General features: G+C 49.1%; 1 protein-coding gene across 1 annotated transcript; it reads left to right on the forward strand.

Moving 5' to 3' along the window:
* Nucleotides 1-22,724: 22,724 nt before the first annotated feature.
* On the forward strand, nucleotides 22,725-55,637 carry KIF3C (kinesin family member 3C; the record flags this gene model as incomplete). Its single annotated transcript, XM_080814536.1, has 8 exons — nucleotides 22,725-24,284; nucleotides 43,412-43,513; nucleotides 44,193-44,315; nucleotides 45,389-45,507; nucleotides 45,967-46,083; nucleotides 53,546-53,654; nucleotides 53,833-54,005; nucleotides 54,253-55,637. 8 exons carry the CDS (start codon nucleotides 22,725-22,727, stop codon nucleotides 54,344-54,346), a joined length of 2,397 nt encoding a protein of 798 aa, XP_080670662.1. The 3' UTR covers nucleotides 54,347-55,637.
* Nucleotides 55,638-71,086: the final 15,449 nt, after the last annotated feature.

Below are 71,086 nucleotides of genomic sequence, written 5' to 3' on the forward strand. Positions count from 1 at the left end.
TCCTGTGTTCATGAATAGAACGTGGCTAACACCACTGAAACTTCATGTTCTTTTCCAGTCATTACCTGTCCTCCCAGAGCAAACATTATTCTCATTTCTAGCACCACAGTACTTGTTTTATATAAATGGAATTTTGCAGTATGTATATTCTTTAATGTCTGGCTTCCTTTGCTCAACATTGTGTTTGCCAGATTCATCCATGTTGTTATGTGAAGCAATAATTAATTCATTTTAATTGCTGTATAATATTCTATTTTATGAATGTATCACATTAGTCCTCTATTCTCCCATTAGTGGGCATTTGAGCTATTTCTAGCCTGGACCTATTATTAATAGTGCTGCTGTGATCATGTTTGCACATTTTTGTGTGTGTACGTATGTACACATTTCTACCAGAACTGCTGAGTCATAGGCTAGGCATCTCTTCCACGTTAGTAGACACCACCAAATAGTCTTCCCAAATTTACACTCCTACTAGCATTATATGAGTGTTCGAGTTGCTCCATATCCTCACCAACACTTGTCATTATGTTTTTTTCATTTTAATCATTCCGATGGATTTTACATTACATTGCCTTTCAGAACACCCCATGGGCATAACAAAACTACCAGGCAGAATGAGTGAACGGTGTGCCAGTTTGAGACGCCTGGGAGCCTTTCTCAAAGCATTCAGTTGTTACATTTGTGTTCATCAACATTATTTGAGCAGAATTTGAGAACTAAGTGTTAGATGATTCACCAGGTGAATATATAGTGAGAGGAAAAGCCAACAGGGGCATTCTTGGCAGCGGAAGTAATATATGGGAAAGAAGTCATAAAAGGGCCTGGCTCAAGACTGCCTGGTAAAATTGTACATGATTCTTTCCTTTGTCTATAGAAATGGCACCTCCAAGAATTATGCAGTACACAACCCGTGAATCTCTACACAGCAGCCATGTCTGTCATGGTCAGGAATGATAAGAAATTTGTCACGGCTGGAGGGCAGAACGGGTAGGGTAGAGAAGCAGGAGAAGATATATCCAGAGGTGGGGCAACGTAACTGACTTGGATTTTGCCAGTGGCTTATTTTAAAAGTCGCCCCACGTCCACCCCCACCCCCAGTAGATGAAGGATTGTGCAGGCTTCTTCCTCTTGGATCCGTCAGCGCCCTGAACTACCAGGGCCACCACTGAACTAGGGCTAAGGTGAAACCCAAGTCAGGAAGGAGAAATGCTGAGCACACTCCAGTTTGTCTTGCTACACAACTCTGGTCTCAACAAGCCGAGGAACCAACGCCCTCTCCTTCCTCTATTTTGGGTTTCCTCTCTTGCAGCCTCAGCACACTCCTCTGCCTGGTAAAACTGGGTAAACCTGGATGGGAAGTTGTGCCCCTCCTACTTGACCCTTAGGTTCATGTTACTGAGTCACCAGGGGTGGTTTCTGGGAGCCCAAAAAAGTGAAAGGAAAACCCCAGGGTCCCCACATATCTTCCCCATGGCCTGCCAGAATGAAGGGTATCCCTCCAAGAGAAAGAGATTCTTTGGGTTGACATCCTTTGTCCCTAAGTCCTCATTACACTTTGTACGTATGTGTGTCTTGTACACTTGTTCAGGGCATTAGATGATTGAAATAGACCCCCATCAGGCTAGAAGGAAGGGACTATCCATTGTGGACCAGGGAAGGCAGGGTCTCTTCTGGAAGGTGAGGTTCATGGTCAAGCTCTGCCTTCCTTCCAGTTACCTGAACAAAGTGTATCCCATAAAGTAGAAACCCGGACTATTGGAAGAGTTCCAAGGAAAGTAAGAAGAAGACTTTCTTGGCTCTGGTTACAAAGGGAGTAGCTCTGGAGAAATAAGTGGGAAGATGGCACATCCCCAAGGAGGAGACAAAAGCCAGGACATGAAACCCAGGAAAAGTGCCCAGAGGGACACCAGGATTCTGAGACTAGCATAAATATCATGAGACCAGAGGCCAGTGGGAGATTTGCAGGCTCTGAGACTAAGTTAACTATGATATAGTAGAAATCTTTCCAACCTAGGTTTTTTGGGCCTATTTTTCTGCTGCTTCACAAGATCAACTTTTAAAATTTTTTTTATTTTATGTTCCAAAGATTTTTTTTTTTTAATTTTTAGATAATCTCTACACCCAGCATGGGGCTTGAACTCACAACCTGGAGATCAAGAGTTCCATGCTCCACTGAATGAGCCAGCCAGGTGTCCACAAGATCAGATTTTTTTTTTTAAGATTTTACTCATTTATCTGGAAGAGAGAGAGAGTACAGGAGAAAAGAGTGGGAGCCGGAGGGAGAGGGAAAACCTGGCTCCCCACTGCACAGGGATCCTGACTTGGGGGGATGTCGATCCCAGAACCCTGGGATCGTGACCTGAGCCAAAGGCAAATGCTTAACCAATTAAGCCACCCAGGTACTCCAAGATCAACTTTTAAATCAACTAACAGAGATACACACTGAAAATGTGCTCACTGTGGCATGGTCTTAGGAGGAGAAGTAGAGAACAAAGACACAGTTTCTCCCATCACGGAGGTTACTAAGTAACTGGAGAGAGGAGAATAAGGTCTGGGAAACCCCTAAGGAACAGTGCAACTGATAGGATTTTTTTGTTTCTCTTTTAAGCCAAAATTAAAATTATCATAACTCCCTGAGCAGACACCAGCTGGGCAACAGTAAAAGAGTTAAGCATCCCAGGCGGAGAGGAGGAGCTATCCTGGGACCCAAAATTGTTTCCTGCTCATCCGTAAATGTGGATGATCCTTGTGTGAACTGTCAAATAAACTGTAATAGTCCTAAAAAAAAAAAAAATAGGGCGCCTGGGTGGCTCAGATGGTTAAGCATCTGCCTTCGGCTCAGGTCACGATCCCAAGGTCCTGGGATCGAGTCCCGCATCGGGCTCCCAGCTCAGTGGGAAGCCTGCTTCTCCCTCTGCCTCTCCCCCTGCTTGTGCCTTCTCTCTCTCTCTCTTAACTGATAAATAATAAATAAATAAATAAACAAGACAACAAAGACCATATCTAGCTAAATATTAAACTATGTGGGTTAAGGGGTGCACAGGCTCCCAAGAGGTTCTAGGTGCTGAAAAAGTTCTGCTTGTCACTGGGCTGAGAGCAGAAGGGAGGGCAGGCTTTGGATAGCCAAGCAAAGGGCATTCTGGACAGGGGAACAGTGTGGGGAACAGGCAAAGAAATCATCACCTTCAAAATCACTCCCATTTCTCTTGAATTTTAACGTTTTCAGAGAATCTTCCTAGCCCTTATGTATTTTTTATTTTCCCAGTAGCTCTGAGCATTTGGCAGAACAGAGATTCCCACTCACAAGGGAAGTGAGAACTGGAGAGTACCTGTTGCTCTTGTTTGCTGTCTCCCATCTTCTGCAACAGGGACCCCATTTTTCCTTGGGAAAGTGCTTTCTCCACTCTCAGAGACTCCCAACCAGAACTGGCCCACCACTTACCACAGTACTTCAGGGAGGGGAACGTGATCCAAGCCCGCCAATGAGAAACATCCAGAACCTTTGCTGGAACACCTGAAGAAGAAAAAAAAGCCAACACAGAGAAGTGAGCCATTACATTTCCTTGATGTAAGCCAGTTTGAATTTAGTTTTTGTTACTTGCTATTGAAAGAGTCCTGATTCGAGGGCACCTGGGTGGCTCAGTTGGTTAAGCATCCAACTCTTGGTTTCCACTCAGGTTATGATCTCAGGGTTGTGAGACCAAGCCCCACACTGGGGCTCTGCAATGGGCAGAGTCTGCTTGGAATTGTCCTCTGCTCCTCCCGCACTTGAGAGTGCTCTCTCTCAAATAAACAAACAATAAAATTTTAAAAAAGAGAGAGAGAGAAAGCATCCTGATTCATAAAGCTTAGAAGTGTATTTAAATTCAGACAGTCAATTAACAACAGGGAACTAGAATATAGGTTTTTTTGTTTCTGATCCTGTGCTCTTAGACAAAGTGTAACGCTTAGAGTCAATTAGTGTGGCAGACAATTATTAAGCCTGGTGGGGCCAGGCCAAAAGACATGCTAGGGAAGCTGGACAAAGAGTAGGAAGCCTGGGGCACCTGGGTGGCTCAGTGGGTTGGGCCGCTGCCTTCGGCTTGGGTCATGGTCTCAGGGTCCTGGGATCAAGTCCCGCATCAGGCTCTCTGCTCAGCGGGGAGCCTACTTCCCCCCCCCCCGCCCCGCCTCTCTGCCTACTTGTGATCTCTCTGTGTCAAATGGATGGATAAAATCTTAAAAAAAAGAAAAAGACTAGGAAGCCTGATAATGCTCTGGAACAACTTAAAAGAGATATTTAAAGAAAATAATGGCACAGACAGAGTTCTGTTTCCTAACATGGGGGATGGTTATAGCCCTTATACATTCATGCTAAATCAGGCATATATGTTTTGTAAGTTTTTCTGAATACACGGTATACTGAATAATTTTTTTAAAGATTTATTTACTCATTTATTTGAGAAAGAGAGAGCATACACATGCACATGAGTTGGGGAAGGGGCAGAGGGAGAGGGAGAAGCAGACTCTACACTGAGGAAGAAGCCAAGGCAGGGCCGGATCCCAGGACCCCAAAATCACGACCTGAGCTGACGCCAGACACTGAACAGACTGAGCCACCCAGGCACACCTCCCCCCCAATAATTTTTTTAAAGATTTTATTTATTTATTTGATAGAGATCACAAGTAGGCAGAGAGGCAGGCAGAGAGAGAGGGGGAAGCAGGCACCCTGCTGAGCAGAGAGCCCAATGCAGGGCTCGATCCCAGGACCCTGAGATCATGACCTGAGCCGAAGACAGAGGCTTAACCCACTGAGCCACCCAGGCGCCCCCTCCCCCCCAAAATTTTTTTAAATGAAAAAGAAAATAAATAATGTGGCAGGACTGGTCTATAGAATGGGGTGGAAGAGAGAGACCTTGGCATCAGAGTCACAGAAGGAAGCTCGGTTCTGAGGTGGAGGCTTGGGATAAGGAAGGTATGGAGTAGAAGGTGGGGAGGAATAGAGATGGAGAGGGATGGAAAAGTAAGAGGTACTTCCTGAGTGAATGAGAGCATGAGAAAAACGAACTCCAAATACTGGCAATGATGGCAGAGACAGAGCAGCTGAGAGTGAAAGACCTGGCTGGGGATGGTAAGGGGGATGGAGGGGAAGGTTGGTTTTATTTGGAATCCACCCAGGTGGGAATGCCCAAGCTGTCCTGGTACCATTTGGTTGGAAGGAACGGAAGCCTCCTCGGGCCAGCTCAATTGGGGAATTGGAAAGTCAAAGAGGCTCTTCCCTCTGTATCTCTGGGTCAGTGGGATCTTCCCCCTGCTCTTCTCTGCCTCCGCAGACCACTTTCTTCTGTTTTCTAGGAGGGAAGGCACACCTGGCAGAAGCAGCTGGAGCGCCCTGGGAACCCCACAGGGAGGCAAGGTTACTCTCAAAGCAGCCAAGGAGGAGCGCCAGCAGGAAAGGCGATTAAAAGTGTCTGGAGGTGACCAACTGGGTGACAAACGGGTCCTGATGTGGGCAAGCTCTAAGGTCTGTGTTCGAAGAAAGCAGGAGAAAAGAGAGGCTGATTTTAGTCTGGGAAGGAGAGGCAGGGGAAGACCCGAGCCCAGCAGCGCTGCTGCGGATGAGGACTCGAGAGGGCCTGTGGCCAGTGACATTCTCCCCAGGATTCTTGCTTTCCCATCCCCACGCCACCCCCACCCCCTCCCACTGCCCTGCAGCCTCCCTTCCTTCACTCCAGGCTCCTTAAAAGCTGCCCCACTGCCTCGCAGCCTGCTCTGCTGGGACGCCTTAAAGTGCTAGCGAGGTCCCCAACTTTCTGGTTGGCGCTAGCCAGGCCCTACATACCCTCCAGTTCATTCATCCTTCATTCATTCATTCCTGCAGAGAATATTCGTTCGGTGCCAACTACTTGCCTGGTGGTGGGGATATGATGTTGGAAGAGATGAAAGAGGCAGAGGTCCCTGTAGAGACAGCGGAAACCTCTCGCTCCCAAGACGCCACGCGCTCGTCGCGCACGCACATGCGCACCTGTGCACGTGCGCACATGCGCAGACGTCCGTGCTAGATTTCCGGGGCAGAGCCTCCCCAAAGCGTGGGACCGGGACCCCGGCTGCCGGGCGTGTGATATCTGTGGGACACAGACAGATGGAGAGGAAGGTCAGCCTGTAACTTAAAAGAGGCAGCTGGGGAGGAAGGAGGGTCGGGCATCTCGGAGGGGGCACCCCAGATATACACATCAGCCACCTGGCCATTTGCTAGTGGCCTTGGAAGTACGTAGCTCTGAAGGGCAGGCACCCCGTGGAGAAGAGCATCCTGCCAGGATCTCAGGTTCTGGGCCACTTCAGGCAGTTCTGGGGGCAAGCCTTTTTCAAGAAGGCCAGGGAGGGACCCAGGGACCTGGTTCCAGCTTGTACATGCCTGCTAAGTTGTATTCCTTCACTGAATCCTGGCGTTCTCCTGGAGCATGAAGCTCCCCGCCTGGAGAGGGGAGTCTGGGCGGGACCCTGACGTCCTATAAATGGAAGGTGCCAACGAGTTAGGGCTCCAGTTGGTTGAACACGCAAGGGTTTTGGTGATGGAAGATCCCAGAATTTTCCTTTCTTTCTCTTACTGGAAAATTATACAAAGGAGGGGCACCTGGGTGGCTCAGTGGGTTAAGCCTCTGCCTTCGGGTCTCAGGGTCTTGGAATCGAGGCCCGCATCAGGCTCTCTGCTCAGCAAGGAGCCTGCTTCCCCCTCTCCCTCTGCCTGTCTCTCTGCCTACTTGTGATCTTTGTCTGTCAAATAAATAAAGGAAATCTTTAAAAAAAAATTATACAAAGTAAATGAAGAATAAAGAGGAGAAAGAAAAAGGGAGAAGGAGAAAAGAAAGAGCAGATAAGGAAGGAAGAGGTAGAGAAGAAAAGCATTTCTTAAAAAACACAGCTCTGATCACAGTATTTCCCCCACTTTTAGTAACTTCCCATTGCTCATGAGATAACTACAGCCTTCTTTACTCTCTCCCTGACCTCCCCACCACTTCCAGTCATATGGGGGTTCTGGGGCCTGCTCGGATGTGTTCACATGTCTTGTGGGAAATTGCCCCATGGGGTTGCAGCAACTGAAACAGGGAGCGGCATAATGGGCCCATCCTAAGGAGCATAGCACTACAGAAAGGGGGTTTTAGTCCTGGCTCTGTGACTCTGGGACCATGGGAAAATTGTGGTCTCTAAGACTCCTTTTCTTCACCTGCTCAGTGGTCAGGGCGAATGATCCCTGCCCTGCTTCCCCGGGTATTGTGGGGCTCAGGTGAGATAAAAAGCCTAGAAACCCTTTGTGAATTCTCAAGTACTGAACAAATAAAGAAGGATTGTTCCTACTACCGAGTGAAGTACCTCGAGAAGTGTCAGCGGCCTACCCCTTTCCTGTATCAGTGCTTTTCTAATAACCCTCATGGCATGACAACACTTTAAGCTTTTCCAAGTACTTCTATATACATGTGTCCCTTGTTCTGACTCTGTCACGGTGCAGGAGCTGGGCAGGGCTGCCCCTTGCTGGGCCTATCCAAGCACAGGCTCAGAGGGATGAAGTCAGCAGGAGGCCCAGTGTCACTGGGCACACGGTGGCCGAGCCAGGCCAGAGCTCAGGTTTCCTGATTCCAACTCAGAGCCTGCTCCCAGCTCCTGGGGCCACGCCGCTCCCCGCTCATAACAGCTGTTGTTCTCTTTCAATTCTAAACCTTCAGAGGGTACAGACAGGATCTTCTTAGGGGATAAACTTCCCCTTGGCAGTTAGCATGGCCTTTGGGTGGAACTATTGCAGAGAACCCCAGAACTTTTACTGGAGACACAGGCTTGGGTTTTGAAAATCCTCTTGCCCTGGCCTGTGGGCATTTGTTCCAGCTCCTTTGTCACTCCTCTGGGACAGCAGTCAGCCACCACTCAGGCCAGAGGTGCGCATTTGGACCACTGTGCAATCCTTCCTCCCAACACCATTTGATGTCTCCCTCTCACAGCTAGAGAGTGTATTCCTTGTCCAGCCGCTGGGCTGGGCAGAGGCAGAGAATCACACACATGCTCCCTGACTCACAGTGGGAGAAACAGCATCGCATGAGAAGCAGCAAAGAGTATGGTATAGTGCCCTGGGGTGCGGGGGAGGGTGACGGGATGACCCTCCAGGAAGAGAGACACTATGAGGAGCTCAGAAAGGCAGAGATCCCTGGGGACATGGGGAGACACTGAGGAAGCTTCCTGGCTGAGGACACCCGCATCCCCCTCCCCCATGGCAGTCTCTGTGTCAGACTGAAACATTCCTGCACTTTGTGAATCACACCAGGAAACCGCCCCTGCAACATTCCAGGATGCAGAAGCCAAGTCCTTGGTCTGACTGCCGATTGGATTGGCGGTGGTAGACCCGGGCAAAGGGCACCAGACTGGGCAGTCTGCAGATGCAGGAGTCTGTGCCTTGATCAGCACAGGTCAGATGAGGCAGAAAGTGTCGGGTGCTTTTCCTGTCAAGGTCAAATGCCAGAGTGGCCAGAGTTTCGCCTCAGCTCAGTTCTCCTGACTCTCCTGTAGGCCCCTCCCAACTTAGGTGATGATGGCAAGCTTGCCTGACAGGCATGGGGAGAACCATATGGAATTCAGGAGCAGAGCAAAGCTAGAATGTTAGGGGGCAATACCTCCCACCCCACCTCACCCTTGCTTCCTTTTCCTGAGTCCCAGAGGGCTAGGATGAGGTCGTTCCCACATTTAAAATAGTGTTTGAAAAGAGAAAAACAAAAGGGTCACCTTAAATGTGCAACAATAGAGAGAACGCCTGAAATAAATTATAAAGTGGCTGCCATCTAAAACAATAACTGAGCAGAGAGCCTGATGCGGGGCTCGATCCCAGGACCCTGGGATCATAACCTGAGCCGAAGACAGACATTTAACCAACTGAGCCACCCAGGTGCCCCAACAATGGTGCTCTTACAGTCTTGGTGATGGTTGAGACTTCACTGGCAAGCTGAGAGTGGGGCAGACGGCCGAGATTGACCCCAGCACCTGCCGGATCTCACTTTGGTCATGCAGACACTCCCACAACAGATGCAAGATAAACATCGGACTATGTCCGACCAGATCATGGGAAGAATTGATGGCATGAGTAGTCCCATTGACGACCTGGAGGAAAACAGTGAGAACTCGTGACACAGGCTGGGGTGGAAGAAACGGCAGATGAAGACAAGATACCTGGCATACCAAAGAGTTGAAGGTTGCTAATTTACACTGAAATCCTGAACACCGTTTTTACAATCCAAGAGAAGACTGAAAGGCTTTTTGAAGCAACTACTATGGGTATACAGGTTTTCTATGATAAAGTGCGCATTCTTCTATCATACACTGTCTAGTGAGTTTATACAGTGATTCCCCCCAGTTTCTTGAACATGGCAACTTCACATCTTGGACCTTGGTCAGTTATGCTGCTTAATATTAAACACCCAAACTTGGCAGGTTCTACGTAAAATTGTCAAATTTTTTGGTGTAAAAAAAATAAACAACAGTTTTAGAAAATAATATAGGAAAATATCTTTGTGACCTTGGGTAGAGGAAGAGTTTAAAGGTTTTTTCTTTTTTTTTTTTTAAGATTTTATTTATTTATTTGACAGAGAGATCACAAGTAGGCAGAGAAGCAGGCAGAGAGAGAAGGGGAAGCAGGCTCCCCACTGAGCAGAGAACCCAATGCGGGGCTCGATCCCAGGACCCTGAGATCATGACCTGAGCCAAAGGCAGAGGCTTAACCCACTGAGCCACCCAGGCGCCCCAATTTTTTCTTTTTTTTAATTTGACAGATAGAGATCACAAGTAGGCAGAGAGGCAGGTAGAGAGAGGTGGGGAAGCAGGCTCCCTGCTGAACAGAGAGCCCAATGTGGGGCTCGAACCTAGGACTCTGAGATCATGACCTGAGCCGAAGGTAGAGGCTTTAACCCACTGAGCCACTCTGGCACCCCAGAGGAAGAGTTTTAAAGCAAAACATGAAAAGCACTAATCAAAGAAAAAGATTGAGAAATATGTCTGCATTCAATTGAAGGAATCCTGGATAGAAAAGGGCATCATGAAAAGAAGAAAACAGCTACAGAGAAGATGGTTGCAACACATATAAACTACAGAAAGTTCAAAGCCAAAATATAAAAGAACTCCTATAAAACAATAAGAACAAGACAGGTGGGGTGCCTGGGTGGTTCAGTGGGTTAAGCCTCTGCCTTCAGCTCAGGTCATGATCTCAGGGTCCTGGAATCGAGCCCCGCATCAGGATCTCTTCTCAGCAGGGAGCCTGCTTCCCCCTCTCTCTGTCTCTGCCTGCCTCTCTGCCTACTTATGATCTCTCTGTCAAATAAATAAATAAATAAATAAATAAATCTTTAAAAAAGAAAAAAAAAAAGAACAAGACACGTGACTCAGCAGAAAAATGAGCATGAGGAGTGCCTGGCTGGCTCAGTCAGAAGAACATGAGACTCTTGATCTTGGGGTTGTGAGTTTGAGCCCCATGTTGGGCATAGAGATTACTTAAAAATAAAATCTTAAAAAAATGAGCAAGAGGGGTGCCTGGGTGGCTCAGTTGCTACTCGTCTGCCTTTGGCTCAAGTCATGATCCCAGGGTCTTAGGATCGAGTCCTGCATCGGGCTCCCTGCTCCACGGGAAGCCTGCTTCTCCCTCTCCCACTCTCCTGCTTGTATTCCTTGTCTCCCTGTCTCTCTCTGTATCAAATAATAAAACCTTTAAATAAAGAAAGAAATAATAAATAAAACCCATCCATAATTTTAAAAAAGAAGCAAGAGCTATGAAGGGGGCAATTCACAAAAGAAGATATGAAACGTCAGCAGGCTTATGGAAAGATGTTTAACTTTGTTTGCCATCAGGGAAATCCAGATGAAAGCCACAATGAGATACCAAGTATCTAAAATGAAGAATGCCAATATTGGGGTGCCTGGGTGGCTCAGTGGGTTAAGCCTCTGCCTTCAGCTCAGGTCATGATCTCAGGGTTCTGGGATCAAGTCCCACATCAGGCTCTCTGCCGAGCAGGGAGCCTGCATCGCTCTCTCTCTCTCTCTGCCTGCCTCTCGGCCTCCTTGTGATCTCTGTCAAATAAATAAATAAAATCTTTAAAAAAAAAAAAAAGAATGCCAATATTAAGCGTTGGTTCTGATGCGAAGCACCTGGAATGCTCATATACTACTGTCAGTGCAACCTGTCACACCCACTTTGGCAAACAGTGTGACATCACCAACTTAAGTCGAAAGTTGCTTTCTCTATGACCCTGCAATTCCATGCCTAGGGATACATGCAACAAAAATGGGTTCAGGGACGCCTGGGTGGCTCAGTTGGTTAAGTGGCTGCCTTCGGCTCAGGTCATGATCCCAGCGTCCTGGGATCGAGTCCCACATCGGGCTCCTTGCTTGGCGGGGAGCCTGCTTCTCCCTCTGCCTCTGCCTGCCACTCTGTCTGTGCTCGCTCGCTCTCTCTCCCTCTCTCTCTCTCTGACAAATAAATAAATAAAATAAAATAAAAAATTTAAAAAATTTTTTAAAAATGGGTTCAATGCACACAGGAGACATAAACCAGAATGCTCACAGCAGCATAACCTGTCATAACCCCACATTGGAAACAATGCAAATGTCCACCAAAAGTAGATGATAATTTGGGGTTGCTGGGTGGCTCAGTCAGTTAGGCATCCGGCTCTTGATTTCGGCTCAGGCCGTGATCTCAGGATCCTCAGATCATCCCCGCGCATTGGGCTCCACGCTTGGTGGGGAGGCTGCTTGAGGATTCTCTCTCCTCCTCCCCTTACCCCTCCCTCCTCTCATGCTCTCTCGTTCTCTTGCTCTAAAATAAGTAAATAAATCTTTAAAGAAGAGAAAAAGAGTAGGCAATAGGTGGTATAGTCACACAATGAAATATCATACAGTAATAACACTATACACAACAGACACAACATGGATGAATCTATCAAATAAAAGAAACAAGAAAAAAACTAGATACAAAAGAATACATACTGTATGAATTATATAAACCTCAAAAATGGGCAAAACTAAGGCACCTGGCTGGCTCAATTGATAGAGAACATGATTCTATATCTCGGGTTGTGAGTTCAAGTTCCACACTAGGCGTAGAGTTTACTTTAAAAAACAGGCAGAGGGCGCCTGGGTGGCTCAGTTGGTTAAGCTACTGCCTTGGGCTCAGGTCACGACCCTAGAGTCCCAGGATGGAGTCCCGCATCCGGCTGTCTGCTCAGTGGGGCTCTGCTTCTCCCTCTGGCCCTCTCCCTTCTCATGCTCTATCTCTCTCAAATAAATAAATAGAATCTTTTAAAAAAAATTATAAATAAATAAATAAGTAAATAAATAATGATAATAAAATAAAAATAAAAAAATAAAAACAAGCAGAACAAAACTATACTCTTTAGATGGTAAAAGAGCAAAGAAAAGCGAGCAAGTGAGTAACATGAAATTAGGAGTGGTTACCTTAGAGAGGAAGGAGAGAAATGGGACGCCAGAGGGTCCTGCAGGGAGCTCCTGGATGCCGGGAATGTCCTGTGTTTAGCCTGGGTGGCTGGCACAGGGATGTTGGGTTTTTTGGAGGTTTTTTTGTATTTTTTAGGTGGGGAGAGGATATTGTTTTGTAATAATTCTTTAAGCAGTATACCCAGGCAATGCAACATTCTGAGTGTGTTTTTTTAACTGAACTATGTGAAATTGCCAGTGTCAACCATTTTTAACCCACAAAATGGTAATTTCAGATGGTTCAACCTAATATTTCACAGTAAAACCCAGTTTACATGAAGATAAACAGCCATTCAAAATGATGATTATAAAGGCCATTAATAACTACATTTGCTTACTTTATTTAAAGATTTATTTATTTATTTGAGAGAGAGAGTACACGTGAGTGAGTGGGAGAGAATCCTCATGCTAGCGAGTGGGAGAGGATTCTCACTCCTGGCTGAGTGCGGAGCTGGATGCAGGGGCTCGATCCCACGACCCTGAGACCATGATCTGAGCCCAAGCCAAGAGTCACACGCCCAACTGACTGAGCCACCCAGGCGCCCATCATTTATTTATTCAACAAATGTTTCCTGAAGGCTTATTATGAAGCCGGCATACTTCTAGGCACTGGACTAGAGAATTGAATTCTGTCATGGTGCTCTCATTCTAATGGATTTGGAAATGCAAGTGAACAGAGTGGAGGAGAGAGGCCACGAGAGGCCACGGGAGGAAACGCCCGCAGGCAGAAGGAGCAAGTGCACAGGCCGCATGACTGGAATGTGCTCGTGGAACTGAAGAACAAGGAGGCCAGTGTTCCTGAATCAGAGTGCAGCTAGGGCAGAGTCTGTACACATGAAACGGGAGAAGGAACCAGGGACCCATCACAGACAGCCCCCGTGCCCAGGCAAGGGACTCTGGCTTTTATTCTGAGAGTGATGAGAGGCCACTGGAAGGTTAAGAGCAGGAAGTAGTATGATTTGATTTATAGAGTAGAAGGAACTCTGGCTGTTTTATAGAGAAGGAGAAGGAAGCGGGGATGCCTGTTAAAATGCTACTGCAGTGTCCAGGTGAGAGAGAAGGTGGCATGGACCACAGTGGCAGTGGTGGGACTCAGGACTGGTAGATTTTATAGGTAGAACCCAGGTAGGATCTGTTGATGGACTGCATGGAGAGTAAGCAGAAAAAGAGTTGATTATATATATATAGATATATAAATATATTTATATTTATACTTATATTTATATTTCAGTGAATGAGAGAGAGAGAGAATGAGGGGGGAGGGGCAGAGGAAGAGGGAGAGAGAATCTCAAGCAGACCCCCTGCTGCATGTGGACCCTGACGCGGGGCTTGATCTCGCAACCCTAAGATCACAACCTCAGTTGAAACCAAGAGTTGGACACTTAACTGACTGCACCACCCAGGCACCCTGGTAATATGTATATATATTTTTTTAATTAGGATACACCATTCTATATACGGTATGGTCAAAACTCTTCCAAACCTGTTCTTGCGACACCTGGCTGGCTCAGCTGGAGGAGGGTGCAACTCTTGATCTTGGGATTGCAAGTTCGGACCCCACATTGGGTATAGAGAGATTTTTTAAAAATAAAATCTTTAGGGGTGCCTGGGTGGGTCAGTCAGTTAAGCAACTGATTCTTGATTTTGGCTCAGGTCATGACCTCAGCATTGTGAGATGGAGCCCCAAAACCGGCTCCACACTCCACGCAGAGTCTACCTGAGAATCTCTCTCTCTCTCTACCTCAGCCCCTCCCCCTGTTTGCGCACATGCCCTCTCTCCCTCTCTAAATAAATAAATAAAATCTTCAAATAATATAAAAAAAATAAAAAATAAAATCTTAATGGGGCACCTGGGTGGCTCAGTGGATTAAAGCCTCTGCCTTCGGCTCAGGTCATGATCCCAGGGTCCTGGCATTGAGCCCTGCATCAGGCTCTCTGCTCGGTGGGGAGCCTGCTTCCCCCCTCTCTCTCTCTGCCTGCCTCTCTGCCTATTTGTGATCTCTGTCAACTAAATAAAATCTTTTAAAAAAATAAAATAAAATCTTAAAAAAAAAAACCAACATGTTCTTTAAGCATTTTCATGAGAAGCTCAAGTATGGAGAAGTAGAAAAAATCCAGTTGGGGATTGATATTTTCATCAATGAAAATTGATATTTCATCAATGGGTGGTTAACACCATTTAAAAAGCCAATGCTGATTACACATAGTACAAATGGCCACAGGAGATAAGGAAAGAAAGAGACACTCCCCTTCCCCCACCGCACCACTCTGCCCTAGGTCTGGAGAAGGCAGAAAAGTGTTCACTGGGGACTCAGGAGTTGATACACGTGTTGAAGGAGGGAGGGGGATCTGGTCCAGGTAGGGGTCAGATGGAAAGCAGAGCCTCGGGGCCCAGTATAGAGTGATAGAGAGAGTACCCACTTTGGACTCAGAGACAATCAGCTCAAGTCTCAGGACTGCCAGGTACCACTGGATTAATGTGAAAGTTAAGAAAAAACCTCTGGGGGCCCCTGGGTGGCTCAGTGGGTTAAGCCTCTGCCTTCAGCTCAGGTCATGATCTTGGGGTCCTGGGATCGAGCCCCGCATCAGGCTCTCTGCTCAACAGGGAGAGAAAACCTCTGTAATCCACCTATTAGGTGCCCAATAAAGGGTAGCTACTAAACATAGTGTTTTTTTAATATTCAGATTTTTTTAAATTTTCAGATTTTTCTATATTTTGAGTGGAGGGGATGGGACGTTGACTCAACTCCCATTTACCAGAAAATACAGCAGGTAAAGGAGAAAATAAACTGTTAGGAAAAGGAGAGCTGCTAGTAATCTAGACTTGGACACAGGGGGGTCTCTAGTTAGATAAATCTCACAGTGATGACTAGTCCAGAGACTTAGAGCTCCTCCAGTGATTCTGTCACATAGTCATGTCTCCCTCTGCTGGCAAGACTTGGTTTTGCAGGGTAACCCCAAATCTCAATGACTTGGGTCTGAAAAATTTGCAGGCCCCAGGATTACTAAAGAGCTAACACTGCCTTCTTGCTACAATCTCACCCTGACTGGTTCCTGGGACCACAATGGAAGAAAATCATTTTATGGGAATCCCTGGGAAAGAACTGTCATTGTCACAGAAGACACAGGGAAGGGAGTTTCTTCCTCCCACAGAACCAACCACAGGTCTCGACTCCTACGAAACCGTTACTCAAACCAGAACTGAGAAGTAACCATCCTGCCGTGTCCACAGGCAGCTCACCTTGTGGCACAGGAGACAGACGACCAGGGTTGAAGGTTTGGAGTCTGAAGACTGTGCCACTTGACGGCAGGGTGTCCTTCCCTAGGCCCTTAGCCTGAAGCTTGGAGTCCTTCTTTTAATGGGACACTAATATTTGCCCCTCTCCTCGGCTTGACGTGGGGATTAAATGAGAAATACATGTGATAACACTTTATTAACTGTAAATCATTCTATAGATATAAGGATTTTTTTTTTTTTTTGCCATTGCTTCTTTGTCTTCCCTCCCCATCTCCTTGCCCTGAAGGTCTTGGGACATTCATTCATTCATTTGCTTAACAATCGATTCTGATTACCTAAAGTGAATATAGGAGTATCATGCTAGGTATGGGGAAAGGAGACACAGAGACAAAGAGGATAGCTCCTGTCTTCAGGGGGTTCGTGTTATGGGGAGAGAGACAGACTCAGGTAACCATAGTATGAGATAAGACTGTATGAGTAGTATAAGACTAGTTAAACAAGGAGCTATACAACTATGAGGAAAGGAAAGATTAATTAGAATAGATAGAATTAAGGAAATCAAGGAAGTCTTCCCAGAAGAGGTGATATTCATACAGGGCTTTCATTTACTTATAAAAAATATATTCCTGAGCACATGCTGTGTGCCAGGAACTGGACCAGTCATTGTGGATGCAAGAATGAACAAAACAGTGGCACCTGACTGGCTCAGTTGATGGGGCATGAAACTCTTGATCTCAGAGTCGTGAGTCTGAGCCCCACATTGGGCATAGAGTTTCCTTAGGGAAAAAAAGAAAAAGAAAATGAATGAAACAGTCATGTTTTAGCTTCACAGAACAACAAAAGTGGGCAAATAATTAATTTAATTACAATTATGCTAAGTTCCATGAAAGAACGTACAGGGAACAAAAAGAACATATTACAAAGGGATATAAACTAGGTGGGAAAGTCAAGAGATATACCTTTAGGAATTGACATTCAAACTGAGAGCTGAAGGATGAAGAGAAGGTATCTAGGTAAAGATGGTGAGGATAAATGTTCTTTGCAGCAGAAACAGGCCCTGTGTAAAGGCCCTGTGGTAGGAAGTTGGAACAGAACTGAGGAAGGCCATTGTAACTAGAGCCCAGGGAGCAAGGGAAGAGTTGCATGAGATGTAACTGGAGATATAATGGGTACCAGACTGTATAGGTCTTTGGGGGCTACATTCATGATTTAGACTTTAACTTAAGAAGAGTGATGAGCATTAAAATGTTTTAAGCATGGAGTGACATGATCAGACATGTGTTTTTAAAAGATTACTTTGGGGGGTGCCTGGGTGGCTCACTGGGTTAAGCCTCTGCCTTCGGCTCGGGTCATGATCCCAGGGTCCTGAAATCGAGCCCCGTATCGGGCTTTCTGCTCAGCGGGGAGCCTGCTTTCCCCCTCTCTCTCTCCCTGCCTCACTGCCTACTTGTGATCTCTGTCTGTCAAATAAGTAAATAAAACCTTAAAAAAATAAAATAAAATAAAAGATTACTTTGGGGACACCTGGGTGTCTCAGTGGGTTAAAGCCTCTGCCTTCGGCTCAGGTCATGATCCCAAGGTCCTGGGATCGAGCCCTGCATCGGGCTCTCTGCTCTGAGGAGAGCCTGCTTCCCTTCCTCTCTCTCTCTGCATGCCTCTCTGCCTACTTGTGATCTCCATTAAATAAATAAATAAGATCTTCAAAATAAAATAAAGTAAAAGATTACTTTGGGGCGCCTGGGTGACTCAGTGGGTTAAGCTTCTGCCTTCGGCTCCAGTCATGATCTCAGGGTCCTGGGATCGAGCCCCGCATCAGGCTCTCTTCCCGGCAGGGACCTGCTTCCTTCTCTCTCTGCCTGCCTCTCTGCCTACTTGTAATCTCTGTCTGTCAAATAAATTTTAAAAAATAAATAAAATAAAAGATTACTTTGTAAAGAATGGATAAGTGGAGGCAAGAGCACACCTAGTGAGACCAGACTACAGGCCATTGTGGGGATGCCAGGCCAGACAAGATGGTGGCTTGGGTCATGATATTGGCTGTGGAAGTGAAGAAGAAGTTGATAGATTTGACAAATATTAAGAAAGTTGAATTGATAAGATTTGGTATTTGGAGGGATATGTGGAGGGTGGGGGAAGAGTTGTTTACAGAGCTAGGGACCATTCTTGGAGGACAAAGTTTGGAAGGGAGGATGATGAGTTCAGTGAAAACGAGTAGAATTTCAAGCACATGGGAGCCATCCAAGTGGCTACGTCCATTAGAGAATTAGATATATAGATTTGGAGCTCAGAGAAGTCTGGGCTGGAATACCAATTTAGGAATCATTTAAATATCAATTGAAGCCATGAGCTATAATGATCATCATAGGGTGACGTTGAAAGAAGAAGAGGGCTTAGGACTTTAATGAACACCCAATTTAATGTTGAAGTTGAATGAAGTCAATTGATTAGGGAGACTGAAACTCAGCAATCAGAGCTCATGAGAGCTGGAGGAGGAAACCCAGAAAAGTATAGGGTCATGAAAACCATAGGAAGTGAGTGAGAGTTTGCTAAAGAAAGAAGAACCGGGTTGTGTTAAAAGCTTCTTTTGAAAAGGGCCCACTTGGGGTGCTTGGGTGGCTCAGTGGGTTAAAGCCTCTGCCTTTGGCTCAGGTCATGATCCCAGGGTCCTGGAATCGAGCCCCGCATCGGGCTCTCTGCTCGGCGGGGAGCCTGCTTCCTCCTCTCTCTCTGCCTACTTGTGATCTCTGTCTGTCAAATAAATAAATAAAATCTTAAAAAAAAAAAAAAAGAAAGAAAGAAAAGGGCCCACTAGAAATGGCACCGTGGGGTTACTGATACCCTTGGCAAGAGGACTCTTTATTGAGCAGTGGCAGTAGAAACTATATCGACTTGCAGAACGAATAGGAGGTGAGCCCGTGTAGACAGGAACAAAGTTAGGAGAACACTGCAGACAGAGATGCAGTATGAGCAAAGTCATATGGAGACCCCCAAAATTATGATGTGTTGGGAGGACTTCGAGCAAACCCAAGTAGTTGGAGACTTGAGTGTGGAACAGGAAGAGGGAAGGAAGAATGGATGATAAGGATGCTGGAAAGGGAAATGCAGGATGTGAACAACTTTGAACATGAAGGACAAAAGGCAGGAAAACTACGATTTCTTGAACGCCTCCTACATCTTGGGAGTTTCTGCATTATCTCCCCTAACACTCATCTAAACCCTGTGAGTAATGGCAGAATTCTTAATTCTGAGAAAATAAGCTATTCAGGGAAGTTTTACTTTACTGAGGATCACACATCTTGTGAGCAATGGGCTTCCGGCCTCCCTTCCATGCAGGAAGATCTGGGCAAGTGCCTTGCCAGGTGGTGGTATCAGGTGGGGAGAATGAGACCAGAATCCCTTTTGTCCAGCAGCCCCATGCATCAGGTGTCAGGCAAAGCAGAGAAAGGGTAGTCCAAAAACCAAAGCCAAATGCAACAAGAAAATAGTCCAGGAGCCAAATGGTCTGTCCATCTAGAAGTCAGGCTGCCAGAGCCAAGAAAGGTTAGTCTACAAAGCCAAAACCCCACCCAGTAACTGGTCCAAAAGCCAAGTTATTCACAAGCTGTACAGCCTGATCAAAGAGAGGGTTGAGGAAAGCCAGGAAACTTCACAAGTAAGCAAGCCACCAGCTCAGCCTCAAGCTTCCAGTCGAGCTGCCCTTCAGGTCCCGAAGGGCATTTGAAGATGAACTTTGAAGGTGAAGATTTGAAGGTGAAGAACTAAACTAAAAGGTCCTCCAGAGAATAAGATGATCAGAGATGTTTTGTGCAAAGATTCTTCCGGTGCCTCTGTGGGGAAGGGCCTTGAGGTTTCAGATAATACTACCTCCTCGATCTGGATCTCAGAGAGGAAGGACAACTCAGGCTCAGTCCACAGACGCAACCGCCCTCTGCAGAGTAGGACATGGGTAGAACACTGGCTCGGTCCTTGGACTTGAGGAATTATACCTGATTTGTATCCTAGAGGAAAAATACGAAGACCCCCAAAGAGGAACGGCAAACACAGATCTGGTCTATCGAGGATTCTTAAGAAAGTGAAAGCTGTCAGGCAAACCAAACCAGGCCACAAGCATATATTAAGGGCTTGCTTAAAAATAGGTCTTCTCCAGGGGCACCTGGGTTAAAGCCTCTGCTTTCGGCTCAGGTCATGATCCCGGGGCCCTGGGATCGAGCCCCACATCGGGCTCTCTGCTCCGCAAGCAGCCTGCTTCCTCCTCTCTCTCTCTGCCTGCCTCTCTGCCTACTTGTGATCTCTGTCCGTCAAATAAATAAATAAAATCTTTTTAAAAATAAAATAAAAAATAAGTCTTCTCAGGGGCATCTGAGTGGCTCAGTTGGTTAAGCGTTTTCCTTCAGCTCGGGTCCTGTTCCCAGACTTCGAGGATGAGTTCCACGCCCAGCTGCACATCAGGCTTCCTGCCCAACGGGGAGCCTGCTTCTCCCTCTCCCTCTGCCTGCCCCTCCCCCTAACTGTGCTCTCATGCTCTCTCTCTCTCTGTCTCTCTGTCAAATAAATAAAATAAAATCTTTTTTAAAAAGTCTTCTCAGGGACGCCTGCCTGGCTCAATAGGAGGAGCATGCGGCTCTTGATCTCCGATAGTGAGTTTGAATCCCATGCGGGGTGTAGAAATTACTCAAAAATAAAATCTTTAAAAAAAAGTCTTCTCGGGGCGCCTGGGTGGTTCAGTAGGTTAAGGCCTCTGCCTTCGGCTCGGGTCGTGGTCCCAGGGTCCTGGGATCGAGCTCCGCGTCGGGCTCTCTGCTCGGCGGGGAGCCTGCTTCCTCCTCTCTCTCTCTTTGTCTGCCTCTCTGACTGCTTGTGATCTCTGTCTGCCAAAGAAATAAATAAAATCTTTAAAAAAAAAAAAAGTCTTCTCATCGGCAGAAGAGTTTATTCATTGTTTCATCTGAGTCTCACGGCCACTCCATAGAGTATTATTCCCCTCCCCCTATCCAACTGTTTTTTTTTTTAAGGTTTTATTTATTTATTTACTTACTTACTTACGTACTTACTTACATAGGGAGGGGAGGAGCAGAGGGAGAGTGACAAGCAGACTGACTCCCTGCTGAGCCCAGAGCTGAGGGGGGCTCCATCCCAGGACCCCGAGATCATAACCTGAGCCAAAATCAAGAGCTGGAGGCTTAACTGACTGAGCCAGCCAGGCGCCCTCTAGCTATTTTAAACAGATGAGGAAATTGAGGCTAGAGCAAGATAAGAGATTGCCCAAAGTCACACCATTCTGGATGGCGATCAGAAGTGCAAGTTGACTCCGAGCTTTGTTTTATGCAAATTCTGTGTCTCTTTCTGCTATAGAAAAGAAATTGATCAGGGAAGATGTCCAGAGGAGGAAGTGCTTGAACTGCGCCAGGGGCAGGCTGCCAGGTGTAGAAGGGTGACAGCGCCCTCTGGGCAAAGGCACAAGGATGCACCACAGCACGGTCACTTAAGAAAACAAAACAAGGTTCTTAGAATGAGAGGTCCTTGTGGACAAGGAGGTCCAGCTCCTCGAATGGGGCCTGGGGCTCAGCAGGCCCCGGGGAACTGCTTGAAGGGATGAACTTCTGGAACGCAGGTTCTCTGTGGGAGGGGAGGCTGGGAAATTAGGCCGGGGTCGGAAGATGGTGGGGCTTGTATACAATGTGGAAGCCTAGAAGAAGAGGAAGAGGAGAAAGGCAGGGGACCCGGGCCCATGTGCAGAGAAGACGTGAGGAGAGAATCAGCTGGAAGGTGGTTGCAGGAGACAAGGGGAAGGCCAGAAGTAAACCAGGCTTAGGGGAAGGGAAGGGAAGAATCGAGAAACATTCAGGAGTCAAGGTACCTAGGGACCCTCCGAAGGGAAGGGGTGACGTGTCCAAGTCTGCAGCTGAAAGGCAGGAGCCGTGGAGGGATGGAGGTGCAAGGGATGGAGGTGCCTTTGGAGGGAACAAGTGTGAGTGGTGGATACCCCAGTCCCGGGTAGGCTGCGACCTCAGCAGTCCCTCTTAGGTTGCGTGCCAGAGAGGGAGGGGCCTCCCGGACCGGAGAAGGCATCAGCAACCTGCCAGAACCGGGTTAACAAAGGCAGGACTACAATTCCCAGCATGCTCAGGCCCAATGGGGTGACGGCGGGCGGTGGCTGCGCCGCACCCGCCTGGTGGGCGCGGGACGCGGGTCGGCACCCGAGCCTGTCATTCCGGAGGGGTCTGCGGGGGTGCGAGCGGGCGATGCACCCTTGTCCCCCGCGCGCCGGCCGCGCCTGGCTCGCGCCTCCCGCCCCGCGGCCCCGCCCCTTGCCCCACCCCAGCCGGGCTGCTTAGCTGGGGCCGCAGCGCGGCGGCAACATCACTCTCGCCGCCGCTGCTCCGCCCCATCCCCTTCTGTTTTTCTCTCTCATTCTCCGGTGGCAGCGGCGGGGAAGGTGGAGGCAGGGGCAGCAGCAGCCGCGCGGGCTGCAATGAATGATCCCCCAGCGCGGGGGTAGGACTCCAGGTGAGCCTCTGCCCTCGGGAGGGCCGGGACCCCCCGCCGCCCAGGACCGGCAGCCCCCGCCATGGATCCCTAGAAGAGGAGGAGGAGGAGGAGAAGACAGCTTCGCCGCCCACCCCCATCCCATTTTCCTCTTCCTTTATCTCATTGTTGCCGTAGCTGTTTACGGCAGCGCTCCCTCTGCCCCAGCATGGGGCGGGCTCCGGGCACTGCCATTCGGCCGGCGCGGCTCCCGCGGCTACCGGGGGATTCTGCCTAATTCTCCCCTGCCCGGCCGGTGCAGCAAGGACCGAAGAGCGGTGGAGGCCCGGACTGCAGCAGCGGCGGGGCCACCTCCCAGCATCCCCACCCTAGGAGGCTGCATGCGGATTGAAGAGCGGCGCCTGGGGGCTGGGCTGGCCCCGCTGATCCCGACCTAGGGAGGCCAGCAGGACCGCCCAGGCTGCGGAGGGGCCCTGGGGAGCAGGAAGGACAGAGCATCAAGATGGCCAGTAAAACCAAGGCCAGCGAGGCCCTGAAGGTGGTGGCCCGGTGCCGCCCCCTCAGCCGGAAGGAGGAGGCTGCTGGTCACGAGCAGATCCTGACCATGGACGTGAAACTGGGCCAGGTGACCCTGCGGAACCCCCGCGCTGCCCCAGGGGAGCTGCCCAAGTCCTTCACCTTTGATGCTGTGTATGATGCCAGCTCCAAGCAGGCAGACTTATATGATGAAACCGTGAGGCCCCTGGTAGACTCGGTACTTCAGGGTTTCAATGGCACAGTGTTTGCCTATGGCCAGACGGGCACCGGCAAGACCTACACCATGCAGGGGACCTGGGTGGAGCCCGAGCTGCGGGGGGTCATCCCCAATGCCTTTGAGCATATCTTCACCCACATCTCTCGCTCCCAGAACCAGCAGTACCTGGTTCGGGCCTCCTACCTGGAGATCTACCAGGAGGAGATCCGGGACCTGCTCTCCAAAGAGCCTGGCAAGAGGCTAGAACTGAAGGAGAACCCGGAGACCGGTGTCTACATCAAGGACCTCTCCTCCTTCGTCACCAAGAACGTCAAGGAGATCGAGCACGTGATGAACCTGGGGAACCAGACCCGGGCGGTGGGCAGCACGCACATGAATGAGGTCAGCTCCCGCTCCCACGCCATCTTCGTCATCACTGTGGAGTGCAGCGAGCGGGGCTCAGATGGCCAGGACCACATCCGTGTGGGCAAGCTCAACCTGGTGGACCTGGCTGGCAGTGAGAGGCAGAACAAGGCAGGCCCCAATGCCACTGGAGGGACAGCCACACAGTCCACGGGTAGTGGCAGCGGTGGAGGTGGGGGTGGTGGCGGTGGTGGAGGTGGTGGCGGTGGTGGAGAGAGGCCTAAGGAAGCCTCCAAAATCAACCTCTCGCTGTCTGCCCTGGGCAACGTGATCGCTGCTCTGGCAGGCAACAGGAGCACCCACATCCCCTACCGGGACTCCAAGCTGACCCGGCTGCTCCAAGACTCTCTGGGGGGGAACGCCAAGACCATCATGGTGGCCACTCTGGGGCCGGCTTCTCACAGCTACGACGAGAGCCTCTCCACCCTGCGCTTTGCCAACAGGGCCAAGAACATCAAGAACAAGCCCCGGGTGAACGAGGACCCCAAGGACACACTGCTGCGGGAGTTCCAGGAGGAGATCGCCCGCCTGAAGGCCCAGCTGGAGAAGAAGGGGATGCTGGGAAAGCGGCTCCGGAGGAAGAGCAGCCGCAGGAAGAAGGCCGTGTCAGCCCCAGCTGGGTACCCCGAGGGGCCAGTGATAGAGGCCTGGGTGGCCGAAGAGGAGGATGACAACAACAACAACCACCGCCCGCCCCAGCCCATCCTGGAGTCAACCTTGGATAAGAACATGGAGAATTACCTGCAGGAGCAGAAGGAGCGCCTGGAGGAGGAGAAGGCGGCCATCCAGGATGACCGCAGCCTGGTGAGCGAGGAGAAGCAGAAGCTGCTGGAGGAAAAGGAGAAGATGCTGGAAGACCTAAGGCGGGAGCAGCAGGCCACGGAGCTGCTCGCGGCCAAGTACAAGGTAAGGGCCCCAGACAGCAGCGGGACTCCAGAGGTGCCCAAAGGGATCTGGGCTGGCAGATCTTTGCGGGTCTTTGATCCGACCTGAAGCGAGGTGTCCTCCCTCAGCACAACATGCTTGTCTCCCTGCCCAGCACTCCCCTGGAGCAGCCAGGGAAATAAATCCCCGTAATTCTGGGCTTCCGGGCAGAGCCTCCCAGGAGCACTTAGGAGGACAGACAAACCACTCCCCCCCCCCCCACACACAGAGACGCAAAGCAAAGCAAGCAGGTGGTCTTTCAAGCCAGTGAGCTTGGGCTGGTCTGACCAACTGCCTGTCAGTCTCTGTTGGTGGCCGTCAGGATCAGTCAGGTCCTTGGGGTGACCAGGAAGGTCCTCAGCCTCATTTGGGGGTGGGTTCTCTTGCATAACCGCCTCCCCTGGGACTTCCTCTCTCTGCAGCACCTTCACACCTCACACCATTTTAATAATATCTGACATTTGGATAGCACTTCCCAATCTACCAAATGCCCCACAGACATGATCTCATCTGATCCTTAGCCATCCAGGGTACTGGTTCTTAAGCCCCCATTTTATGGGTGAGGAACTAAGGCTCAGAGGTGACATGACCAAGGTACCATCCTACCAGGTGGCAAAGCTGAGCTGGAGCGCAGGAGCCCTGTGCTCTTTCAGTACTGGGATAGCCAGAGGGGCTAGGAATGGATCCTGCCCCCTGAAAGCAGTCCATGGGACCCATGCAGGGCCCAGTGCTTGCTAGAATTAGGAAGGAGATCCAGAGATCACAGGAGAGGGTAGGCGAGAGCACTGGGCTCTACCCTGGAGAACTGGAGTCTAGGCCTAGCTAGTCTATCGCTCATCGAGTGACCTTGCGTAAGTTGCTTTCTCCTTTCCTAAAGCCTCAGTTTCCCTTTTTGTAAAACTGAGGTGGCCTGGGTGATCTCTGAAGCTCTTCGAAACTGAGAAGAAAACTGGCCCCCCCACCCAGGCCTCATCCCAGCAAGATCTAATTTCCTATTGCCCTGAGAGCTATCCGGACCTTCCTGATGGGGGCCTCCAGGCCCAAGGTGGGGCTAAGCTACAGAGGCCTCTGCCAGACCAGTTCAGTTTCATTGCCAGACCTGTTCAGTTTCATTGCTGCAGATGCCACAACTCAAGGTTCCAGGCATTTCCAGGTCCCTGGACTCCTCAGTGCTGAGGGTTGGAGGGAGGACACAGAGAAGCAGGAGCTGATCACTTGCTGGAGAGAACAAATCATTGCTCTCAGGAGTGTGGGCTGGGGAGCAGGGAACTCAGCCTGGGGAGGGAGAGTGGCAGCTGCTGAGAAGCCGGGCAGATGAGCTGTGTGCCATTGTCTGGGTTATGGGAATGTCCTGCTGCTCAGGGGCTCTGGCCTTGTGTCTTTAATATTTAATTCACCTCTATGAGCTCAGCAAGGGTTCTGCTGAGATGCTTCCTCAAGAATGGCCCAGAGGCCTGACACCTTTGGGGCCATCTGGGGAGAAACAAGATGTTAGCCGAATAGTTAGACTCAGCCCTCCCTAGGAGGAAAGGAATCCAGGCAATCTGGTGCTTTCCACTGGAAAATCTTACATGGGCAGTCTGTCATTAGTTTCATTACCAAGGGAAGCCCCTTCTCCCTTACTTCCCTTCTCCACCCTCATTCCCCTTAAAGCTGGGAGGCAGTGGAGGCTAAGACAGTACAGAAGCACACTTCAGCCCTGAGGAAATGGGAGAGGGGTTGGTGTGAAGGATCTGGCAGATCCTTCCCATTGGGAACAGTGGGACCTCCCATTGTTGGCAACTGACCGGCTCCCTCAGTAAGATTCTTGGATCTAAGGCAATGTGGGGCAGAGATAATAGGACGGTCAAGAAGTCAGGGCAGCCAGCACCAGAATTCTTGCACTAAAGGTATGGTCCACAGAACCCTCCTTCTTAGAGGTGGCAGAGGCCTTGCGAAACTGAGTCCTGGCCTTGCCCAGGGCCATATAGATGAGTTAATGAGATCCCAGACTCTTTATGTTTGATCCAGCCTTTTCCCCTTACGCCCAAGTCCTAATGTTACCTGTGCTACATGATAATCAGAATAATTCAATTTTATGTAACACTTTGACATCTTCATCTCAAGCAACCCCAAGAGATGGGTGTTCCTGTCCCCATTTGACAGTTAAGAAAACCAAGACTGGGGAGCTTGAGTGCCTGTCTCTGTGCCCCTGGGCTGAGAAATAGTGGAGCCAAGGCTGGGACTCAGGTCTCCTCATGCTCCCGCACCCCTGTTCTTCCCAAGTCATCACCATCCCTCCATGCCTGCTCACTGTGTGACTCAGGGCCAAGGCCTTTGCCTCTCTAGGCCTCAGGTTTCTATTCTCCTAATGAAGAGAAGTCTGACATATCTCCCTGGAGACTGGGTGACATGGTCATTATGTGCCAGGCTTTCAGACATGAGTGAAGGGGGCGGGTTGGCTGGGAAATTCCAGGAGGGGAATGAGTCCGTATCCTGTGACTTCTTGTCATACCCAACCCAGGACAAACAGCAATAAGACAGCTTGAGTGGATCCTGGACAGAGAACCCCAACCTCTTCCTATCCCCAAGGCACAGCCTGATTCTGTGTTGGATCTTTCTAGGATGGAGGAAACAATTTGAGGGCTCTTGAGGGATCACAGATTAGAGAGGAGGAGCACATCAGAGATAATCCCAGGCCTGCCTGTTTCACAGGTCTGTGCCCAGGATGAAATGAGATCATTAGTGGGAGGGCATTGGAAATAAGTTGAAAGGACCAAATAAAAAGGGGCATTAGCAGCAACAGGGTGGCCTCTGTCGATCAAGCCGGGGTCCAGTGATCTGGGGGACTGACATCTTTGCTGTTAGCTTGACTCTTTTCTCCACACCCCGCACCCCCACCGGCCAATCCCAGCTGCCTCGCCATAACCCTACAGCTCTGGAAGCAGAGTGAGGCAAGAAAGAGCCAGGAGGACTCAGAAGAGAGGGAGCTCGGATCCCTCCTGGAAATTAACTGAGCTTTTGCTCCCCATCTGCTACACACTCTCTCCAGGTCCCACTTCTGAGTTATGGCAGCAGCTCCCCTAATCGCCTCCCCCCATTCCCTTCTTCCAGTTCACACCACCCTCTGGGGGCAACGAAGCCAGAGCTGGTACGACCTACTGCCCTCATTCATTCTGACTCATCTTACAGTCTGGCTCACCTGCTTCCCCTGCCTGCCACCTCCAGGCTCCCCGTTTCCTTTGTTCTCCCCTCACTGTGTACAAACACCATGCCTGTCTCCTTGGAGTCTCCTTTCATCTCTCCTTCCATATTCACTGTGGGCCCCAGGGGATGTGAGGGTGTGCAAATGTGTGCGGGCTCGTGATTGTGATCAGGGCCCGGTTTCTCACTAATCATTAGCAGCCCTTCCTTACGGAGTATCCCCAGGGGCTTGATCGCACGCTAGGCCCGTGAGGAAGGGGGTGCAGGGAGAGCCACAGACCCACAACTGAGGCTGGGGCTCAGATGTTCGTGCACAATGTGTGAACTGCAGTGAGGACCGGTGAAAGCGTGTGGATGGGTTGAGAGAAGGCCCACTTTACTCACATTTCATTGTGCAAGATCCTTGACTTTTGAACTCAGTTTTTTTGAGGGATTGGACCAGGTGCTTTCTATAACTGATCCTAGATTCTTAGAAGGAAAGAAGGGTGGCTAAGGAACGTTAGGGATGTAGATGGCACAAAATGCCGGTTTCAACTAAAAGAAGGAGTGGAAGAGGCACTGCCTGTTTATGCCCACGTGAGCAGGTCTGGAGGGAGAAGAGCTAGAACCCAGCTCTGTCTGCAGCAGGTGTAGAAGAGAGACCCTGCAGAAGTGGCGCCCACAGCCAAAGGGCGAGGTCATCACAGAGAATACAAACTACATTGAATGCTTACTGTCCACTCCTTGGCTCCCTCTTCTCCCCCCACCCCACCTCTCAGCATGGGGATTAACCATAAAAAGGTATGCAGGAGGGAGTTTCAAGCCCCAGAAAAAACAGTCATCACAATAATGATGCTGTTTCTGTAACACCTGCTATGTGCCAAGCACTGTACTACTTGTTATGTACACATGATCGAATTTCATCTACGCAAGCACCTTCCAAGAACGGTGTTGTTACTCTTCCCATTTTAGATCTAAGAAAACTGAGGCCCATAGAGGTTAAGTAACTTGCCCAAGGCCTCATAGTTTTATGTGGCAAATCTAGTTGAGCCCAGGTTGGTTAAACACAAAATGTGATCTTCTTTTATGCTTCAAGACTTGGAATATCAGTTTTGGGAACTGGTTGCTAGGTGAAAACTGGCAGAAGCTTGTGCCGTGGAATTTGAGGCGACAAAATCCAGTGGGCAGCTGGAAATGGATCTGTGGAGTTTAAAGCAAACAGGAGACTAGCAATGGAGATTTGGGGCCCGTCTATAGAAGAGAGCTCCAATGGGACCCAGACCCTCTGTTCTTGACATTCTCTCTGTCTAGTAAATGAGTTCCCAGATCAGGGCCTCCCATCCTGGTCTCTGCTGACCTTATTTTGTAGAGTGCTGTATTCGGATCATGTGCATCAGACACAGACAGGCCTGGGTTTCATGAAAGACCTCAGTCACCTCATCTATAAAATGAAATAATAACAATACCGACGTTAATGTTTTTGAGAGGATTAAATGAGATAATGTTAAAGTGCTTTGCACACTTCCTGGCATGTAAGCACAGCTGTTTATTACTGCCTAATGGACAGTCTCACTTGGCTTTACCTTGATAAGTCAAACACACCACATTTTAGACTGGCATTCAAGACCTAGCAGAGACCGGCTGCCATATGTCTCCATCTTGTCCACCCAAGCAAGCTACTCCAGTGAGACACCTCACAGCCAGCTAGTCTACCTCTATCTTTTGAACCTAATATGTACCTCACTGCCTTCCTGCTGTTGCACTGTTTTTATATCCTGGATGGTCCTGGTAGCCAGGGGGTGGTAGTTAGGGGAGCAGACTAAGCTCAATATAAGGAACTTCTTGACACCTAGAAATGGACCGCTTCTAGAGGTAGCAGGCTCCAAACCGTGGAAGTGCTCGAGGAGAAATGGAGTGTCAGAGTTGCTCTAAAGGGATTCATGTATCAGCAAAACCATAAAGGCCATCTTGATGGCCTTTAAAGTCTCCTCCTCCTAAAAGTCCTTGATTGTTAAAAATACTCTTTTTGGGGGGGCACCTGGTGGCTCAGTGGGTTAAGCGTCTGCCTTGGGCTCAGGTCATGATCTCAGGGTCCTGGGATCGAGCCCCGCATGGGGCTCTCTGCTCAGCGGGGAGCCTGCCTCCCCCTCTCTCTGCCTGCCTCTGCCTACTTGCGATCTCTGCCTGTCAAATAAATAAATAAAATATTTAAAAATTAAAAAGAGAGAGAAGGGAATGGAGAGAAAAACAGGGAAGAAATAGAAGGGGACAGGGAAGAGGGGGAAGAGAAGTGGAGTCATAAAGGCAGAGGGCAGGAGGGAGAGAGCGGGTAAAGGGCTGAACAGCAGGGAGCCTGGGGAGAAGCCCCAGTAGGAGAGAAAGTGCTATAGGAGACAGTTAACTACTCATCCCTGGCAGTGTTATCATTTCACAGAACCGTCCCGAGCTGGGGGCATTTTGTAATTATAAAGATCTGACTGGCAGGAAGCATTGAAGACTGACTAATACATTTCCATCAGAGGCCTGGGGCTTCGAGTTCCATGGAGGCTCCGCAGGCCTTTGGGTCCAGTGTTGGGTTTCTCCTGATGCGCTTTGGCTGGAGGAGTGTATTACGCACGGCCCTCAGTCACCACCAGCCCCCAGAGAGCACGACTGCATGAAGTGGGTGTGATAATGTTCTCTTTGTGCTCTGAGGACTCGGGGAAGGGCCTGGAATGCAGCTGGAGAAGGGCACCCTTCTCTGGCCGTGTCCTGCTAGCCAGTTTTACCTGGCCAGTCTCGCACACTTCTGGAGCCTTCTGGGCCTGAGAGCTGCGGAGCCAGGTGGCCTGAGAAGATAAGAAGATGGTCCCCTCCTCCCACAGAAGCAGCCCTTCAGCCCCACCCTCCGCGTAAGGCACCCCACCTGTGCTCAGGGTTCAGGGGCCCCTTGCTCTTGTAGTCTGGTGGATCTGGAATTTGTAATATCCTGAGAAATTCCTGGGCATTAACTCCCGGTCAGACTAAAGAGTTCCTTCTTAGTTGTCTCCACCTCCCGCCAGATGTCCCCAGCAGAGGAGGACCAGGACCTGGGTTGCTCTGTTTCTATAGCACTAGGTAATGGGCCTGCAGGCTTTCTCCTTTCTTGAGCTGAGTCTGCAAGATAATAATGGCAACAATAGTAATGACGATGACAGCTACCATTTCTTTATTTTTTTATTTTATTTTTTTAAAGATTTTATCTATTTATTTGCAGAGATCACAAGTAGGCAGAGAGGCAGACTGAGGGCGGGGGGACCAGGATCCCCGCTGAGCAGAGAGTCCAATGCGGGGCTTGATCCCAGGACCCTGGGATCATGACCAGAGCCAAAGGCAGAGGCTTAACCCACTGAGCCACCCAGGTGCCCCTTTATTTTTTTCATTTTAAAGACATTTATTTATTTATTTATTTATTTATTTGAGAGGAGAAGGTGCGAGAGTAAGAGAGCACAAGTAAGGGGAGTGGCAGAGGGAGCAGAAGAGGGAGCAGGAGAAGCAGGCTTCCCACCAAGCAGGGAGTCCAGTGTGGGGCTCCATCCCAGGACCCCGTGATCATGACCTGAGCCGAAGGCAGACGCTTAGCCAACCGAACCACCCAGGTGCCCTGACAGCTACCATTTCTTCAGTGCATGTCTAACACCAAGCATGCCGCTGTTTTCATGTGCATTTGTTTTCTTTAATCCTCACAATAACACCATGAAGTAGTACTATTTTAATCTCCATGTGACAAATGAGGATGCTGAGACTCCTTAAGGAAGGAACAACCCAAGGTCACATGCCTAGGAAGTACTATGGCTAGAATAGGAGCCTCTTTCTGCCTGACTCCAGAACCCATGATCTGTGCCCTGCCACACTGTACTACCAGCTTCGGAAATGAAAGATTCCTGCCAGATCCCTAGCTAATAGGCCCCAGTGGGAGCCCTCGTCTGCTGAGATGCTTAGCTCAACCCATCTCCGTCCTTCCTAATGATGCAAACCCCCAGCCTCTGACTCACCTGACTCCGTCCACTCATATAATCAACAAATCTTTTTAAGTACCCATAACCAAGAACATAAATCACCAGGTATAGTTAATGAAGTCTTCAAATTATTTAGATTTCTGGAAGGAATCATGAGAATTCACTAACAGTAGTTATTTCTAGGAATTTTAGTGGGGAAGGGGGGGCTTTTATTTATTATTTATTATTTATTCACTTTATACTTTTTTTACTTTTATCTTTTTACTTTTACTACAAACATATATTTTGTTAAATAAAAACTAACCTAAAAATTTATGAGAAAAAAATATAAAAGAAATGTGTTAACACCTCTTTGGAAGATTGGCTTAAAAATAATGAATAACTGGGGCTCTGGGATGGTTTAGTTGGTTGAGCATCGGACTCTTGATTTCTGCTCAGGTTATGATCTCAGGGTCATGGGACTGAGCCCTGCCTTGGGCTCTGCGCTCAGCATGGAGTCTGCTTGTCCTTCTCCCTCTGCTCCTTTCCCCTCCCTCCCTCTCTCTCTTTCTCTCTCTCTGGGATAAATAAGTAAAATCTTTTTAGACAAATGAATAATTGGGGCCCTGGGTGGCTCAGTTGGTTAGGCGTCTGCCTTCGGCTCGGGTCGTGGTCTCAGGGTCCTGGGACAGAGCCCCTCGTTGGGCTCTCCACTCAGTGCGGAATCTGCTTCTCCCTCTCACTCTCCCTCTCTGTTCTCTCTCTCAAATAATTCAATAGAATCTTTAAAAATAATAAATCAAAGGGGCACCTGGGTGGCTCAGTTGTTAAGTGTCTGCCTTTGGCTTAGGTCAGGATCCCGGGATCCTGGGATCGAGCCTCACATCGGGCTCTCTCCTCAGCGGGAAATCTGCTTCCTCCTTCCCACTCCCCCTGCTTGTGTTCTCTCTCTCGCTGTCTCTCTCTCTATCAAATAAACAAATAAAATCTTAAATAATAATAATAAATTTAAATTTAAAAATAATAAAAATGAATAATTGAGGGATACCCAGTGTTCATAATAATTCTGAGTGATACACAGTTATGGGCAATCCTGTGACCTTGGACAAGTCCCTTCCCATCCCAGGGACTATAAGAAATCATCCGTAGATGCTTCCTTGCTTTCAGTACTATTTGCTGATTCACCTAGGAAGCAGCAGGTCGGGAGCCCAGGGTTAGAGGTCAGCTTGAATGACAGGCAGTGGGAACTGGAGAGGAATGACCAAGCATTGCCTGGGAGCCGGCGGCCACGTGACCCTGGATGACCCACGTAAGCCCCTTGGGCCCCGTGCCTTGGCTGTCAAATGCTGAGTCTGCACTTGAAGCCTCCTTAGGTCTCCTCCAGTCCTGACACTGTAGCATTCTGTTGTTGGCCAGAGGGAAATAGGGGGGAAGGAGGAAGGTGGGGATCAGGTCTGAGGTGCTTATGGTTTTCTCACTGAAGTAGATGGGCTGATTTTTTTTTAATTCCTGCTTTTTTCTAAGGGGCATCAAAGCACTACTGGGCATCCAAACCCCTGTCCGGGACAAGACTGCGGGTGGAGTCCAGCTCACCTCACTCCCCAGCCAATACGTTTCCTGAGCCCAAATTGTCTCCTTCCTGATGAGAGAATTCCCAGCATTTGAGACATGCATCATTTCTGTTGTGTCTTAAGCCATCCAAGGAGACAAGGCAGGAAACGGTCTGGGTCTCCTGATTTCGGTTCCTCAGGGCAGAGAATCACTGAACTTAGCACTGTTCTTCCCTTTACTGTTGTCTCCTTTGTTTCTTTTTCCCTTACTGCTGGCTTCTCGATATTTATAACCAGGGAGCCCCAGAAGGAGAAATCGGTCTGTGGCAGTCGGAGTGGCTGTAATAGCAGAGGGAAGCAAAGATGGTTCACTAATTGGGGTTTTGCTCTTTGTGATGAGTCGTGAGTACCTGTCAATCAGATACTGATTGACAACTAACCACTGACAGGGGATTGTACTTTATCACTTACCGAGTACTTTCCCGTCTGTAACCAACTCACCACTTACCAAAGCCTGCAAGGTTAGTGGGTGCTCTCTTCCGTTTTCCAGATGAGAACTCAGATGCCCTAGATGTCATAGCAAATAGGGTGGCAGGGGCTCCTGGGAGGCTCAGTGGGTTAAGCCTCTGCCTTCGGCTCAGGTCATGATCTCAGGGTCCTGGGATGGAGCCCCACATCAGGCTCTCCGCTCGGCAGGGAGCCTGCTTCCCCCCTCCCCGGCTCTCTCTGCCTGCCTCTCTGCCTACTTGTCATCTCTCTCACTCCCTGTCAAGTAAATAAAATCTTAAAAAAAAAAAAAAATAAGGTGGCAGAGCATGTACTAGCATTCAGACTGTCTGACCTGCCCAGTGCTCTGGCTGTCGTCCCTCCATGGAACCCAGGAGGCAGCCTTTCCCATGAGCATCCCAGCACTTGACCTCTCTCCGGGAGGCTAGGGATCCTGACAACTCCCCCAATCACATAATTAACATTCTTACCCACTCATCTCAGAGGCCCCCGTAAGACACCTCAGGCAGAAGCATCTTCAGCAGAGATCTGCCTGGTTTAGCTCGCAGAGAAAGAAATGGTGTCCTGAGCTTTCCTGATGGTTCCTGATCTGGCAAAGTTACCGAGACCAAATGCTGCTGCTCTCCCAGGCACCTTCCTGCCTGAGCATGGGAGAAAGCTGTGGCCCAGGCAAAGGGACACCAGTGGAATTAAGAGGTTGGTGTTCAAATCTCACCTCTGCCATTTGCTGGCTCCGTAAACTGGAGGGAGTCCGTTCACCTGTCTGAATCCCGGTTTTCTTTTATGTCCAGTGGGGATCATACTCATTATCTCACATGGTTCTTATGGTGATAAATTGGATGATTAGTTTAAAAGGGACCTAGCCCAGCCACAGGCACGTGACAAGTTGCCTCTGAGACTCCTGTCTCCTACAGCATGTGAGCGATGAGCTGGCAGTGGCCGAGCGGAGCCTGTCTGGCTTCTCTGTGAAATCATACCTGATAGTATCTTCTCAGACGAGTGGCTGGCTGGGCCTGGCTGTCTCCTCTCTGGCTTTTCAGATCAGCCTTAATGAGTATTGGGTGGGGGGGGCACCTGGGGGGCTCAATGGGTTAAGCCTCTGCCTTCGACTCAGGTCATGATCTCGGGGTCCTGGGATGGAGCCCGGCATCCGGCTCTCTGCTCAGCGGGGAACCCGCTTCTCCCTCTCGCTCTCTGCCTGCCTCTCTGCCTACTTGTGATCTCTGTCTGTCAAACAAATGAATAAAATCTTAAAAAAAAAAAAAAGTTAAAAAAAAAATGAGTACTGGGGCCTCCTCCCTCCTCCTTCCGGTCTTGCACCGGGGTTGCTCCTTGAATAGGAAGGGGTGAGCCTCTGAATACCCCCAGCTGAGTCTGTAGACTCACCTGGTCCCTGTGATGGGCTTGGCTGTTTGCTGTCACGGCAGCTGACCTGCCTCCAAAATCGGCAATCAAGACCCTGATCGAAGTGGGAAATGATTCGGAAAGAGAGTAGTTGATGTAGGAACAGATACACGTAAAAATGCCTTAATTGTGAGACTCCAGGCTTAGACGACTCCATCTCTGGGCCTCAGTTTCCTGATCTGTCAAGCAAAGAGGATTGGGATCGAGGGTTCACTGAGGCGGCCTTAGTTATGCTGCGATTTGTAGCGGTTTCTCGAGTCAGGCCGTGGTCCCGGAGCTCCCCGCCCTGCCTCTTCCACCTCCGCAACCGCTGCTCGCCTTTTAGTTACACTGGACTGATTGAGAACCAGTAAGACCAAACCCAGTCCTGTCTGCAGGCCCCACCCACCTGTCTTTTGCCATGGGGGGTCACAAAGGCAGCATTAACTCCAGAGGCTAAGGACTCCAGGGAACTTTTCCTGGGGACTAGGACCCCTGTATTCCCAGCCCCTCTGCTTAGTATCCCCAAGCCTGAAGGGGGACCTAGGGATTTGAGACAACCCTGTCCTTCCCTGCCCTCCACAGATGCTGGTAAGAACAGAGATCTGATGAAAAGGAGGAGATGGCCACTGGTATCCTCAGTAAAATGGGAGAAAATTAAAAGCAAAACCAAAAACTAAGGGTGCCTGGGTGGCTCAGTGGGTAAAGCCTCTGCCTCCAGCTCAGGTCTTGGGATCTTGGGATCGAGTCCCGCATCGGGCTCTCTGCTCAGCGGGGAGCCTACTTCCCCCTCTCTCTCTGCCTGCCTCTCTGCCTACTCGTGATCTCTCTGTCAAATAAATGAATAAAATCTTTAAAAAAAAAAAAAAGCAAAACCCAAAAAAAATCCCAAACCCTGTTTCTAAGCAAAGAACTGAAGTCGTGCATGATGCATTTCAGAGCATGGGGGGGAAACAGCCAGCGTGGGCTGCGACTGGGGAGAAGGTGGCGGCTGAGACCTTGCACCTGGATTGGGGCCCACCCACAGATTTTGTGCCAGGACCAGCCCCCTCTTCTAGCACAAGACAGGCTCTGTCAGGCAGGCTTGGCTGATAGTGTGGGCTAGGCAAGTGGGCAAGCCTTGGCGAGTCACCAGAAAGGCAAATTCAGTTGTCATTCACACCACGTTTGCACTGGGTCTCAGCGGGGCTAGCAGAGAAGCACAGGGGCAGTGGACAAATGGAATTGAGTGATGATGGACAGTCAGACATCATCCAGAATTCTCTTCATGGAGGTCAGGACCCAGCTCAAAGGAGAGATCCTGAAGCAGGGTTCCGGGTCCAAGTAGGGGATCTAACCTGAAGGCCGAGGAGCAAGAACCAACAGAGAGAAACTTGTCCTGGGAATCACGTCGTGGGGGGCGGGGGAGGGGCTTAGAGCCTGGGGGGCCCTGGGAGTCTTGGCTGATACATCAGATTCCAGGCCTGATTGGCAGCTCAAATCCCGCCTGCCAGTGTCCACATGGGTTTCTTGAATCCAGAATTTTGAATGAGAAGAGCATGCGACTTAGGTGTGGGTAGCTGGAGAAGGTGGAGGCTGAACAAAGAGTTGTTTGAATCAGAGGTCTGGCTCCTTACTTAAAAATCACCAAGAGGGGAGCCTGGGTGGGTCAGTCAGTTGAGTGTCAAATCTGGAAAAAAAAAAAAAAAATCACCAAGAAAAAAAAATAATTTAAAAAAATGCATAAAGGGGTATGTCGTGAAAGGAGAGATCAGACATCCACAAGTCCACCTCAAAGGTATAGAGAATATAAAATCAATGGAGACTCAATTTTATATCTATTATCATACCAAAGTTTAAAAATAATGATAATTATGCCTATGACAGTATAATAAAAATTGTTCCATTATTTATTGCTGACAGTCATTTAAGTGGTATAATTTTTTAAGATTTTATTTATTTGAGAGAGCACAAGTAGGGGGAGCAGCAGAGGGAGAGGGAGAAGCAGACTTCCCACTGAGCAGGGAGCCCAATGTGGGGCTCAGTTCCAGGATCCTGAGATCATGACCCCAGCCGAAAGCAGCCGCCCAGCCAACTGAGCCACCCAGATGACCCTTAGTGATATAATCTGTTAGAAAGGTAACTTTGGGGGCGCCTGGGTGGCTCAGTTGGTTAAGCAACTACCTTCAGCTCAGGTCATGATCCTGGAGTCCCACATCATGCTCCCTGCTCGGCAGGGAGCCTCCTTCTCCTGCTGACCTCTCTCCTCTCATGCTCTCTCTCTCTCTCATTCTCTCTCTAAGGAATAAATAAAATCTTAAAAAAAAAAAAAAAAAAGAAAGAGAGGTAACTTTGCAATATGTTCTAAGATAGACACAATGTTTATAACCCTTCATTAAGCATCTGCTTTCGGCCCAGGTGGCGATCCTAGGGTCCTGGGATGGAGCCCCACATCAGCTCTCTGCTCAGCGGGGAGCCTGCTTCTCCCTCTTCCCCTGCTGCTCCCCCTGCTTATGCTCCCTCGCTCATGCTCTCTCAAATAAATAAAATCTTTAAAAAAAAGTCATCTAAAAAAAACCAAAAAATTGTATGTACAAAGGTTTTTTACAAGGGTGTTTATTGTAAACATTGTACACAACCAAAATATCTTCTCATAGGGGTTATTCAGACATATTTAAATTATCTACTGTTAATATTATGCAGCCATTATATTTATAGTCACAAACCTTATGGAAGTAACAGGAAATTCTGGAGAGATTTGATAAAATGGAAATAGCAGGACATGAACTTATATTTATACCATATTTATTGGTGTGAAAAAATGATGTGTGCATTTGGAAAAATCTGGAAAAACAGGGAACATTTAAAAAGTTTATTAGATGAGGAATATGTGAAAGTTTTTCTAATTTTGTTTCTGTCCTTAATTTGATATTAGTTTTTTTTTTTTTTTAAAGGAAAGACAATAAAATGTTTAAAATATGTCCCCAGGTGCACCTGAGTGGCTCAGTCGCTTTAGCGTCTGCCAAAGCGTCTGCCTTTGGCTCAGATCCACGGTCCTGGGATTGAGCCCCGCATTGGTGTCTCTGCTCGGCGGGGAGCCTGCTTCCCCGTCTCTCTCTGCTTCCCTCTCTGCCTACTTGTGATCTCTGTCAAATGAATAAAATCTTAAAAAAAAAAAAATGCAACTCTTGATCTCAGCGTCCTGAGTTCAAGCCCCACGTTGTGCATAGAGCTCACTTACAAAAAATGTGGCCCTAGAATCCCTTAATAAACTCTTAGATATTTAATACAGTCCTCCTGCGATAACAAATTCCATAAATGTATTACCTTCTGTAAACAGTAGAACTTCCCTTTATTTGTCCTTTAAAGTCCAAAGTATAAGCTCTTCCTCTATGTACCAGGATTGATTGGAAAAGTCCAGATCGTTCCTTTTCACACTTATTTTATTTTTTTAATTACCTGAGCTCTGTGCCCAACCTGGGGCTCGAACTCACAACCCTGAGATCAAGAGTCTCATGCTCTGCAGACTGAGTTGGCCACGTGCCCCCATACCTATTTTGATCGTGCAGTTTCCAGGTCTATCCTCTTAACCTTTCTTCGTCTTTGCACACTTAAGAGTCCTATTTTTTAATAGCCCTTGGATGGTTTTAGCTGTCCTCTGGATCTCTCTCGCTCCTGCCTGTCCCCAGAGACGCAGCATGGGAACTACACACAGTAGCCCAGATTCAGCTGCATCACCACCATTTTATATTTGGGTGGAATGATTTTTGTTTTGTTTCCAAAAAGCCTTTATGGTGGTGGCTGGCCAGATGCTGGTGGCTTTTTTAGCTCTGGCGGCATATTAAGCCGATGTCTTCTGGGAACAATAGAGAATTATTCCCCCACCCCGGGCTGTTCTTTTACTCTTTTTTTTTCTTATTTTTTTATTTTTTATTTTTTAGCTTATAACTGACTGCTCCCAGCTATCATTTAATTAGTGGAGCGAGGATTACTTCTTCCCAGAGCATAAAACCGTAACTGAAGCTCATAGGACGTTTTTTCTCAGCTCACGCGGCCTAGAAATGCTCTCGAACATTAGCGCTTAGGAAGATCTGGGGGCATCTGTGGGGCTGGGGGTCTGGCCGGTGCTCTGTTTCTTGCATGATTTCTACTGGCGATCCGTCCTGTCTTTTCATATCCGCACATTTTTCCATCCAGAGACATGCCTGTTTGTTTCTGTTTCCTTTCCCTAATCCACCCCCCATCCCCCCACCTGCGTTATGAGAAAGTACTTCCCTTTCTCTGTCTCCTCACAGCCCCCCACCCCTCTGATGTAGAACCATGAGGGGCAGGGAGCGTTTTAACCTCTAAAGGGCTGGCTACAGGCTTCCCCAAGTACCGGAATAACCGTGGACATGAGTCAGATGTGACTTCCTCCTGCTGGAAACGTGTTGCTTTTCTTTGAGCAGGTTCTGCTTCCTAAAAACTAAACAGAAAGAATGTCTGGAGTGGAAAGGAGCCAGGCCGACCTGGACCTGGGTTTTCCATTTAAATTGAATGGCTGCGATGTGACCTTGGATGGATGATTTACCCAGTCTGAGCCCGTATGAGGAAGCTGTTGCTGCTACTACTAATGCCCCTTAAAGCATGTCCCGCAGGCCACCTGGGGATCTCATTACAAAGCACATTCTGATTCACTAGGTCTGGTAGGGCCTGAGATCCTGCAAGTCTCTCTTTCTCTCTTTTTTTTTTTTTTTTTAGATTTTATTTATTTGAGAGAGTGAGAGAGTGCAAATGGGGGTGGAGGGAGGGCAGAGGGAGAGGGAGAAGCAGACTCCCCGCTGAGCAGGGAGCTGGATGCAGGGCTCCATCCCTGAGATCATGACCTGAGCCAAAGGCAGACACATAACTGACTGAGCCACCCCGGTGCCCCTGAGATCCTGCATTTCTAACAAGGTAATACTGATTCTGGGGGACCTCAAAAAGCAGTGATTCTTTTTGTTGTTGTTGTTTTTAAGATTGTATGTATTCATTTGAGAAAGAGAGAGAGAGGCAAGCAGGGAGAGAGGCAGAAGCAGGTGACCACCACACTTCCCCCCCCCACCCACCCCCGCCCGCTGAGCTGGGAAACCCACCCCAGGGCTGGATCCCAGGACCCAGAGATCACGACCTGAGCCAAAGGCAGTGATTCTTTAACGTGAACCTTTAAAAACCACTGATGCCTGGACCTCGTGGCAGACTCCCCAGCCCCTTTGCAGTTTGATTGGCAGTGGGTTGTAGTCTGGGCGCTGCGCCTGGAAAAACTTCCCGGGTGATTCTAATATGCATCCGAGTTTGAGACCTACATCTTTTTTTTTTTTTTTTTTTTGAAGATTTTATTTATTTATTTGTCAGAGAGAGAGTACACACAAGCAGGCAGAGAGGCAGGCAGAGGCAGCGAGAGAAGCAGGCTCCCTGCTGAGCAAGGAGCCCAATGTGGGACTCGATCCCAGGACCCTGGGATCACGACCTGAGCTGAAGGCAGCGGCTTAACCAACTGAGCCACCCAGGTGTCCCTTGAGACCTACTTCTTAAAGGGTTATTAGAAGATAATGTGAAACACCCAACAGGCAGAGAAAACCATGGTTTTCTTCTTCCTGGTTCCTTGCCCTGTTCTCTCTCCGCCCTAGTCCCCAGCCCTTCAATCAGTCAGGAAAACCGGGGCACCAGCGCTTGGCTTCTAGACTCCTCCCTGAGCACCTGGCATGGGAGTTCTCAAAGCCACTCATGAGGGGAGGGGCCCAAGGTAATAACGCGATGTAGCCCAGCAGTGGGAATTTTTAAAGTTCCCCAGTGACCCTAATACAGCAACCAAGTTTGAGAAGTAATGCCTTTATGAGATTGCAAAGAGTGAAGCACACGAGAATGACGTCAATTACCAAGGGGGTGCGGTACAAGGACTCAGGGCTAGAGTGTCCCAGAATAGGAAGCCAGGCCAGACACCAGGTCCCTGAGATCTTGTGTCCCGGGTAGCTAGAGGGATCGGTTATCCATGGCCCCAGCAGAAGGGGGTTTCCTGCCTTGTCTCTCCTTCCTCCCTCCTCACACCCAACCCCTCCCTCCTGCCAGGTTTCCCAGAAGCGCAGACCCTGCTGCTCTGCCCTTTGCCCTCCAACAGTGAGTGTGGGCTTGTCTGTTGCAGGAGGAGAAGCTGGGATAAAGGATCAGTTCTATTCCAGAGGAGAGAGCCCAGGGAAAGACTTGGAACTCCCCCGCCCCCCACCGCCACCCCACAAGCCCAGGGATTCCTTTCAGGTCCTCAAACATTTATTGAGCACTTACTATGTGCCAAGTTCTGTGCTAAGCCCTGGGACCCCGAAATCATGTCTGTGCTAAGATATGATCCCTGCCCTGAAGGAGCTCACAGGGGAGACAGGATGTAAGCAATAACGGTCCGTGCGGGGAAAAGAATAGGAACATGTCCTGGTTATTGAGGGGGACCAAAGGAGGAAAGGGGCCGGTGTGAGGGAATCGGAGCACATATCCCAAGTCGCTCCTGCTGAGTCTTGCAGGATAAGCAGTGGTTTTCCAGGCAGATGTGGAGTCGCAAGAGAAGCCCAGTGTTGTGAAATGGCCCAGCACATTCCAGGAGCTGGAATTCTCCTGGGAGCTGGAGCGCGCGTGGGGAGTGAGTGGTAAGAGGAGGCTGGAAGGCCGGGCCAGCCCACGGGGCAGGGCGCCGCAGCAGACTCTGGGTTTCATCTTGCAAAGAATGGATGTTCTTTGCCTGTTGAGGTACTTGGCAGCAGGGGAGAGGCACACTCTGACTTGTGTTTCTGGTGAATGCCCCTGGGTGTCACGGGGAGATGGATGGACGGGGAGATGGATGGACGGGGAAGCTGAGGTGGGAGGGAGCTGAGGGCAACGACCCAGGCGAGTCAGGAGGGTCGCGGTGAAGTCAGCAGGTGTATTCGCAGATGGAAAGCGGGGAATGGTGGGAGCCCTAACAAGAAGGCAGACTTGATGGGATTTGATGAATGGCCCAACATAGGGGCGGCATGAAATGCACTCAGGGCAGGGCCTGGGGAGAGGGCGGTAAGGTGCATAGGGCACAAAACTGAAGGCCTCGTTCACTCAAAAGATCGTGCAGGTTCTGGGCTTGAGTGAGAAGGAAGCGTCTGGGATGGGTTCAGGCCTGTGCTGTCGGGGTGAGCCAGATGGTGAGACAGTGTCCCAGAGCAAGGCCTGGGGGAGGTATAAGCACAGCTGGTGGCAGGGGGTGGGGTGGCAGTGAGGACAAGCAGCTCTCCAGGGCCCCGCACTCTGCAGGAGCTCTGCCCTTGTCCTCAGAGGCTGCGTGGGGCCACTCTGATGGGCCCGCTGTCACACAGGGTCCGATGGCATCCTCACAGAGCCCCACCCCTGACCTCCCCAAAGCAGCCCTCCACCCGTGTCCTGCTCCGTCCCCCTGATGGGGCTTCCACAAGTGGCAGAGGGGCTCCCTGCCCCCACACCGTGACAGCAGCCCCTGCGTTGCGAGCCCGGAAGCAGGTCAGCTGGTCCCACTGGGAAAAATTCCAGTGGGGACGCAGCCAATATCGTCCGGTGGCTCAAGGTGATTTCAACCTTCCGGGAAGCGTGCGATGAAATCAGAGGACAGCTGGAGTGTCCGGGGCAGCCCCCTCTGATGAGCAGGAGTGAGAACGCGTTTCACATCGTCCTGGTTTACCCAGTTTATACGCATCTATTATCCGTACGGCAGGTCTGTGCCAAGCACCGGGGCTCACGGAGTGGGGCCGGCTGGGGGTGGCGGGTTCAAATCTTACCTCTTCGTTCACTGGTGGCATGACCTTGGGCGAGTTACTCTCCTTCTCTTCAGTTAAGTGGGGAGAGTAACAAGAGCTTTCTCTTAGGCTGAGGATGGAGATCATGTTTGTTAAGGGCTGAATTCAGCCCCTCAAAAATAGGACTCAGCAATATTTGTCAGCCATCCTGGAACAGAGACCGTTCTGATATTACAGATGTGAGAGCTGAAGGGGACCCTTGGTCTAGGCATTGCATTTAGTGGGCTGAACCCCCATCTCTCTGGCCATCCCCAAAGCTCATGCGGCTTCTGGGGCCTCACACTGCCCCTTGGTGCTGCAAAATCTTCTTCTGCTTTCCATGTCAGCTGAAGATTACAGCTGAAGAGCGGTCTTCTTGAGTCAGGAGCCTGTTAGCTAAAGATCTGGGCTGCCCGGTGACTGCTCCCCACCCTTGAACACCAGCTAGGAGCTAAATGCCAGGATTCAAAAGCCTCCTGCACGCTCTTCCCAGGCATGGTGAACCAACCTTATAGCTGTATCCAAAGCAAACAGATCAGGTGCCTATATTACCTGAGGGATGCCCTCTCTTTGCCTCACCTAATGGTCTCATTGATGATGGGAGCCTTGGGTGGGAACCCAGGAGGCTGGAGGGGCAACTTTGTTCTCGGGGAGGGCCACGAGGCCCCATCAGGGACACATCTTTGGTCCACTCCTGGAAGGACCACAGAGCAGGGAAGCAAACCTCTCAAGTCAGAGATGCTGTGGCCATCTTTGAAAAGCCCGTCTCTTTAACCCCTCTGTGTCTGCAGGCCATGGAGAGCAAGCTGCTCATCGGGGGCAGGAACATCATGGATCATACCAACGAGCAGCAGAAGATGCTGGAACTAAAGAGGCAGGAGATTGCGGAGCAGGTAGGGCTGGAGGCTTCAGGTCTCGTGGAAGCTCATGGCCTTGAGGTCTTGTCTGGAGGACACAGGGCAGTGAGCCGTCAGGGACTCAGCATCCCTGGGATCCAGTGCTAAGAACCTCAGACACGCTGCCCTGGGTCCCATGGGTCCCCCAGCCCAGGAGCTGCCTCTGTCAAGGGCACCGCCCGCTGAGGGCTGAGAGGAAGTGGTAGTTCTCCATGGCCGGTGGTTCTCCAGGCCTTCCACAAAGGTGTGAGTTCTTTGCCAACCGTATGACAATGTCCTGAATCTTCAAGAACCACAATTTGTTGATCCTACCAGTCATCTGTGACGCCATATGGGGAGAGGGCAAGGCAGCTGGGAAGCCAGTATGATGGGAATCTATCTTAGCTTGATACTCCTGGAATGGGCCAGCTGTTCGGGCTGTGGTCTCCATCCCCAGGGGGCAGTGTCTGGCACAGACATGGCTACATGAGCTAAGAAGAAGGTTCAGAGAGGCTCCGGTGACGATGGGTAGGAGCAGGGGCCACGGGCCATGGAACGCTCTCTTCTCCTTCCCGTTGTCTGTGGCCATAGTGGAGCCAGATCCCGTGATAGGCAGAGTGAGCTTGTCCCCTGAGCTCCCTTGGCCCTCCCTGGGACATGCTGGCCCACTGAGCCCCTGTGCCCTGCCTTGGCCTAGAAACGCCGTGAACGGGAAATGCAGCAAGAGATGCTACTCCGCGATGAGGAGACCATGGAGCTCCGGGGCACCTACACGTCCCTGCAGCAGGAGGTGGAGGTCAAAACCAAGAAGCTCAAGAAGGTGAGAGGCTGTGGGGGGCAGAGAGCCTGGCAGCCTCGGCCCGAGGCAGTCACCGACCCCACCTGAGGGGGTCTGCGCTTTAGGGACCCTTCCCCTGCTCGAACCGCTGAAGCCCGGAGCGACTTTGCCCGCGGGCTGCCAGCCTAAGGAGAGGGGGAAGGCGGGGGTCTGGGGCTGGGGCGGACTAGAGCCTCTTCTGGGCCAGGCTGGGCCTGGTGGGCTGGGAAGGCCTTCACCTCCAGTCTCCCGCTGCCATCCTGATGGTGGCAGGTAACTTCCCCTGCGCAGTGTCACCAGCGAGTCACGGTTGGGTAGCCAGGTCCAGGACAGTAGTGTCAAGGAGGCCTGAGGAGACGCAAGCCTGGGGGAGCTCGGGAGGGGAGCCGTAGGCCTCTGTGGACACAGGAAGGAATGAAACTGATCTCTGGAACCCTGCAAAGTCCCAGGGCCAGGGAAGGGCATGGACAGGGACAGGAAGCGGCAAATTCCAGCCCAGATTCCGGGAAGAACCTGGAAAACCCACTGGGTTGCCGAGGCGAGCGGCCCAGAGCAGGCCAGGAGGAGGTCCCGCCGCAGTGGCAGTTTCCAGGGACGCATCTACCTCTTGGCGGGTTAGGAGCAGGACCAGTCCAGGAAAGCCGGATCATGATCCTGGAGAGGCAGGAGTGGGATGCGTCACCTTCCCTCCCGGAGCCCTGCACGGCAGTTCTGTACTTGGGTCCTGATCCGGACTCTTCTCGTAACTAGTGGTGTGACCTTGAGCAACCGTGTCCCTGAGTCACCTCCTCTATCAAAAGAGGGTGTTGGGACTAAAAGGTCTCTCGGGTCCCTTCCAGTTTTCCACGAGGTGACAGCCTTGGAGAGGGAGCAGGTAACAGGTCTTAGGGGAGGAGGGACAGGGTGGCCCTTTGAAAAATCCGCCCTCATCGGTGGTGGGGCAGGAGGGACATTCAGGGGCCTCGCCCTGGACTCTGCTGGTGGAGCCTGAGCCTGCAGCGTCAGGGTCTGGGCCGGGGGACAGGGGCCTCGCCACTGTGTGGCGCAGCCTCTGAGCAGCGCCTGTCCCCACGCAGCTCTACGCCAAGCTGCAGGCGGTGAAGGCAGAGATCCAGGACCAGCACGACGAGTACATCCGCGTTCGGCAGGACCTGGAGGAGGCACAGAATGAGCAGACCCGGGAGCTCAAGCTCAAGTAGGGCCCCCTCCTCTTCCCATTTCTGGTCCTCCACTGTCCGTCACTGCCTGGCCTCTCTCTGAGGGGTTTATTCCTTCCTCAAGGCCTCGTTCCAGCCGTCTACTCCCCCAGGAGTCCACGTCCCTTAGGAATAAAATGTGTCTGAGGGGGGAGGACGAGTTGCTTATACTGCCTCTGTTTCCTTCTCCTTCCTCTGCCTGGCCACAGCGATGAGTCCCCGGAAGTGCATGCTGGGTGCTGGCCAGGAGTGACCCCTCGGGCCCTGAGTCCACAGTCTTTGCCCCAGAAGCAGGGGTTTCAAGTTCTGTGATTGCTGTAGGGATCCTCTCTTCTCCAGCTGTCCGGTTTTTCCATCTCCTCTGTTCTCTGCCTCTCGACTTCTTGCTCCAACCGTCGAGTGCCCCCTGTGGTCTCTCCTTCCCCAGTTCCCCATCTCTACCTCATTCCTGCTCCCAGGTACCTGATCATCGAGAACTTCATCCCCCCTGAGGAGAAGAACAAGATCATGAACCGACTCTTCCTGGACTGTGAGGAGGAACAGTGGAAGTTCCAGCCACTTGTGCCCGCCGGAGTGTGAGTCCCTCACCGCCTGGTCTGGGCGCACCCCAGGTTGGGGGTGGCCCAGGGGCCTGCGGTGACAGCGGTTTTCTGTGGATTTGGAGACGGGTAGGAAAGATACAGGTGGAGGATAGATTTCTCCAACATGGAGGGCTTCACGAAGGAAGGGTGTTCTGCCCAAAACAAAATGTCTCAGGTGCCCCGCGAGGGACCCAAGGAAGGGAAGAGCGGCTCAGCCTTTTGGCAGTCCCAGTGCATGACAACATTCGGTCAGTCTGGAGAAGCTTCATTCATCGGGTGCCGAAAACAGCAACAATAGTTAATATTTGCCTTCCTGTGTTGGGCACTGTGTACAGGACTCTCCAGACAGAAGGTAAATCAGACACGGTTTGAGCTCACAGCCCGGTCAGGAATGCAGGGAAGTGATCAGATCGGGAAATGATAGAGGTGTGACCCAGGCTTGGTCAAGCAGCTCCGCCTGGTGATTCAGCATTTCCACCTGTTTCCCTACAGCCAAGCTGGAAGGGACAGTTTGCATCCACCGACTGGGTGTGTAGCTCCCCCTGCTGGTGGCTTGAAGAATAAGATGCTCCTCAAACCCAACAGAGGGACTGACTGTCTCACTCAGCCCGACCACAGTCCTTTAATTGAAAATCTGTACAGGGCTGTTTAGGAGGCTGGATACCAAAGCACTTTCCTGGGGGTTCTTTGCTCTCTCTATCTGAGGAATATTAATGACAAGATAGCGCAGGATTCTCCCCAGCACTAGGTGGGAAGCTAGCTATAAAGGTCTCTGGCTTCTCCCCAAAACATCAGATGCCTATTTAATCGGTCTACTGTCTAAAAGGCTGGCCCTACCCAAACTGACACATTGCAGCTTTGTAAGTGGCAAGTTCATGAATAGTGAACTTTTTCCATGGTGTCACTTTGGACTTGACGCAAAGCTTCCAGGAGATTCTGCAAGGAAGCCCAGCTTAAAAGCCACTACTCTAGTGCCCTCTGCTGGAGAGAGATGCTGGTGGGGCTTCTGATCTGTAGGGTTATTGATTTTATACTTAGAATTCTGAGTTTCTCAACTGAAGTTTTACAGGGGCGCCTGGCTGGCTCAATTGGTAGAGAATGCAACTATTGATTGTGGGGTTGTGGGTTCAAGCCCCATGTTCGGTGTAGAGATTACTTAAAAGTAATTTTTTTAAAAGATTTTATTTATTGGGGCACCTGGGTGGCTCCGTGGGTTAAAGCCTCTGCCTTCGGCTCAGGTTGTGATTCCAGGGTCCTGGGATCGAGCCCCGCATTGGGCTGTCTGCTCAGCGGGGAGCATGCTTCCCTTCCTCTCTCTGCCTGCCTCTCTGCCTACTTGTGATCTATCTGTCAAATAAATAAATAAAATCTTTAAAAAAAAAAAAGATTTTATTTATTGGGCGGCTGGGCGGCTCCGTTGGTTAAGCCACTGCCTTTGGCTCAGGTCATGACCCCGGAGTACCGGGATCGAGTCCTGCACCAGGTTTCCAGCTCCGTGGGTAGTCTGCTTTTCCCACTGACCTCCCCTCTCGTGCTATCACTCAAATAAACAAATAAATAAAGGTTTTATTTATTTATTAGAGAGAGATCGGAGCCAAGGTAAGGGGCAGAGGAAGAGGGAGAGGAAGCAGATTCCCTGCTGCGAGCAGGACTCAATCCCAGGACCCTGAGATCATGATGTGAGCTGAAGTCAGGTGTTTAACCAAGTGAGCCACCCAGGAGCCCCCAAAATAAAAGCTTTGAAAAGAAAAAAGTTTGCAGGTGGAGGAATTTCTTTACATTAGATAGAGATGAATGAGAGAGGCATGTTTTTTTAACTTTTATTTTGAAAACTGAGCGTTGCAAGAACAGTGCAAAGAATTCCCATATACCCTGGGTGCCTACTGGCTTTCCTAGCCCATTGTCTCCTGTCTCTTCGGCTTTAAAGGTGAAGCTGTGCTCCTGACCTGCTCTTTGTGTGCCTCAACCCCTTCCCCCCACCCCAAACAGTTCTGGGCAGAACAGGGGAGCTTAGTTGCTTGTGAGGCCCTGTTCCCACTTCTTCTCTCTCTCCTCTTTTCCCCACCATCCGTCTTGTCTTGCTCGAGGAAAGTAGTGCAAAGAGAGAAAAGGTGTTTTCCTTGCCATCAGAAAGCCTGAAAACTGATCATTTCTCAAAAGCTTCCCACTAGGGCTTATCTGTGTGGTGTTTTCTTTACAGAACTCTTTGGGAAGAATCAGTCCCTACAAATTGACTTAGACTTGCACAGAGTTGCCCCCCAGACTGCATGCAGGGGTTTACTTTTGGGGGGGGGGTTTGGTTTGGTTTGGTTTTAGAGACAGAGGGACGGCATGCCAGGGGCAGAGGGAGCAGGAGAGAGACTCTTAAGTGGGACCCCTGGGTGGCTCCGTCGGTCAAGCGTCTGCCTTTGGCTCAGGTCATGATCTCGGGGTCCTGGGATCGAGTCCTACATCGGGCTCCTTGCTCACCCAGGAGCCTGCTTCTCCCTCTGCCCGCTCTGCCTGCCACTCCCCCTGCTTGTGCTCTCTCTCTCTCTGATGAATAAATAAATAAAATCTTAAAAAAAAAAAAAAAAAAAAAAGGAATCTTAAGCAGGCTCCAGGCCCAGTGCAGAGTCCTCTGCGGGGCTCGATCTCACAACCCTGAGATCCTGACCTGAGCCAAAATTAGGAGTCAGACACTTGAGGTGCCTGGGTGGCTCAGTCATCAAGCATCTGCCTTCGGCCCAGGTTGTGATCCTAGGGTCCTGGGATGGAGCCCTACATCTGGCTCCCTGCTCAGTGGGGAGCCTGCTTCTCCCTCTCCCTCTGCCACTCCCCCTGCTTGTGTTTCCTCTCTCACTGTGTGTGTCTCTCTGTGAAATAAATACATAATCTTTATTAAAAATTTAAAATAAAAAAAAAGTTAAAAAGAAAAGAGTTGGACACTTAACCAACTGAGCCACCCAGGCACACCCGACAGGCAACTCCTAAAACACGCCCATATGCACTTATTTTAGAAATCTACCCCATTTTCTTTTTTTCCCACTATCTCTGTGTCACCACGGGTTGAATCACAGGTAAGGTACCTTCCACCCTCACAAACAATTTTGAAAGAAACTTACACTGAGAAACCAGTTTCACAGCCGGCTCCAGCAAAAACTATTGTACAATATGACCTTGAATGTTTAGTTTCTCATTATAGACTTTTTTTTTAAAGACTATTTATTTATTTATTTTAAAGATTTTATTTATTTATTTGATTGACAGAAATCACAAGTAGGCAGAGAGGCAGGCAGAGAGAGGAGGAAGTAGACTCCGATTCGGGGCTCGATCCCAGGACCCTGGGATCATGACCCGAGCCAAAGGCAGAGGCTTAACCCACTGAGCCACCCAGGCTCCCCTGGGAATGGTTTTTAAACCTCTCTGAACCCAAATTGCTTCACCTGTGATGTTGACTTAACCGACTGAGCCACCCAGGCTCTCCTAGCTGACTTTCTTAGAAGGAAATTCCAGGATCTGATGAAGGATTATAAACACTTTGTCTATCTTCGAACATACTGCCAAGTTACCTTTCTAGCAGATTATACCACTTAGGGGGGCCTGGGTGGCTCAGTTGGCTAGGTGGCTGCGTTCAGCTCCGGGCGTGATCTGAGTCCTGGGATCCAGTCCCGCTCTGCGCTCCTCGCTCGGGGAGTCTACTTGGGATTTTTCTCTCTCTCCCTCTTCTTCTGTCCTTCCCCCTGCTCATGTTTTCTCTCTCTAAAATAAATGTAAAAATATTAAAAAAAAAAAAAAAAGGGTCAGTAGACCTGCCTGGTGGACTGCTGGCCTGCGGGGACACAGGGACTAGATCACAGAGACCAGGCTCGCTGTGGCAGAGGATTGGGAATGACCTGGAAAGAAAACTCTCCCCATGATGTTGGATGCCAGTTTTCAGCACAGAAGAGAAAAAGGAGGGGATCAGACATCAGATAATGACATCGGGGTTGGCCCCTAAGAGCTGAGAGATCACTTTTTATTATTAAGGGGAAAAAATATTGTGATAGCAGCCATATAGCAGCAAGGGTGTGTCATAGAACAAGTCTTAGGATCTACGCAGCATGTAACTACTGTGGGTCCCTTTTGGGAGGGGGCTTTTAGGCAGAGCCAGGCCCCTGCTCTGGGCAGTCAGCCACAACCCTTTTACTAGAGAGGGATCAATCATGGAAAGTAGGCCTGGGGCAGAAGAGGGAGTAGATGGGAAATTTGGTGTCCCAATTACAGACTCCCCTCCCCCAGCCCCTTCTTCCCGCATGCCACCCAGAATAGCCCTGGCATCTTTACTGGGTCAGGCTGCCAATTCACACTGATCCACCACTCCGCTCTCCCAGCCCTGTCCCCCGGTCCTATTCCCAGAGTTTGCAGACGCTCCCAGCCCCAGCCTGGCCTCGTGTCCTCCTGAGACACAGTGCAGCATCCTAAAAAGAGTATCTGGGCAGGTCCAGTTCCAAATGTCTTCCGAATCCAAAGGCATTTTGCTTGTCCCGAGCCTCAGGCTCTTTTTCTGCCCTGTCTGTACCTCGGGAGATTGTGGCGAAGTTCAAATGGAATGTGTAGATGCACGGTAGACATAAGAGGTGATGTTACTAATTTCCCCCCTTTCTCCTTGAGTTGTCAGGGCTGCAGCGCATGCACAGCCTCCCTACCCTCCTCCGCCCCGACACCCCCCCCCCCCGCATCCCTCCTCCCCTCCACCCCTTCGCCCCCTCCCCCCTGCCCCAGGGGCCACACAGCTGCAGAGTGAGCTGGGGCTTCTACAGTTCCATCCTTCCCTGTTTTTATCCATAAAGTAGGGCCAGAGGGGACCCCTAGGTGGGGTCCAGCACTCTCTTATGTGCTTGATAAAATGAACCACAAGAATGGATCATTGCTCGGTACTCTCTGCTGCAGAAGGCAGGCACCGTTCCCCCAGCCCCTGCACTGCTCGTTCCACTCCTCAAGGACAGGATGTCCTATCTGTAAAGTACTAGGCCTGTTTCTTCTCCTCTTCTGTCTTCTGTCTGCCTTTTGGCTTTTTTTTTTTTTTTTGCATTGCTCCTTTGTATCCCTGCCTGAAATTAGCAAGTTGAATGGAGAATAAATCATCTTCCCAGCTGCTGAGGGGTTGAGCCTTTGCTGTGTGCTCTGCTAAGTGCTTGTCTCGCTTCATCTCAGCAGTTCTGTGTGACAGGGTGGGGGGTGGGGAGGGGGTGACACAGCTGAGTCTCAGAGGTATTCGGTGACTTCGTGACTTCGCAAGGTAACACAGCTTTAAGGGGCAGAGCCAAAGTTGGAACTCAGATAGGTCTCACTCCAAAACCTGTGTTACTTTGTTTTAATGGGAATACTTTGTGGATTTCTTTCCTATCTTGGTTTGCTTGTTTGGATAATAAAAGCAATACGCCACATTCATCAAACTGCTGAAAGGAAGAAGTCTGCCATCCTGTGAGTTGGCTAGGATAGAAAGCAATGGAAGTGTTCAAAGGCATAACCAATTTGAAAAGCAATTTGGCAATATCTAGCAAAGTTGAAAATGTACACATCCTACCATGGAACCATTGCATTCCTAGGTGTATACCCCAGGGAAACTGTTGAATATGTACTCAAAGATATCTATACAGAAATGTTCACAACAGCACTGTGTTTAATAAAAAAAAAAATCAACCTAGATGTCCATCAACAAGAGAATATTATACATATACATAAATATATATGATGTTATATTGCAACCTTAAAATAGTTAATAGAAGCAAACCTTTAATAATCTAATCTAGAGGTACATGGATAAATCTAAAAGAAAAAAGTTTGTTGAGCACAAAGAAAATGCAGTACGTATACCACACAGTTCAAATTTTAGTAATAGGCATACAAATACCCATGTATATTGTTTATGATTATCCACATATATAAGTAACTATAAAAACATGCACTGCGTTGATTAGCACCGCAAATTCAAGAGAGTAATTAACTCTGGGGAGGGAGAGAGAAGAATTTTTATTTATTTGACAGACAGAGATCACAAGTAGGCAGAGAGGCAGGCAGAGAGGGAGGGAAGCAGGGTCCCTGCTGAGCAGAGAGCCCAACCTCACTGGGGCTGATCCCAGGATCCTGGGATCATGACCCGAGCTGAAAGCAGAGGCTTTAACCCACTGAGCCACCCAGGCGCCCTGAGAAAGAAGAGTTTTAAAAACTGCTTATGTTAAAAAAAAACAAAAAAAAACTGCTTACACTTTATCTCTTAAAAAAAGTTTGGTGTAAGTATAACAAAATATGAAACAGATGATTTGACAAAGCTGAATGTTAAGCGTACATAAATTATTTTTATACTTTTATGAATGTCTGAGATAATTAGATATAAAGCGATATATTTTCGTTATAAAAAAGTTTAGATTTTGCAGAACAGCATAAAGATAATAAAAGTCATCTGTAATCAAACTATCCAAAGACAACGACTATTAACATTTTGTTGGAAATGCAGACTTTTTTCTTAGCACTTACATTTATGTCTGTAATCTATTTTGAGTTAATTTTTATAGTTGATGCAAGGTAACCATCCAACTTCATTTTTCTTTCCTTTGGACGTCCAATTGTCCCAGTACGGATTGTTGAAGAGACTGTTTGTTCCCCATGGAATGGTCTTGGTACCCTTATAGAAAATCAGCTGATTGTAGATATAAGGATATATTTCTAGACTCCCAATTCTAATCCATTGATCTACATGTCTGTCCTTATGCTAGTACCACAGAGCCTTGATTACCGTAGGCTTTGTATTAAGTTCTGAAACTAGGACATGCGAACCCTCCAACTTTGTTCTTTTTCAGGATTGTTTAGGCTATTTTGGGACCCTTGCATTTCAAGCCTGATTTTTATATCTTTTTTTTTTTTTGGACTAACTCTTAAGAAGAAAACCGAAAGAGCCACTCATCATCAATGGTTTTGCATAGTGTGTGAAATCAGCATATGAATCTGAAAGCTAAAAGAAGATTGGATTTCCTTTCTTCATTTCAGCCCTTAGTCAAACCATTTTACTGTGAGGGGCAGGGCGGGGACAGAAAAAATACAAGAGTAAAGAAATATATGGTTTCTTGGGTTATGATAGGTTTTAGTTGTCCAGCTGTATTAGAACAAAGAGAAGAGGGGCGTCTGGGTGGCTCAGTCCTTAAGCATCAGCCTTCGGCTCAGGTCATGATCCCAGAGTCCTGGGATCAAGCCCCGCGTGGGGCTCCCCGCTCAGCTTCTCCCTCTCCCACTCCCCCGATCCTGTTCTGTCTCTCACTGTCTCTCTCTGTCAAATAAATAAATAAAATCTTAAAAAAAAAATACAAAAAAACAAAGAGAAGAACATTCCGGCGAACCATCTGCAGAACTTCCTGCCTGCTTTGAACAATACTTAATTCTTTGTATCATTTCCCCCATTTCAAAAGAAACCTGCTCTAATACAGCCTCTTCCCCACAGCAACAACAGCCAAATGAAGAAGCGTCCAACATCCGCAGTGGGCTACAAGAGGCCTATCAGCCAGTATGCCCGGGTTGCTATGGCAATGGGGTCCCACCCCAGGTACAGGGTAAGAAGCTGGGAAATAGAAGGGGGGGAAGAAGAGAGAGCCCAAGGGAGGCGATGCTCATAATCTCGGCTTGCTCTGCCTACCTCGCCACCTCCGCTATCCCCGATATCAACGGAGTGCCGGAGAGATGGAACCTTCGGGGCCGCTGCTCACGTCTGCTCTGATGCTCCCACCACAGGCTGAAAACATCATGTTCCTGGAGCTGGATGTGTCCCCTCCAGCGGTCTTCGAGATGGAATTCTCTCATGACCAAGAACAAGATCCCCGCGCACTACACATGGAGAGGCTCATGCGCTTGGACAGCTTTCTGGAAAGACCTTCCACATCTAAAGTTCGGAAGTCCAGGTCCTGGTCAGTACCCCTGTGCTCAGAGTGGGCAGGAGACTTAGGAGGCATGGAGACCACGTAGGCTGGTTGAGGCTGAAGAGGGTTTTGGTTGTACCTGCCAGGCATTAAGGGTTGGGGGGTGGGGGATGACTGGGGTCTTCAGGGAGGAGTTCCCATAGCAACAAGATGAGGGAAAGGCCAGTCCTCACTTTTCGGTTTCCTGCTGTTTCTCAACCTCCCCATTCTCCCACCTCATCCCTCCCCTCTGCAGGTGCCAGACTCCTCAGCGGCCTCCAGCCTCTACCCCACACGCCTCACTGGCCTCCGCTGCTCTGCGCCCCACAACAGTGCTAGACCATGAGTGACAACCTTCCATCAGGCTGCCCGTCCGAGAGCCTCCTGGGACGGGGAGCCAACCCTGGATTGTCTCATCTGACACTCAGTGTGCGTGTGTGTGTGTGCATGTGCGTGTGCGTATGTGTGAGGGGGTGAGACCCTGGCAGACCATGCGTCGGCCCGCTCTTCTCAGCCTCCTTTATTTAATTAATGTTATTTATTTGTGGAGTTCGGTTTTGGGGGAGATGCCCTCGCCTGAGCCTGCCGTGGTCACTACATAGCCTCCTTTCCTTCTGACTTTAGACCCCCCACCCCCGTGTCAGACCTCAAGCTCCTCTCTGTCAGCTGCTCCCAGAAGGGAAGGTAGCCAGTGCCTGAGAAGAGAGCACTTTTTCTACCTGTCTCACTCCATCATCCATCTCCTCCAGCTGACCGTGAGCAGTTCCTAAGCACTTTCTGGGACTAGAAAAACGCTAGGTGTCCACAAAGGACCAGAGATGTCCCGACAGTGTTGGGCCTGTGCTCCCAGCGAACAGAGGCCTGCACTTCCCTCTCCGGACCTCAGATAACCTCTTTCGGCCTCTTGGGCTCCTTTTCAAGGACTTACATGACCTCACCGACACAGCCCATGCTCTTCGGTTTCGGCATGAACTCATGGCTTACCCAACTCTGCTTCCTGGCCACCGTCCCAACCTCTGGATGGGAATTGTGAACCGACCGGTTGAGGCCCCCTCAGGACCTGCAGAAAACGAAACCGTAATGGAGACAACATGGACAGTCATCAAAGGAAGTCCCGTCGCTGAGTCCCTTTGTTTCTGTCCCCCCGGAGAAATAACTTGAGTCAACAAGTGATCAAGCCAACTCCCCCGTTTTTGAGATGCTGCTCCTTCCTGCTGTGGTCATTTTCCTCTGCAGCTGCCTGGAGCCCAGTTCAGGGTGGCAGAAATCAATGTCGTTCTCCCTCTGGCTACGCAAAGGTACCGGAATCTATTGCGTCCCCCTTCATGTAGCACAGGAGACAGAGACCCAGGCCCGATCCGCCAGCTTTGCCGATTAACGCCTGTTTCTGCATCCCATTTGTTGAGCACTGTTTTGTTGAAAACGGATCCTTTCTTCAGCGTTGTGCAAATTAGTCCATAGGGAAATGCTCCCCACCTCCTTTTGTGACATCTGAAGATGTTTCCAGTTATCTCAAGTAGTAAGTAAATTTTGACCAAAAAAAAAAGAAAGAGAGAGAGAGAGAGAGAGAGAGAAAGATGAATTTTCATTGATTTACTTCTTGAGTGTATATTTTGGTAGAGGAATAAAGAGGTAATCATGAAAGAAACAAGTGATTTAAGATCTCAAAATGCCCTCATAGTGGGAATCTCTGGTTCCCAGAAATAAAAGAATTTGAGTCATTGGGAGAGAAGCATGAGACTGACGGAGCCGCTTGAATTTGGTGAGTGGGAGGTGGGGCAGGGGTGGGGGCTGATTACCTGGTCCTTCTCTTTCCACCAGGGAAGTGAACCCTTCTTGCACAGTTCAAGTTCTGCTCTAGGCACCAAGCTATGGTTTGGTTTCATTCACTGATGCTGTCATTTCTGCCATAGTTATTGGACTAGATGGTTGGACAACTCAATTGCCATTTGCTCCCGTCCTTCAGGGGAACACCATTCTTCATCAGAGCCCAAGAGATTATTTGAGACTCAGGATTCGGATCAGAGGTTTGGCTGTGTCTGGGACAGGAATTATGTGTAGAGATCCCCCGGGTGGCCTGGGCACCAAGGGACTTCATGCCTACACTGAGCAGCCTCTCCCGCTGACCCTTCTTATTTGTGGATGAAACAGCACGTGTCACCCCCATTCGTCACTTGGACACATCGACTCTGTGTCATCTGGTCACTTGACCCTCACAGTCTTAGAGCACAAAATACCCAGTTTCACCACCCCCGGTCCCAGGGCTGGGCCCGAGGTGTGTCGAAGGAGGAGCTCCTGCCTGCGGCTTTGTGTACGTGTGTATGTGTGTGCGTGTTCGTGTGTGTGTGTGTGTGTGTGTGTGTGTGTTTACCTCCGCTCTACACTTGGGGGACACTCGACAGTCGGTGTAAGATATGCTGGGAACAGGACCACCGGGGTGGTTGGATCTCAGTCTCTCTGTCTCTCTCCTTTCCCTTTTGATGTATCGAACATTTGATTGACAAAGTGAAGGCCTTGATGAGGACCATATTTCCGTGTCTGTTGCTATGGTCTTTATTTAGGACAACAGTTAATGCAGTGGCCCATTCTTGTCACTCTATACATATGACTATACGGGGACGTATGTAATATATAAATATATATAAAAAACATTACCCTCTGTCTCCTTGGCTTCAGATGAGGCCTCTCTGTTGAGCTGAAACGCACCTGCAGCTTGGTGCTGCCGGCAGCCTGCCGCCCAGCCCTGTCCAAATTAACACAGTCGATAATAAAGGAATGAGTATCGTCACAGAATCGGTTGCCTGCCTTCTCTTCCCTTTGTACTTCCTTATACTTGCTTATGCACTTTCTCCTTTCTCTCTCTTCCTTGTTTTTCCAAGAGGGCTTGGGGAGTTTTCAGATCTCAGCTGCAGCTATCAGGACCTTGGGGAAGAATGGGCAGCTTCAAGGGGACTCGTGTGCCCAGTAGGGCTGGGCGGAAGGTCCCAGCTCTAGCCTGAGGTCTGTGGGAGAGCCATGGCAATGGCTGTTCAGTGTTCCGGGCGAACAGTCCCGATCCCGTTCATTCTGAGCCGTTAGCAGATGTCCGAACAGCCTGAATGTCCAGATTAGCTGTTGATCACCATGTGACAGCTCTGCTCCTCCATTGATCAGTCAGGAGAGATGAAAGCGGGTAGTAATGTGTGTAAAGCACATAGATGTACCTGGCACATGGTGGGCACTGAATTAAAATGGTTTAAAAGACTAATATCCCGTTCGGCTCTCTTCCCAGGGCTTCTTTCCCTCCCTCCATCTGGGTTCTGGCTCTTGGTTTCCTGGAGCACGGAGGTCTTACGGGAAATGAAAAGTCATTGCTGCTAACAAACAGTAGGGGCGGCGGGGGGGAGGGGGGGGCGGGGGGGGGCGGGGGGGGGGAGTTGGCGGCGCAGGCAGCAATGTGGTCGACCAGTTGGTTGGGAACCTGACCCTTCCCCTGGAGGGGCTCCTTGCCCACTTGCCCTGAGCCAGACTGGAGGGCCAGGACTGGAGTGGCTCTGCTGTTGGAGATCTGCCAGGTGCTCGGTTAGGTCCTTCGCCCCGGTGCACACTCACTTCAGCCTCCCCCATGGAAGGTATTGTTGCTGGTTCACAGATGGGATTTAGGAAAATGAACTAACTTGGCTCAAGACATGCGGGTAGCGGGGCGCCTGGGTGGCTCAGTGGATTAAAGTCTCTGCCTTCGGCTCAGGTCATGATCTCAGGGTCCTGGGATCGAGTCCCGCATCGGGCTCTCTGCTCAGTGGGGAGCCTGCTTCCTCCTCTCTCTCTGCCTGTCTCTTTGCCTAGTTGTGATTTCTCTCTGACAAATAAATAAAATATTAAAAAAAATTAAAAAAAAAAAAAGACATGTGGGTAGCGACGAGGCTGGATTTCCACACTCTAAAGCCCATGTGTTGTTGTTGTTTTTTTTCCTTCTGTGGCACCCCCCTCGAGCCCAGCTGTTCCTCAGGAAAATGATAGGCACCCTGTGTGTTTCATTAAGTAGTGAAGGCCAGGGATAGAAGGAGAGTGGTCAGAAATAAAACCAAATCTTCAGAACCTGAATGTAGAGGTCCTCTTTTAAAACCACTTGTTTCGGGGCACCTGCGTGGCTCAGAGGGTTGGCCTCTGCCTTCGGCTCGGGTCATGTCTCAGGGTCCTGGGATCAAGCCCCACATCGGGCTCTCTGCTCGGCGGGGAGCCTGCTTCCCCCTCTCTCTCTGCCTGCCTCTCTGCCTACTTGTGATTTCTCTCTGTCAAATAAATAAATAAAATCTTTGAAAAAGAGAAGAAAAGAAGAAGAAGAAGAAAAACACTAGTTTCTCCTGTTAGCAGTGGGGGGGGGGGGTCACCTGTATGGTTCACACAGGTGGTTTTCTAGAGCTTCACAAAAAAAGCCAGAGGGTAGGAACTCTCCCTTGGCACCCGGATCTTTGGTTAACTGTTTGTTGATGAAGAAGCCGCCATGTTTCACCTCCTCCTCCAAGACTGAGCCCCTGATCTCCAGAGGCTGGGGTGTGTGTTAGTGGAAACTCTTGGGCATACTAAAGGTTCATTTAAGATGGCCTGAATGAAATAAGGACACAGAAAAGTGTGCCATGGACCCCAAGGGCAAGGACAGACCCAGTGCTCAGGAATAATCAAGTCCCGGGGACTCAAACGCCACAAAGACCCTCTCTAGTTCACCCAACTTTTTCCTTGTGGGGTTCGAGCTCTTTCCTCTGCTACTCCAGTTCGTGACGTAGAAAATACATCTGCCAGCAGCAGCTCTCTGTTGACACAATCCAGTCACCCAGAGAGACTTAGAATCTCAGGCCCAGATTCATGGCAATGTGATTCCAGTTCAGTGGTTAGGGTCAGGTGGGTGGAAACATGATATCTGACCAAGACCTCCCAAAGTTCTGTGGCTGTAACCATGAGTATGGAGGGGGAGTGGAAATAAAGATTGTCTCAGGAAAGATGGTGGGGGTAGTCCGGGGGATGGAGTGTGCTCTGCACAGCCGTCTGTGACCATGAGCCATCCATGACCTGTGCATCTGTCACCCACGATGGCTTAAGAAAGTTTGCTCTGGGGTGCCTGCGTGGCTCAGAGGGTTGGGCCTCTGCCTTCGGCTCGGATCATGTCTCAGGATCCTGGGATCGAGCCCCAAGTCAGGCTCTCTGCTCAGCGGGGAGCCTGCTCCCCGCCCCCACCTTTCTCTGCCTGCCTCTCTGCCTGCCTCTCTGCCTAGTTGTGATCTCTGTCAAATAAACAAATAAAATCTTAAAAAAAAAAAATAAATAAAGGGTGCCTGGGTGGCTCAGTGGGTTAAGCCGCTGCCTTCGGCTCAGGTCATGATCCCAGGGTCCTGGGATCGAGTCCCACATCGGGTTCCTTGCTCAGCAGGGAGCCTGCTTCTCCCTCTGCCTCTGCCTGCCTCTCTGTCTGCCTGTGCTCACTCTCTCTGACAAATAAATAAATAAAATCTTTTAAAAAAATAAATAAATAAATAAATAAAATCTTGAAAAAAAGAAAAAGGAGAACAGTGTATCCGACTAAAAATATTCTTATTCCTAGACTCTCCTGCAGCAACAAGTGGCCATGTAACGTGGTTTTGGCCAAGCAGACATAAACGGAAGTTGGTTATGAATTTTTGGAAATGTTTTTCCTCTTCCCCTTCTTCTTCCTTCCTAAAAATCACATGTACCCCCTGGAAGTGCATTCTCTCATTGAACAACCATTTACCGAGCACCTGTTACCCACACCTTCATTCTAGGCGTTGTTCTAAGTGCTGGGGATACAGGAGTGAATAGAATAAACAGAAGCCCCTGCCCTCCCCACCCCCACCCCCGCCCGGTACTTACACTCTAGGGTGGGGAGAAAAAGACATTGAACAAGAAAAACACACTGCATGTCAGATGGTGATAGTGTTGTTGGGAAAAATAAAGCAGAGAAGGGAGACATGGTGGGGGGAAGGGGGTGCCTGGGTGGCTCAGTTGTTGGGCGTCTGCCTTGGGCTCAAGTCATGATCTCAGGGGTTCTGGGATGGAACCCCATGCTGGGCTGTCTGCTCAGTGGGAGCCCTGCTTCTCCCTCTGCCACTCCCCCTGCTTGTGTTCCCTCTCTCCCTGGCTTTCTCTCTCTGTTTAACAAATAAATAAAACCTTTACACCACACACACACACACACACACACACACACACACACACACACACACACAAGAAAAGAAAAAAGGAAGCGAGGGAGAGAGAGAGAGAAGGGAGAAAGGGAGTTCCCAGATAGTTAGGGTGGTGCGGGAGGATTTGCAGTTTTAAAGCCTTTACTAAGCAGGTGACATTTGAGCAGATTTCTGGAGGTACAGAAGTGGGCTGACTCCAGGAGAGGAAAAGCAAATGCCAGCTTCATGGGTGGGAGTATGTCGGGCTTGTTCAAGGAGCAGCAGCCATATTCCAGCCCTGAGACAGCAAGCACGACAAGTCAAGGTTGGCAGAGTGGAAGACTTGCAGAACCAAGTTCCTATTGAAGTTTGTACTGCGACACCAGCCTGGGTCTGTCCACTTCTGGGTTGATGATGGTGGCAGACGGGGCACCTGGCTGGCCAAGTCGCTGGAGTGGAGCATGTGACACTTGATCCCGGGGTTCTAAATCCAAGCCCCACTCTGGGTGTAGAGATTACTTAAAAATAAAATCTTAAAAAAAAAAAAAAGAATAATAATGGTGGCAGACAAATCCCTACAGGTTTAAGCCAGTATTAGGGGGATTTGCCAGGAATTTGCATTTGAAATGAGCACCTCCAGGTGACTGCAGTGAATTCGCCCTGAAGGGTGAGAATCTCCTTTCAACCATTTGCAATTCCAAGTCACGCTCCCAGAGGGCCTGCCTTTCAACCCCGCCGGCGGAAGGGGGGTGGGGGGGGGCTGTGTAGACACCGGGAACACACTCAAAGTTGGTAGAGGAGGAAGGCTTAAGTCCCTCAAGGACCCCTCAGAGCCCCTGGAGCCCCTGAACTCAGTCATGCCTCATTTTTTCTTCACAACGGGACAGAGGGAGAGGTAAGGTGCTATCCCCTTTGGGCTAGAAAAACCAACGTGACTATTTGCTCACATCCAAAGCTCCCACTTGCCAATAAGCAAAAGTAGACCCAGAAATGTAAAGTGATTTCCCAAAGTCACACAAATGATCAGCAGGTGAGATGGACTTGGAAGGCATAAAGATTTACTCATCTAACTCACTGTTTATATTTTCTGTTGTGCGTGGGTTTTATTTTTATTTTTTAAATAGTTTGAAACTCGGGCGCCTGGGTGGCTCAGTGGGTTAAAGCCTCTGCCTTCGGCTCAGGTCATGATCTCAGGGTCCTGGGATCGAGCCCCGCATCCAGATTCTCTGCTCAGCAGGGAGCCTGCTTTCCTTCCTCTCTCTCTGCCTGCTTCTCTGCCTACTTGTGATCTCTGTCTGTCAAATAAATAAATAAAATATTTTTAAAATAATAATAATAAAAAAATAATTTGAAACTCATAGAACAGTTGCAAGAATTGTACTAAGAACACCCATAGACTCTTTTTTGTTTGTTTATATTAAAGTTTTGTTGTTTTTTGGTTTTTTTTTTTTTAGTTTAGGTAGGCTCCATGCCTAGCGTAAAGCCCAACTCGGGGCTCGAACTCATGACGTTGAGACCAAGACTTGAGTGGAAATCAAGAGTCCACTGCTCAACCGATAGAGCCACCCATGTGCTCCTTTAAGATTTTATTTTTAGGGGGGTGCCTGGGTGGCTCAGTGGGTTAAAGCCTCTGCCTTTGACTTGGGTCATGATCTCAGAGTCGTGGGATCAAGCCCTGTATCCAGATTCTCTGCTCAGCAGGGAGCCTGCTTTCCTTCCTCTCTCTGCATGCCTCTCTGCCTACTTGTGATCTCTATCAAATGAATAAATAAAATCTTTAAAAAAAAAAAGAATTTATTTTTACGGTCACGTGGGTGGCTCAGTTGGTTACAGCTGCCTTTGGCTCAGGTCATGATCCCAGGGTCCTGGGATCGAGTCCCACAAGGGGCTCCTTGCTCGGCAGGGAGCCTGCCTCTCTCTCTGTCTCTGCCTGCCTCTCTGTCTGCCTGTGCTCGCTCTCTCTCTGACAAATAAATAAATAAAATCTTTTAAAAAAAAAAAAGATTTTATTTTTAAATAACCTCTGAATCCAACAGGGGCCTTGAACTCACAACTCTGAGATCAGGAGTCACAGGCTCCACCGATTGAGCCAGCCAGGCACCCCGCCACTTTAGTCCATTCTTGACTTTTGCACCCTTAACATTTTTCAGTCTTTCAGTCCAGTTAATTTGTGGACTGTCCCTCAATTAAGGTTTGATGTTTCCTCCTAATTAGATCCAGGTGATGCACAGACTCAGACGCTGTGGCCTTCTCACTGTACGCCATTAGGTGGCAGGTAATGACATTGCATTATCCTATTACCAGTGACTAACTTGGATCGTTTATTTAGGCAGTGTCTACCAGGCTTCTCTATTGTAAAGTTGTTCTTCCTTAACCTTTCCTAATGAATAGTATTTTGTCAGGAGAGACTGAGAACTATGTAAATATCCCATTCCCTCCTCTTCTTTTTTTTTTTTTTTTTTTTGAAGATTTTATTGGGGTGCCTGGGTGGCTCTGTTGGTTAAGCAGCTTCCTTTGGCTCAGGTCATGATCCTAGGGTCCTGGGATTGAGCCCCACATTGGGCTCCCTGCTTGGTGGGAAGTCAGCTTGTCCCTCTGCCTCTTCCCCCATGCGTGCTCTCTCTTACTCTCTCTTTGTCAAATAAATAAATAAAATCTTTTTTTTTTTTATAAAATCTTTTTAAAAAAGATTTCATTGGGGCACCTGGGTGGCTCAGTGGGTTAAACCTCTGCCTTCAGCTCAGGTCATGACCCAGGGTCCTGGGATCAAGCCCTGAATGAGGAGGGGGGGTGTCTCTGCCTAGCAGGGAGCCTGCTTCCTCCTCTCTCTCTGCCTGCCTCTCTGCCTACTTGTGATCTCTGTCTGTCGAATAAATAAATAAATAATCTTTTTTTTTTTTAAAGATTTTATTTATTTATTTGACAGAAGGAGAGAGTGCAAGCAGGCAGAGCATCAGGGAGAACCAGGCTCTCCTTTGAGCAAGGAGCATGACGCAGAACTCGATCCCAGGACCCTGGCATTAGGACCCTAGCCAAAGGCAGACGATTAATGACTGAGCCACCCAGGTGCCCCCATTCCTCCACTTTCGACCCAGTACCTCAGGGTTGGTTTTGGTGTTCCCGTTTTTCATATTTATAACTCCTTTCCCTGACAGATGAGACACCTGGTTCCCATTAACCCCAGTGGATTTACTTATTGGCCGGATTCCCTTGTATATGGCCAATTACTTGACCCTCATAGCACCGCCACCATGCTCAGTTGTCCTCCAGTGGGTACCGACCTTTGCCAGGCCCTGCTCTGCAGACACACCTGATGGCTTTTTAAACTGAATCCCTGAGGAAAGGAGAAAAGTAAAGAGGGACAAGGGGAGAGATGCATTATATTTGAAGCAGGAACCACCCCCCCGATTCTATATTCCTTTCCATGTGCCACAGCAAATTTTGAAAAGTACAGGAAGACGAGAAAAACAAGGATGTAAACTGTCGCTCCTCTAGGAGTTTACAAATAGAATAGTCAGGTGTGAATGTTAAGAGCAAAAATTCAGGGCACCTCCATGGCTTGGTTGGTTAAGTGCCTACCTTTGGCTCAGGTCTGGATCCCAGCTTCGGGGGATCAGCCCCAGGGTGGGCTCCCTGCTGAGCTGGAAGTCTGCTTACCCCCCCCAACCCCCCTTCCTTGCTCTCTCTCTCTCTCTTTCCCTCTCAAATAAGTAAAATCTTAAAAAAAAAAAAAAAAAGAGCGAAGAGCCAGCCCACTCATCACCCGTGCTGATGCCCAATGTGCACACATTGGCTTCCACCTGGTACTTGTCCCCATTGGTGAGGTAGTGGTATTGGGGACCCTCCTCCGCATGCTCCTAGGCAAGTCAGTCAACATCCTGGGCTTCAGGATCCTCATAGAAAAGGTCAAACTGATGACCTTTCCCTGCCCCACCCCCTCACCAGCAGGTACTGATAAGAGACACCAGAATTTTATAAATAATTAAGAACACTATGTTAGGGGTGCCTGGGTGGCTCAGTGGGTTAAAGCCTCTGCCTTTGGCTCAGGTCATGATCCCAGAGTCCTGGGATGGAGCCCCACATTGGGCTCTCTGCTCAGCAGGGATCCTGCTTCCCCCTCTCTCTCTGCCTGCCTCTCTGCCTGCTTGTGATCTCTGTCTGTCAAATAAATAAATAAAATCTTTAAAAAACAACAACAACAACAAGAATCCTATATTATCATTATAGTTGTTATATCACTTAGGATGTAAGATCAGCTGCGTATTGGCTATCTACAACAATTGGGGCTTAAACAAGGTACAAACTTTATTACTCGATCACTTAGTATTATGGGTCTAAGTGGACCAAGGCTCCTTTGGGGACTGATAGGGCTGTTCCGTGGAAGTAGAGACCATTATTCCTTGCATATTGTTGGTGAATGTCTTCAGAGTGTTGCCCTTGTCCACAGACCAACAGGCTTACCACCACATCTGCATTCCAGTCACCAGAAAGGGAAAAAAAAGAAGTAGAGGACACACCCTGTTCCTTTATGGAAACCTGGAATTTGCAAACTCCTATTGGTTAGAACTTTGCCCCATCTCCTTTCAAAGTGGAAATCTGTGTTTTTCTTCTAAGTGGCTAATTATCAGGATTTTATTATGGTACTATTGCATGTATTAGCCCTTTACCTGTTCGCGGGGTATGCCCTTTATTCTTTTTTTTAAGATTTTATTTTTAAGTAATCTCTACACCCAAGGTGGGGCTCGAACTCACAACCCTGAGATCAAGAGTTGCGGGCTCCACCGACTGAACCCCGCAGGAGCCCCTGCCCTGTGTTCTTTGTGCTTTTCTTTCTTTCTTTTTTTTTTTTTTAAAGATTTTATTTATGTATTTGACGGACAGATCACAAGTAGGCAGAGAGGCAGGCAGAGAGAGGGAGGAGGAAGCAGGCTCCCTGCTGAGAAGAGAGCCCGATGTGGGGCTCCATCCAACGACCCTGAGATCATGACCTGAGCTGAAGGCAGAGGCTTAACCCCCTGAGCCACCCAGGCGCCCCTAAATTTTTGGTATTTTCGCATGTCAGTATCTGCAGGGATGCAGAAAACATAAACACAGATGTACTAACTCTTTTATTATGGCCACAAGATTGTGCCTGTAAACACAAGAATCCTGATAAATTCTCTTATGGACAATTTCCATCCAAAAAAATGAGTTTTTTGCTTATGGTTTTTTTTTTTTTTTTTGATGGTGTACTCTTTTTTTATTAGTTTCAGGGGTAGAATTTAGTGATTCATCGGTTGCGTTCAAAACCCAGTGCTCATCACATCATGTGCCCTCTTTAATGCCCAACCCCCAGTTACCCCATCCCCCCCCACCTCCCCTCCAGCAACCCTCAGTTTGTTCTCTATAGTTGAGTCTCTTATGGTTTGGTTCCCTCTCTGTTTTCATCTTATTTTTTTAAATTTTGGTTATGATTTTTTTTTAAGATTTTATTTATTTACTAGAGAGAGAGAGCACAGCAGGTCGAACAGCAGGCAGAGGGAGAAGGAGAAGCAGGCTCCCTGCTGAGCAGAGACCCCCCCCCCCCAGGGACCTCCCAGGGATCATGACCTGAGCAGGAAGGCATATGCTTAGCTGACTGAGCCATCCAGGCACCTGTATCTTATGGTCATATACACTGTGTCATGTACATTCCTAACGGGAGGGTATTTCCAAGTTGATCAGGCATTGCAGAGAACCGAACAGTCCAGTTCCACTGTTTTGCACATCTGGTAGTTGGAAGAGATTTCTGCAGACTAGCTTTTGGCTCTGTAAACGTCAGCCTCGTCTCTCCTTCACTACCTCCAGTGCCAGGCACTGCACGACTCTTCATTACCCATTAATAATGTCTGGCCTTGAACCCTTGCATTTTGCTACCAGGTGAGTTGGCCGAGTGGATGAGGGCCATATTCCTGGCAGCCATTCCTGCACTAGGTCGGCTAGCAATAATATATCTATACATGAAAGTGACTGTGAACCACATAAATATATCCCACTAAACCAAACTAAATTTGTCTCCAACTCAACTTCTCTTTAGAATTCAAAAATGCCTGCAACCATGCCATGAGGGTATGAAGGAAGTGGGAGTAGAAAGAGACAGTGGATTTAAGTAACTCCAGTTAAAATATTTTTGTTTTATTTTATTTTATTTTTTTAAAAGATTTTTATTTATTTATTTGACAGACAGAGATCACAAGTAGGCAGAGAGGCAGGCAGAGAGAGAGGAGGAAGCAGGCTCTCCAGTGAGCAGAGAGCCCGATGCGGGGCTCGATCCCAGAACCCTGGGATCATGACCTGAGCTGAAGGCAGAGGCTTTAAACCACTGAGCCACCCAGGCGCCCCATAAAATATCTTTTTTTTTTAAAGATTTTATTTATTGAGGGGCGCCTGGGTGGCTCAGTGGGTTAAAGCCTCTGCCTTTGGCTCAGGTCATGATCCCAGGATCACAATCCCAGGGTCTTGGGATGGAGCCCTGCATCATTGGTTCTCTGCTCAGCAGGGAGCCTGCTTCCCTTCCTCTCTCTCTGCCTGCCTCTCTGCCTATTTGTGATCTCTGTCTGTCAAATAAATAAATAAAATCTTTTTTTTTTTTTTTAAAGAGAGAGAGAGAGAGCAAGAGAGAATACAAGCAGGGGAGGGGCAGAGGGAGAGGGAGAAGCAGACTCCCTGCCGAGCACGGGCTACATCCCAAGATCATAACCTGAGCCTGAAGCCCATTCAGGTGCCCCTGAAATATCTTATAGAATTTTGTAAGGAACATATGACCATATAAATACATCGTTAAGGCTCCTCACTGGGCCCTGCAAGCAAGGGTATCCTAGGGACTAAGCTTCAGTAGCTTTGGAGTAAATTTACCTTAGTCCCTGCAGCCATTGGGCAGAGCTTTTAAGGCAAGACAATTCAAGTTAGAAGCCAACCTCAAATTCCCGCTTGGCAACTTAGCTCTGGTTTTTCTGCTGTCTTCTCCATAGCACTTCATCCCCCAATCTCCATCCCAAAGTCTGCTCTCCTTCTGATAAAGAAAACATAAGTAGGCGAGTATCCCCATAGAAAAATTTTTCCCTCCCTTCCTTCCTTTTTTTTTTTTTTTAAAGATTTTATTATTTATTTGTCAGAGACAGGGAGAGGGGGAGAGAGAGCACAAGCATGGGGAGCAGCAGGCAGAGGGAGAAGTAGGCTCCCCACTGAGCAAGGAGCCCCATGCCTGACTGGATCCCAGGACCCTGGGATCATGACCAGAGCTCAAGGCAGAGTTTAACCGACTGAGCCATTCAGGCGACCCCCCCATGGAAAAATTTCTTAATGTGAAACTGTATTTTTTTGAAGTTTATTTATTTATTTATTTATTTAGTACTCTCTACACCCAATCTGGGCCTCAAACTCATGCCCCTGAGACCAAGAGTTGCACACTCTTCTAACTGAGCCAGCCAGGTGCACCAGAAATTAGTTTTTAATTATGAGATCAATATCTGCCAAGTCGGAAATTTAGACATAAGTAAAGAAACATACACGTACATGCACACATATACACAGGAATTAAGCAATACTTAGATAAATAATTTTAATGTTTTGATCTATGTATTTGGGGACTATTGAGAATGGGTAGCTAAGAGCTGCCTACTCCGTTCTGGGGCTGTGCCTAGTTCACAGGCTGCATTCATGGAAAGCGGAGCTTCTCCAGGGGGGCCACTGTGGTTAGGGAGAGGGGTGCGCATGCTCAGGCACTCCTGTGCCCCCACGCAGGTATAGGGACCTGGGCTACACATCTGGTACCATGCGGAGTGTGTGTTCTATTTGGCTAGCACTCTTCTCTCCATGATGCCCTTTAAACACATGCTTCCTCACCCAGCCATCTGCTTGGTCTCTCTCCAAAGGGAAGCATGAACAATTTCTAGCTGTACATATTCATACAAATGTTCATTCTTGATGCGGGTCTGTGTGACCTCCCTTTCCTGAGCTAGTGCTGACCCTGGAATGTAGAAGATTAAATAACATCTTTCTTTAAAAATAGGCATAGAGTGGGGCGCCTGGGTGGCTCAGTGGGTTAAAGCCTCTGCCTTATGCTTGGTTCATGGTCCGGGGGTCCTGGGATCTAGCCCCACATCGGGCTCTCTGCTCGGCAGGGAGCCTGCTTCCCCGCACCCCACACCCCCGCCTTCCTCTGTGCCTGCTTGTGATCTCTGTCAAATAAATGAATAAAATCTTAAAAAAAAAATAGTCATAAAGTCTGATGACACAATTAGGCAGCCCCCACAGAAAGGAATCTAAGAGCATAGAGCTTCTTCCATTCCTACCTAACTTGCTTCCTTGCTTCCTTCCTTCCTCCCTCCTTCCCTTCCTCTCTCTCTCTCTCTCTCTCTCTCTCTCCCCATTTCGCTCTCTCTCTCTCTCATATCTGTGGCCCACAAGGGATAAAATAGTGATTTCAAAACAAAACAAAAATAAATTTAAAAAAAGAAAAAGAAAACAGATTTTTTTTCTTATTTTTGGGAAAGAATGCTAATACATTTTACTTACATAAATTTGTAATCAGGAACTGAGAACATAGAACTAATAGTTAAATATATTTTTTTTAAAAGCCTAATAAAGGGGCGCCTGGGTGGCTCAGTGGGTTAAGGCCTCTGCCTTCGGCTCAGGTCGTGGTCTCAGGGTCCTGGGATCGAGCCCCACATCGGGCTCTCTGCTCAGCGGGGAGACTGCTTCCCTCTCTCTCTCTCTCTGCCTGCCTCTCTGCCTGCTTGTGATCTGTCAAATAAATAAATAAAATCTTAAAAAAAAAAAAGCCTACTAAAGTTCTGTTACTTGGCTGCTTTTGTATTTGCCTGGTTAAGAGACATTATTAGAGAGAGAAATGGATTTGTAGGAAAGAAGAAAAAAGAAAGGTGCGAGAGAGCTCTCCAGGGACCTCATCTAGAAAGCCCAGGACCTGGAAAGGACGACGCCCAGCGAACAAGGGCTTCTTGGGAGAGGAGAGAGAGCTCAGCAGGAAGGGGTTTGTGCTCTTGCTACCTGCCCCCACCCCCCACCCCCGGGCCCTCCAGGGTCCTGGGAGCTAAAGGAAGTTAAAGCTGACCCTTGAGTCCTTTTGACTGGTGCAAGAATTTCAATGTCACCGCTGCAACAAAAAAATAGGCTTTCTCCTTTTATTATTATTATTATTTAACTTTTGAAACCTAATACTAAAACAATAGCTTAATGCTAAAACGATGGAATTGTTGTAACAGGGAATTCTGAAACTTTTGCTAGCATTCCAAGGAGTGACTTGTGTTTCAGATGCTTTCCCCCACACCTAAGCTTCCTCCATGGAGCAGTTTGACAGCTCTCTTTAATCTGCCGAAGCTGCTTGACTCATCTTTGTTCTTGCAGAGATCAGGGCTGTCGTCCGCCACAGTACTGACAATTTACAGTTGTTCATGGCCCTTTCCCCTTGTCAAATTAAATCTATGTTTTGATTGCGTTTTGTTCTAGCGGGATGAGATGCAGTGGAAACGGTAATAAAACAGCTCAGTGAAAATGACTTAGAGGAATAAATTGATTTTGCCCTCAGTGCAGCAGGGAAGATTTGCTCGTCACTCCCAGCCTCTCCCAGCAACCAGAGTCCCCGGAGACCAACCAACGCCTTACACCTCCCAGGGGAATCGCAAAGCTCCCAGCCGCCCCCACTCAATTTGCTTTACAAAGGGAAAATGATTCTCAGGGAGCTGTTGGAAGCTTGCATTCTATATGGCAAAAAGTGGGGGAGGGTGCAGTGAAATATTTAAAAAGAGCCAGAGAGCGAAGGGGCTTGGAGAGCCAAAAAGATTCAGCTAACGCGCGCACCTACACTCACACCCACCTCCACAAAATCCCTGTGACCAAGTAGGCAATGGAACCCAGTTTGGGGATTGATGATGTGTGGAATTCTTCATTTCATCAGTGAAGGATTAAAGATTATCATCGTCATTTCAGAAAGGAAGGTAGCTTCATTCTTTCTCTCATTTGTTCAGTGACGATCTGCTGATCCCTACCAGGAACCAAGCAGTGCAAAACCCAAGTGTTCACCACTCTCTAGCTCACCATTTGTCACCATTTCCCCAGTAACTTCCCTGTCCCCATCATGAGCCTCCTAACTGGTCTGTCTGCTCGGCCTTGCTGTCCCCTCTCCTCCTGCCCTTTCCCCATGGTACATAATCCACAGAGTAGCCAAAGAGATATTTCATAGCAAACAAGTTATATTTAATATGAAAAAAGATGGGCGCCTGGGTGGCTCAGAGAGTTGAGCCCCTGCCTTCAGCTCAGGTCATGGTTTCAGAGTATTGGGATCAAGCCCTGCATCGGGCTCTTGTGATCTCTCCCTCTGTGTCAAATAAATAAATAAAATCTTTAAAAAAAAAAATGCAAAAGGAGTTCATACTAGCACTCTGCTTCAAAGTCTCCAATGGCTTTATGCTGCATTTCAAAAAATCCAGTCTGCTGGCACTTTTAAAGTCCTATTTTTTTTAAAAAAACATTTTATTTATTTATTTGACAGAGAGAGATCACAAGTAGGCAGAGAGGCAGGGGGAAGCAGGCTCCCCGCCAGAGCAGAGAGCCCGATGCGGGGCGATCCCAGGACTCTGAGATCATGACCTGAGCCGAAGGCAGAGGCTTTAACCCACTGAGCCACCCAGGCGCCCCAAAAGTCCTATTTTGATCCGCAAATATGCTGTATTTGTTCCCTGCTCAGGGTCTTTGCACTTGCTTTGTCTTTTTCTTGGACTTGCTCACACTCCAGATTTTTAGACGGCTGGCTCCTTTCCATCATTCTGATCTCAATCAAGTATCACCTCACAGAGGCGTGCCCTGGTCACTCCATCTAAAGTGGCTCCCCACCCAGGTAATGCTCTACTCCGTTCCCCTTTTCTTATTTTCTAAAAGCATAGCACTTACCATCATCTG

The sequence above is a fragment of the Martes martes genome, assembly GCF_963455335.1.
Source record: "Martes martes genome assembly, chromosome: 9".
NCBI lineage: Eukaryota > Metazoa > Chordata > Mammalia > Carnivora > Mustelidae > Martes > Martes martes.